Source organism: Microtus oregoni, unplaced genomic scaffold (assembly GCF_018167655.1).
Source record: "Microtus oregoni isolate MIOR12 unplaced genomic scaffold, Mior012 000048F_ref0000485, whole genome shotgun sequence".
NCBI classification, from domain to species: Eukaryota; Metazoa; Chordata; class Mammalia; order Rodentia; family Cricetidae; genus Microtus; species Microtus oregoni.
Window position 1 is genome coordinate 14,765,526 of NW_024543222.1, and position 72,089 is coordinate 14,837,614.

Sequence of the window (72,089 nt, forward strand, 5' to 3'; positions counted from 1 at the left end):
GATCGGATTGGAACTCTAAGTAGCAAGGATGATCTTGACTCCACCGGTCCTCCAGCCTTGACCTTGCTTAGAGACAGCACCTCTACATCCTAGGAGGTACCCGCCTGGTCTGTAACAGGACCTTACTACTATACAGAAACGCCTTCGGTGCCTTTTACTTTACATTTCTAGTTTGACTTTCAAATGCCTCTTAGAAATAGGGTCGAGATATTTTGTAATGCAATTATTGTTGTCTTCAGGAAGGGCCTCTTTTTGACCACTCATTTCCACCCTGCCACCCCCATCTTTCTTTGGTAGAACTCCTAAATCTCCAAACGTGTCACCTCAGGAACATACACATCATCCAATAATCCTCTCCTCCCACAGTATTTGCGAACTGACCACACCAGTATAGCTCTGACAGAAGCTCTCGAGCAGAACGTGAATTGCGGACGCTACACTAAACTGAACGAACGACTGCATGGCTGTCATAGGTCAGCCACAGCAACATGACACTAGCCAACATGATCTAAAGCGGTGGCCACTAGAAAATAAAACAAGAACGGCTCACCTCCGAAAACAAACAAACTGCAAAGACGTAGAAAACTCAACCCCAAGGATTCGCCAAGGTTTTGTTAGAAGGCTGCCCCTTTGTTTCCTAGCTCGTCCCCTCCTGGTCCCATTCTATGCCAATATCAAAGGATCCTGGTGGCTGCAGTTCTTTTGTCCTCTCCAGGAGACGCGCCCTGCACTGCCGGTTGAGAATACAAACGAGGAAAGAAACAAGCGCACCTTGCTTCTCCGGGCACACCCGCTGGGAACTGTTCTCCTGCACTTTCCTCTCCGCCTCCGCGGCCTGCTCCCCTGACCACTCCACATTGTCCCTGTGAAAACCAAACGGGCAGTTTAGGGTCCTCGTGTGCCGGCTGCGGGCAGGGAGAGTGGCTGTCCCTCCCCGGGAGGCGGGCACCTCGGCTGCCGCCGCGGGTGAGGGGCCGGCGGGCTGGGCTTTCTCGAAGCCCTCCGGGGTGGCGAGGGACGGGCAGGGCAGTTACCATGCATTGTAGTGGAAGATGCGCGCCGGATCGCTCAGGAACCGGTTCCCGAACTGCCGTCTTTTCCCGTCCTGGGTCTCCGTCATGCCTTCAGGGGTGGAGGCCGCCATGACACCGGAGACGGAAGCGTCTGTTTTCCAAAACTTCAGTACTTCCTGTGGGCCCACGCCTTTTCCGGAAGCAGCGGTGTCTGCGCGGGAAAAGTGGGAGGGCGGGTCGGTTGTGTTGTTTGACTTGAGGTTCGCAGTTGTGGCATTCTCCGGAGTCATCACTCCGTGGAGGCGGTGATGGGCGTGCTGGACCGGGAGCAAGTGAGAGTCCGCCCCCTTGAGCCCGGTTCAGGCAGGGCTGCAACCCCAGCAGGTCCCCTGTGTCCTTCCTGGAGAGCTTGGACTGAAGAGACGGTACCAGACCACCGGTGCTGACAGCCCGCAAGGCCACGTCTGCCGCTGGGCTGCGCGTGCGTGCACAGTGGGTTCCGAGAGCATGAAGCTTCCGAGTAAAATGACTTGGCCTCGTTTAAAAGGGATGTATCGACATGGCCACACCTTTTAGAAACGGCAGGTTTAGTTGGTACAATAAAGATTGTAATTCATGCATGCACATAGTTTGTAATATGTATATAATAGTCTGTTTTAATGTATAATGTACATTTACATACTATACGTATCAATAGTTTTAAAGTTTTAATATAATGGTAGATCATGGCATATAGTCAATAAATGTGCATTTTCAGCTTTATATTTTCTATTTAAATTTTTTCTCCCTTCACTTATGTGTGTGGGTGTTTTGCCTGCATGTATGTCTGCACACCACGTGCACACAATGACAGTGTGCTACGTGCGTGCAATGCCCGTGGAGGCCAGAAGAAGGCACTGGATCCCTTGGAACTGGGTCACAGATGCTTGTGAGCCACCATGTGGGTGCTGGGAATCAAAACCCAGGTCCTCTGGAAGAGCAGCAAGTGGCCGTCACCGCTGAACCATCTCTCCAGCCTATATAATTTTTATTCCTAAATTATTGATTATTTGATTTTTTTTGTGTTTTGTTTTGTTTTTCTTGAAACTTTGTGGACCAAGCTGACTTCGAGCTCAGGTCTTCCTGTCTCTGCCTCCCCAGTGCTGGGATTAAAGGCATGTGCTACTATACCAAGCTACAATTTTTTTTTCTACCCCAGGATAATCTAGAATTTACTTTGTAGCCCAGGCTGGTCTTTAAGTCATGATGATCTTACTGTAGTTTTCTCAAGTGCTACAATTACAGGAGTGAGCCACTATATGCAAGGAAACTGGTTCTTATAAGTAATTTATCTTAAAGTTTGGTATAAGTATGTGTTGTAGGTTGGACAAATTCCCCCATATCCTTCCCCCCTCCCTTTTCTTGGCCCTCGTCACTCCCATTAGTCTCCTTTGTTTTCCTAGGTAGCCTTACTTGCACTTCATGTCGTACATGCAGACAGGAGCAAATTGACTCTTAGAAGAATCTACTAGAAAGTATGCTGTCAACATCAAGTTGGTCAAGAAGACTTCAAGGGCTGACTACTTGGAGTAAAGAAAGGAGATTGTAGTGAGTGAAGTGTAGACATAGCCCACTGGTATTCCACAGCAGTTTCTAGACTGCATCTTCCCATCACAGACATGGGAACAAGCTCCAAGCCCTCTCTACTCATGAAGACAAAGACATGAGAATAAAAAAGACAGCCAAGAACATGTACTTCATATTATATTTATTGTGTGTGCGTGTGTGGGGGTGTGAGAGAGAGAGATAGAGGCGAGAGAGAGAGAGAGAGAGAGAGAGAGAGAGAGAGAGAGACCAGAGAACAGCTAGTTGGGGGTTGTTCTTTCTCCTACCATGTGAGTTCTGGGGATTAAACTCGTCAGGCTTGGTGGAAGTACCTTTACCCACTGAGCCATCTCACCAACTCTTCTGAGTGGAGAGCAAAGAATACTCTTACTCAGTGTATTCATCCAATGCTTGTAAAGACGGAGGGCTAAAGGAGACTGCCCTGAGTTACCCTGGACAGGGCAGTCAATCATTCCATGCTTCCTCTGCCCCCAGCTTCACGCAGTGAATTCTGGGCCACTGGGGCATGACCTGTGGAATAAGAGCTTCCAGGAAATGGTCCTGGTGTCTCACAGACCATCAACAGCCTTTGAGCTGCTGAAGATTTAACAACTTTTTGTTTTTCCTGTTTTTTCTAGTTTTGTTTTCTTGAGAGAGTGTTACTATGTGAAAACTTTCTGCACTCCAATAAACCTCTCTGCTGACACAATAATCTGAATCAGACCAAATCAAAGCAAATTAGAAAAGGCCCAGGTTTAATGGATATCAGCACTCCTGGGTTTCATTCTAGCCCCCAGAGAGGAGACAGTGAAGGAAGACCGGAAATCACGTTTATTCTCTGGAGGGCAACTGCTTTAAGTTCAGAAAAAGCTGATTCAGTAATCACTCATTTATTAGAAGTCATGGCTATCATGGGTATACCTACACAAATAAAGACAGATAATGGTCCTGGGTCCCTGGGTCCCTGGGTCCCTGCTGAATTTATACCTGATGATACAGAACTAACCTCATTGTTTCTCCAGGTTCAAGATTTGATCAGGAACAGGCTGGGTCCCTGGGTCCCTGGGTCCCTAGGTCTAGCTGTGCATGAAGCTCAGACCCGGGATGGACATAGGCTAGAATCTCCCGGTAAGCACACCTAGCGATGCTACACAGATGATTAGAAATGGGCTAAATTAATATGTGAGAATTAGCCTAGAAGAGGCTAGATAGAAATGGGCCAAGCAGTGTTTAAATGAATACAGTTTGTGTGTTGTTATTTCGGGCATAAGCTAGCAGGCAGCTGGGGTGCTGGGGACGCAGCCCCGCTGCTCCTTATTACTACAGAATGGCGCCCAGACGTGTGGACAGCTGAATCCACTGAAAGCCTGAGAAAGCTTGGAAAAGAATAGAGTAAAGCATGTTTCTTGTGGCAATTTCTTGGGTCTGCTCTGCTTGCTAGAGGCAAGCAAGCACTCTCATCTAAGAGAGGCTTTCCTGACTCAGCTTTAGGTGCAAAACCCTGCAGCTCATTAAGAGGTCCTGCCACAAAACACTTAAACGGTGTTGACAAAAAGCTGAACGCATGCTTTTCCGGTTTTTAGCCGTAGCAGGAAAAAAATTGTGCTGTTTTAAAATGCCGGCTTTCTGGGCCATCCTGCCAGGGCAAACTCTGACTGTTAGAGGCAGGAGGGCCGACTACAGAGAGAGGACTTGTGTGTTGTCTGTGGACATAATGCTGCAACTTACTTGCTGGCAGGAACCTTGAAATGCCATAGAGTTGTGGCAGTAAATATGGCTACAGCCTGTATATCCGCCATGAGGCTGGAAAGCTAAGGAATGGACTGGATCTAGCTGGCAAAGCCACGGCTTTAATCCTACCCATATTGCTCAGTAATTTAAAGGCTCGTGTGGTCAGAAAAAGAGAGATATACAGTAAAGAGAGATTCAAAGACAAAGAAAATTTTAAAATGGTTTACAGTGTGTTAAAAATATATGCAAGCTAAAAGTTGAAGTTCTTAAAGTAAAAAAAAAAAGGAAGAGAGTTGTTGTGTGTGGTAGTACACACCTTTAATCCCAACACTTGGAAGGCAGAGGGATATTGACCTCTGTGACTTCAAGGTGTGGTAGCACACGCCTTTAATCCCAGTGCCTAGAAGGCAGGGACAAATAGATCCCTGTGAGTTCAAGGTGTAGTAGCAGACACCTTTAATCCCAATGCCTGGGAGGCAGAGACTGGCAGATTTCTGAGAGTTCAAGGACAGCCTGGTCTACAGAGTTATTCCAGGACAAAGATACAGAGAATATAAAATAAAAGTAAAAATAAACGAAATAGAGGTTAAAATAAAGCGCACAAAGATGGAAAATACACAGAGAATTTTGATGCTGTATGCTATTATGCTCTCTTTGAATTGTTTGAATGTGAGGAAGGAGCAACAGCTGCTAAAAGATATTTGTTTATAAATGCTGCTGAACTAATCCAACATAGATATTTTGAAAATGCCTTGACTTTGAAATTTGGATCTAAGGACATGATGCTTTGGAAAGGAGTTTCTTATTTTGTTTTCACAGAGGATGAGACCCTGTTCATTTCTTCTATTCCGATATCGTATGATGGACCACACCCTCCTGAAGGGTTGCTGTGAACATCTTCAGAAAATTGCTTCGCTCAACTGCCAACTGAAATGAAACTAGCACACAGGTTATACCATGAAAGACCTAATTAACGACACCCCCATTCAGTAGGAAGCAGTTTGGAGAGAAAAAACTGCGCCCATGTTCCCAAATATTGTTTATAAATGTTCTTTTACATTTAAAGGGGGATATGATATAGATATGAATAATTTGCATTAGTATAGATTTTGCTTTATTGATAGAGATTTAAGGTCAATTTTGTTATATGTGTTTCTGATCTTGATTAAGGTATTGTGATTGTGTAGTTCATTTAAAAATGTAATGTATATAGGTTGTTAATAGATAATCATAATAGTCAAGTTTGTAGTCATGTTAGTTAAGATTTTCTAGATGTGCATAGGTATATTTTAGATAGGCATTCTTCATATTTTCAAAAATTATAGAATATGGCATTTTAAATGTTTTAATAGCTTAGGACTTTTCATGACAATGAGACACTCTGCTCCTGGCAGCACCAATCTACTTCAAGAAGAAGATGGGCATTGAAGAGGATCCTTATGGAGTTTGATAGCCATTTGGGCAAGAAACTGCTCTTGCCTGGACTATTGCATAAACTGGACACAGAGAACCCACAGAGAGAGGACTACTGAACTTGCCTAAAGGTGAATGATCTTTCGGGGTTCCTGATTCATGAAGGAGTCTGCAAGACATTCTGCAGGACACAACAGATAGTGACTGAACTGACTCTGAATTTTCCTGCTTCATGGAAATGTCTGCTGGATACTATGGGCCTGAAGGCTGAAGATTGATGCCCCAACGGGGTCCCTGGGTCCCTGTGGGAGTGGTCTTGAGCATCTCTGGGGAGGGGTCACCGTTTGGCTGGCTTTTTTGGAGGTGGAGTCTGGACTGAGGCAACTCTCAGGGGAGGTTTGCTCAGGATGGAGCTTCCACCCAAACCTTCCAAACTCTTTGGATATAAGGATGCCAGGGGCAGGGGTAATGCTTTCAACCAAACATCCCAGACTCTTTGGGTATATGGATGTCAGGGGCTGGGGTGAAGCCTTAATCGAAACACTGTGTAACTCTGACTGTCTTGAACTGATTGTGTAGACCAGGCTGGCCTTGAACTTCCAGAAATCCACCTGCCTCTGCTGCCAGCCTCCTGAGCGCTAAGATTAAAGGTGTGTGCCACCACAACTGGCTTTTCTTTTTTAAGGTTTCTTGTATGCTAGCAAGTGTTTTCCACTGAGTTACTGCCCCAGCCCTGTTTGTTTGTTTGTTTGTTTTGGCATTCTAATTTTTTTAAAAAAATTATTATTTTAAAGATTTATATTTATTATGTATACAGTATTCTGCCTGCATGTGTTACTGCAGGCCAGAAGATGGCACCAGATCTCATTACAGTTGCTTGTGAGCCACCACATGGTTGCTGGGAATTGAACTCAAGACCTCTGGAAGAGCAGGCAGTGCTCTTAACCGCTGAGCCGTCTCTCCAGCCACACATGTTTGTTTTGTTTGTGCATGTGTATGATGCACATTGGTGTGGTGCCAGTGCACCACAATGCTTGTGTGGAGTGCAGAAGACACCCTATAGGAGCTGCTTTTCTCCTTCCACTGTGTAGGTTCTGGGGATTGAATTCAGACTGCCAGGCTTGGCAGCAAGTGCCTTTACCTGCTGAGCCATCTTGCCAGGCCCTTTGTCTTAGTCAGTCAGTGTTCCATTGCTGTGAAGACAAACTATGATCATGGTAACTTTTTTATTTATTTATTTATTTATTATTTATTTATTTACTTTTGGATTTTTCGAGACAGGGTTTCTCCGTAGCTTTTGGTTCCTGTCCTGGAACTAGCTCTTGTAGACCAGGCTGGCCTCGAACTCACAGAGATCCGCCTGCCTCTGCCTCCCGAGTGCTGGGATTAAAGGCGTGCGCCACCACTGCCCAGCGACCATGGTAACTCTTATAAGAGAAAGCATTTAACTGGGGCTTGCTTACAGTTTCAGAGGTTTGGTTCATTCTCATCATGACGGGGAAGATGGTGTTATGCAGGCAGACATGGTGCTGGAGAAGCAGTTGTTGAATTCTACATTCCAATTGGCAGGTAGCAGGAAGAGTTTTCAAAAACTTGAGCATTTGAAACCCCAAGACCCACCCCTAGTGACATACTTCCTCCAACAAGACCACACCTACTCCAACAAAGTCATATATCCTAATTTCTCTCAAGTAGTGACACTTCCTGAAGACCAAGTGTTCAAATATGAGCCTAAGGGGACCATTCTTCTTCAAACCATCACACCCTTTGTTTAAATCGTGTCTTTTTAAGACAAGCCTTGCTATAGCCCTGTGTTGATGTGGGATTCCCCTCTGTATGCTCGAATACTATTGATAAATAAAGAAACTTCTTTGGGCCTATAGCAGAGCTATCGGGGAACAGAGCTAGGCAGGGAAAACTAAGCTGAATGCTGGGAGAAAGGAGACAGAGTCAGAGAGAAGCCATGGAGCCCTGCCAGAGTTGGATGGAACTTTAGCCAGTAAACCACAGTCACGTGGCAATATACAGATTAATAGAAATAGGTTAAATTAATATGTACGAGTCAGCCAAAAAGAAGCTAGAGCTAATGGGCCAAGCAGTGATTTAATTAATATGGTTTCTGTGTGATTATTTGAGTTCTGGAACAAACAAGCAGCCTTCTTACTACACTGTGTGGCCTGAGACTTGAGATATTTTTTAATTTTAAATTTTTTATTCATTTTACATACCAACCAAAGTTCCCCCTTCCTCCTTTCCTCCCACTCCTCCACCACAGACTTGAGATTTCTGTCATTTGCCTCCTAAGTATTGGGCATGTGTTACTATTCCTGGATTCATCTTCATTTTTCCTTATTAAAAAAACGTGTGGTGGCCTTTAATCCCTATTCTTGGGAGGCAGAGGCAGGTGGATCTGTGATGCACAAGTAATAAAAACCCAGAGAGAGAAACTGGGGTTCAACCTGAAGGTCAGAGACGCAAAATAGGCAGCCACTGGCTCTTACCTCTGTCTTAGTCTGAAATGGTGATCCTGCCTCCAGGAATCTCAGAATGAAACTGTATCTGAGAGCTGTCTCCTCCCGTTTTATAATCCTTTCTAGAACTGGAATTAAAGGTATGCACCACTGGGATCAAAGGCATGGTTTCTATGGCAACTAGTGTGGCTACTGGAATTAAAGGTGTGTGTTACCACTGCCTGGCCTGTAAGGCTGACCATTGGGGCTGTTTTACTCTCTGGTCTTCAGGCAAATTTTATTAGTACATCTGCTCAAGAAACCAAAGTAGGATGATTGCTTGAACCTGGAATGAAAGGCTAGCCTGGGCAACACAATGAGACCCTAATTCAGCATAATAAAATCTTTGTAATTTAATTTTGTGTATTCATGATTATTTCTTTAGTATTAATTTCTAGAAATGGCACTGATGTAATTATTTTCTCTGAAGTGGAAGTTTCCTTCCTGGAGGGAGGAAGGAAGCTGCTAAGACACAGGAAGCTTAGGAAACAGAAAACACCACTTCTCGTGAGTTATAACCCCAAACAGCCCCTAGGAGAGAGGAGTCATCTCTGGTAAGGCTGCCTGAAAGTTGGGCGGGGAGCTCTAGGATGTAGCTTTTGTGTGTCCTTACCCATGCTGGGTGGGCTTTTCAGGGATGCAATTGCTTAGTCAGCATGCGTCTGCAATTCCTCTCTCACACTCCTGTAAGTAGCTCCAGTAAATTCACTGATTCATTAGACTAGATTTGGATACCTTTGGTCATTTTCCCATCTGGGCTGAACAGAGGTTTGTTCTCATCTGTCCTGAAAAAGTCATTACCAGGCATTGCTGAGCCACTGGCTATAGTTAGATCTGTTACTAAGCCCGTGGAAGTCAGAAATTCTATCTGCTACAGATCTAGGTCATAGAACGCATGCAATTCAGCAAGTTGGTGAGTGAATGAGATGCCTGTTCCTGTAAGTATCACAGCAGAGTAGTGTGCAACACTGTAACCAGGAGATGGGATTCCTGGGCAGTTTACATTTCCCCATTGGAGGTATTTAAAAGTATCTTGTTATCTCACTGATCGAAAGAAATACTGCAGTAATTGTAATATTCTGGGTGCTGTCTCTGCAGACAGGACCTTATGTAGCCTAAGTTAGTCCTGGATTTGTCACATTGTAGCATGATCCTGAACTCTTTTTGTCTCCACTTCCAAAGTGTGGGGATTACGTGACTTACCACTATGTCTAGCTTCTAGCTTGGCATCCACATTCTATATTCCTAGACACAGTTATATAAAAATATTTTCGCAAAGCTACTAATCTTACCCTCTGGTTAGAAAATATGGTTCCTTATTGATGTCTTCCCCAAAATTATAACTATAAGGAATAGCTAAATTTATTTTTAATTTTGTGTTTATTTACGTAATTACTTTTAATTTACTTACTGGGCATGCAGGAGGCCAGAAGACCACTTGCAGGAGTTGGTTTTGTCCTACCATATGGATTCTGGGGTTGAACTCAGGTTGTAGTTAAAGCCACAGTCAACCAATATCCTTAGAGAACTGAGAAGGATAGATAATAACTGGAAATTGTTCGGTTGGAGCCTCTGACTCTCCCCTGCATGGGATGCCCTATTCCTGTCTGACTGTCTGTCTCTCTCTCTCTCTCCAAACCCTGCCCACTCAGAGAGTCTCTGAACAAAGGAAAGATGCCAAAAACCTAGTTCCACATTCATGGCAGCCACTGAAATTTTCCCCTTTGATCCCAGCAGCTGCTCAAGTCCCCATATAATCGCTCAGCTTTTGATCTTACTTGGGTACAAACCCAGCTTGCGGCAGACAGGTCATCAACACTCACCTACAATCTATAAAACTTCTCTAATTTAGCTCAGGCTTGTGACTTCTCTGGCTTCCATTTTAGAGACCAGTGAACCCACCTGGAAGTTACTTTGTCCTTAATATACCTGTTGTTATACTTTTTCAATTTGCTTTATCTGGCTTACTGAGTCAGCGGAGAAATTTATTATGGGGGGTAGTGCAGGAAACCTATTAGTGATATAAACTAAATGATCTATGACAGAGACCCATTGCTTAGACAGGTTTCCTGAGGCTTTGCTGATCTCCATAGTTTCACTGGGTACAGTAGTTGTAGATTTTTAGCTATCATACAGAGCAGCATAGGCCTTTGGCTGCTAGACCCAGGTCTGAGATTTTTCTGTTTAGCAGAGTAATATAGGAAGTTAAGGCCGACCAGGCCAAGAGGTGAGCCAACCTGGAGTCTGCCTGGTGCAGTTAGAGGTCCTGATCATGTCTAGCCAATAAGGGGTTACCACTCTGTAGAAGGAGCTGCGGGGTGCGTTCCTGCTGCCCGGCTCCTGGCCGCCTGGCTAGCTTATGCCCCAAAATAGCAACACACAATCTGTATTCTTTTAAACACTGCCTAGCCCATTATATCTAGCCTCTTCTTGGCTAACTCTCATATCTTGACTAACCCATTTCTAATAATCTGTGTAGCACCACGAGGTGGTGGCTTACCGAGAAGATTCTAGCGTACCGTACGTCCATCTTGGGCTGGAGCTTCATTGTCTCTGACTCCATGGCATCTGACCTCACTTCCTTCTACCCAGCATTCTGTTCTGTCTACTCCACCCACCTAAGAGCTGGCCTATCAAATGGGCCAAGGCAGTTTCTTTATTAACCAATGAAATTAACTCCTCCATCACCACTCCATGTCAACAGATTGGAACACCTGGGTGCTTGGAGGGTATATAAAGTTCCTCCCATTGCTAAATAAACAAGCCTGGTGTTTCCCTTTCACTTGACTTCTGATATCTATGTCACTGATGCCGTGACTTCTCACCCCCTTCCCCAAGGAAGCTGTAAGGATCCAGCAGCATAACTTGGAGGACTGACCTTACTTTGACCAGGTAAAGTAGGACAATCCACCCAAAAGTATCCACAAGCAGAGCCCTGGCAGCAGGCGAGGTATGGGGCAGTTTTGCCCAGTGGTTAGCATTACCACAATCCATGTGGCGTTCTTGTGCCCTAGCTATCTTTTTTGAATACCTTAAGGGTTTCCACTAGGAGGGGGCAGTTCTATTATGGGAAACTTAAACATTTTAAATGCTATATTATGCAGATCTCTGAAGTATTTGAGGAACTCTATTAGGTATATCTAATAGATCAACTTTGCTTGTTTCTACTTGTTTTAGACTTAATTTGAAAACATATACATGGGACTAAGTAAGGCTTATTTTGTAATTACCTTAATACTTATGATGACTACAAGTATAGTTCTGAAGACATTGAAGAATTTGATCATTTATAAGGTGACTAACCATTAGTTTGTATTTCATAATTAGTCTTAACAATTCACAGTAAGTTAGTAGCTTTCATAAGATTAGGATTTTATGTTACATCCCTGTTAGATTTAATTTAAAAATAATGATTTTGTCCAGGCAATGGTGCATACACCTTTAATTCCAGATCTTGGGAGGCAGAGGCAGGAAGATCTCTGAGTTTAAGACCAGCCTGTTTTATAGAGCAAGTTCCAGAACAGCCTGGGTTACACAGAGAAACCCAGTCTTAACCCCCCCTTTTTTTATTTGAATCACTTCTAGTGTCAAAATAAAACTTTTAATCATAGATACAGTCCATAGAGAGGCCAGTAACTTTACCAATCCTTTTACAGTACACTGAATGAAAATAGGCTCGGTAAAGAAACCAAAGGAGCTGTTTCATGGGTGAAAAGGGAAACGTTTATTCCAAACTGACAAGGGGAAAGAGTTTCAGAGTTAAATGGGAAGGAGAAAAAAGGGGGCTTGAGAGCAGGGACTGAGGGAGCCTAGAGGCCAGCACTGACCCTGACAAGTCAGTAGGTACCACAGTCATAGTTAATAAAGGGGCCACAAGTTCTTGGGGGTCAGATACATGAGGACTGCTGCAAATTCTTCTCTAGTGTGATCAAGAGAGTTAGTTCCAGGTCAGCCAGGGCTACAGAGGGACAGGGGGTAGGGGGAGGGAAAGAGGATCAATATGAATGAACAAGATTTCAGATGGTGCTTGCTCAGCATGCATGACACCCTGGTTTTGATACCTAACGCCACATAAACCAGGCATGGTGGAGTACGTTTGTAATCTCCACACTCCGGGCATTCAGGAATTGAAGACAAGAGGATCAGGAAATCCAAGGCTGTCATTGCCTATTTATCAAGCCTGAGGGTAGCTCTCACCCCAGGGGGGGAGAGAGAATCTGCAGAGCAAATAAAACATTTTTGCCATCCTGATAATAAATCAAAAGGTTAATGCAGATTTAGTGTTTGCAGAATCCCAAAGTTATGTGCCTCCCTTGGATAAACTTTCAAAACCCACAGAATGCTGGAAGAACTACAAAAATGGAACCAAGAAGAATAAGGATACACAAATATTTTTAATAATCTTTTAATTTTTATTTTATGTGCATTGGTGTGTTGCCTGCATGTATGTCTATATGAGGGTGTCATATCTTGGGAGTTAAAGACAGTTGTGAGCTGCCATGTAGGTGCTGGGAATTGAACCCAGGTCCTCTGAAGAACATCCAGTGCTGTTAACCATGAGGACCTGACTTCCAAGCCTTGGCATCACGCAGACATTTGAGGCAGAGATAGCGACAGGCAGATTCTGGAGTCTAGCAGAAATGTTGAGCTCCAGGCTCAGTGAGAGACCCTGACTCAGAAAGCAAAATGGAGAAGTGGATTTCAGAAGATGCCTTGACATCCCCCTCTAGGCTCTGCACACACCAGCGTGCTTAACACTACCTGGTCAACTCACACACGTGTACATACAGCTCACACACATGCACAATACAAAATATCATGATACCGCCACAAATTTGCAATATAGTTATGTGTTTGCTTTTTTTTTTTTTTCTTGAGACAGGGTTTCTCTCTGTAGCCTTGACTGTCCTGGAACTCACTCTGCAGATCAGGCTGGCCTTGAACTCAAGAGATCCAACTGCCCCTGCCTCCTGGGATTAAAGGCGTGCGCCACCACTGCCCAGCTATGTGCATCTTTAATGTAATGTATGAACTCAGTTATTTGCAGGGGCAATCCAAGTGAAAGGTGTGCCTTAGGAATATTCCTAAATGTCACGGGGTTCTTTCGTTGGGGGCAGAGGGTGTGCTGGTTCTATACCCCACAGTTGCTGTCCTCTGAATCTGGAGTCTTTCACAAGCATTCAAAAACCCCATCTCCTTTACCGTCACCCCAAACTCAGATGTTTGTTGCATGGAGGGCCCTTAGGAACCCAGGCCACCTTTCCCCCTTCCTGATGCTGTCTTGGCTGTTTTGAGCTGAGTGGGAGTAGCAGAGGGCACCTGGCTCTAATAATAGAGTAACTACTCTTAAGTAGCAAAGATTTGGGGCAGAGAAACCATGGGGAGAGAAGCCATCCTATGATTTAAAGGTTTTTACTGGCCAGAATCCAAAAGATGTCAAAATTTCCACCTGCTAAGAATGTAGTCGATAAAAGCAAGAAACCATAATTTTGATAAGTTTGGAAAGCAGTTTTCTAAGCGTTGTTTAGAAAATGTAGACATTTCATTGCCGAAACCCTCTGAAACCTTTCCGTTTCCTTTTCCGTCCTGTCTCCAGGTCATACTCGCTGAGGTCTGATGGGGAAGACAACCCAGACTTGCTGGAGGAGTTTTTGTTCACATAGCTGTCGTGCAGCCGCAAGTCCTTAGCGGTAAGCAGCTCCTGGCAGACGTTCCAGGACCATGTGTATGTGGAGAAGGTGTTGTAAAAGGACTCGTTGTTGGTCTCAATCCCAATCAAATCCCCTCGGATCTTTCTCCAAAGATTCAGCATTTCTTTCCGGTGCTCGAGGGCAATTCCTAAGTTATAGGCATCTGTGGCTCTCTTTACCTGCATCGAGAGGGTAGACATAAACTGAGTGGAGTTACTTTAACTATCTTTGATTTATAAACCATAGTTATTGGTGGCTTGAGAGTCATACATGTAAAAAATCAGAGATTAGAGATGGGGCAGCATGGGATTTAGGAGCTACGAGATGGTGGGAATGTGTCACTTGAAAGCCAGGGAGTGGTGGCACACACCTTTAATCCCAGCACTCAGGAGGCAGAGGCAGGCCTGTGAGTTTGATGCCAGCCTGGTCTACAAAGTGAGTTCCCAGGAGAGAAGCATGGGGTTAACTTAGGTGATATAAGTACCAGATTCAGTCTAAGACAGGGAGAGTCAGCTGGGAGAAGATGCTGAGCTGAGCAAATCCTTAAGGGTTTTAAGATTGAGGCGTCGAGAGGTGATGGGAAGAAGTCCCAGGATGAAGAGGCCACATCAACAAACGCACCCTGGACTTGGTAGGAGAGCTGGACAGTCGTGGTGTTGGCAGAGTGTCGGGGTGAAAGTCAGAGCAGAGACGGTTAGAGGAGGGAGCAGAGCCCTTCATGGGGTGGGGGCTGTTTCTGAGGGAAGTGAGATGAGCCCCTCAGTTGTGTAGAGCAGAAGACTCTACCACTACTGGAGGAGAGGTCTCAGTAGGCCAGGCTGGCCTGGGACTTCCTACGTAGCACAGGCTGCTCTTCCATTGTTAATTCTCTTGCTTTCATCCCTGGGATACTACCCAGAAGAATGTCCTGCACGCATCCTTCCTAGCTCCCAGAACTGGGAGTGAAACCTAGGGCTTTGTCCGTGCTAGGCAGGAGGGCTACCACTGAGGTCTACCTTCAGCTCAAGCATTTACCTCTAAGCAGGACAAGGGCATGTTTGCATCTTCATGTTCGATCGTTAGTGGCTGTGTGGAAAGTGGTTGAGGGCAGGGAAAGCTGCAGAACTGAAGATTCCAGATTAGAGCCTGTTGTCCAGGCAAGTCTTACAGAAGGACTCAACTCAGACCGAGAGAACAGAGGTAGAGAGAAGGGAACAGACTTGGAAAACACCCCAGAATGAGTTGGACTAGATTTGGTGATTGGTGGAGGTAAGGAATAAGAAAAAACCAAACCAAACAAACAATGTTAAGAGTGCCCCCTTGGCTTCCGACTTCAGTGACTGAGGAGATGGTGGCGTCTACAGCTGAGATACAGCATCCTCAGGGGAGAGCCAGGCTGATGTAGGAGGTATGAGTGAGCATGGGGTATGTTGAGCGTGATGTGTTATGAGACCTAGCATCCCGGGGGGTGGGGGATGTTTGTCAGATGGTGACTGAGGTAAGGTCAGTGTAAAAGAAGAAGTCTAGGCTCGGGCAAATTAGTTATTAGTGCAGAGGTGGCTACTGCTAAACAGAGAAGGTAGATGGAAGCAGCCGGCATGGTCACCCCAGCGTCCTTCCTCTGACACAGAGATCGTTGCTGTTCTCTTATGGCTGAGTTATAGGGGGGCTAAACTCAGGATCTTCTAGAGCTTCTTGGCCTAGGGAGCAGCTGGTGTTGGTGCTGGAGGTCTCTGGCCACAGGCAGCCTCCATTTGTTTGTGTGTTGATGTATCAGTGGAGAGACAGGAGTCAGCTGGTCACGGCTTTGTGTTCTGAAGTTCCACACATCCCAATGCACTGACACTGAACCCTTCCTTCTCTGCGACCTTACCCTCACCCCAAGCTTTCTCAGAGTAGGAGCTGTGCTTTTCTCTCTGTGGTGTCTCCGAATCTCAGAACTCATGGATACACAGGGTAGAATGTGGATGAATGAGGGTATGAGTGGGCGCTGTGGGAAGACAGACTGTGTGGGTAGAAACCTGGGGGGAGGGGCACTGGGAGCATGACGATTGTCAAAAAAAGAAAAAAAAGCCAAAGATACCCAAGGAATAGAAAGCTGAGGCTGATCTCCGGCACAGGCATGCTCACACGCTGGCACACACACGTTAAGGCATAGGCAGAGAGGCTCCAGAATACACCCTTCCACCTAGTTAGCAGCTAACATCTCCACAGAGAAGGACAGAATGTATTTACTCCACACCACTCCCTGCGTCTGCATTGGACACTAATAAGCATGTTCTCGGTGCTTCCATTCCCTTGTAGAAATCACACCTTCAGCCCTTGCATTCTTTGTCTTCTCCTGAACCCCTCAAAGAACGCTAGCTCCCAGGAGTTCCGGGAGTGGCGCAGCTCATCTTGTACCATAAAGGGGAGATTTTCATTTATTTCTGGGGGCCGAGTCTTCCCAGCAGGAAACACCTTTGACAGCGCAGTCTGGGGCGGCACCTGATACTCACGTGCTGTTTGAGGGTCGCTGCATCGGACACGGTCCAGTGCTGCTTCTTCTTGAAGAGGTGGTCGAGGGCTAGGATGTCATCTGAATAGCCTGAGGCGGACCTGATGGGCTTCACAGCCGCGGCCTTTATATGTGCAAAAAGATCAGTGAAACATTTTAGCTTGAATTAGATAACAAAGACGTGTGAAAAATGCCATAGGAAACCCATTACTTGGTATGCTAACTTTAGACATTAATTATAAAAAGACGTAATAATGAGGGGGAAAGTTTTAGTATGAAGTTGGGCATAATGGTTCACACTTGTAATGCCAGTCCTTGGGAAACTACTGAGAACTGAAAAGAGTTCCAGGCTAGCCTGGGCTACAGTGTGAGTGTTTCACAAAAACAAAACAAGATTTTTTTTTCTAGTTTCTCAAGACATAGTTTCTCTGATCTTTTTGCTCACTGTCCTGGCCTGGAACTCTCTCTGTAGACCAGACAGGGCTGGAACTCATGGTGATCCGTCTGCCTCTGCCTCCCTAGAGCTGGGATTAAAGGCGTGCGCCACCACCACTTGGTCAGAAATTTGTTACAAGAGGATTTGTATATGATTTGTAAGGTTGTCGCTAAACTGTTGGCTGCACTGGAGCACCCAGCAGAGTGCACGTGTCCACAGGTATTTAGCAAACCCACTGTAATAACAACAAAGAAATCTGCTCATAAAACAAACACTGATGGGAGGAGTGGGTGAGGGAGGTGGAGAGAAGCCAACTCCATCCTGACCTAGAATTCCAATGCTATTCGAGCAAGGTGCCCTCCAAAGAGTGTAGCCTTTCTTGTTTCCAGACTTCCTGAAGGAAGCAGCATTTGTTCCTCTGGTTGCTGGGCTGTTGAACAATGCTCATGGAAGTCTGGTAAGCATACTGCTTGCTTGGACATGCTTATTGCCTCATCTCCAGACTCACTGCTACTTGGCATTCCTGTCTCTTCAGCTCTTCCTTCACTGTTAACACTCCAAGTGGCACTTTTGTTATTTGCAAATGATATGATAGTATACATAAGTAACCCCTAAAACTCTACTAGGGAACTCCTACAGTGGAAAATACCTTCAGTGATGTGGCAGGATACAAGAGCAACTCAAAAAAAAAAAAATCAGTAGCCCTCCTATATACAAATGATAAAGAAGCTGAGAAAGAAATCAGAGAAACATCACCCTTTACATTAGCCACAAATAACATAAAATATCTTGGGGTAGCACTAACCAAAGAAGTGAAAGACCTATTCGACAAGAACTTTAAGCCTTTGAAGAAAGAAATTGAAGAAGATATCAGAAAATGGAAAGATCTCCTATGCTCTTGGATAGGTAGGATCAACATAATAAAAATGGCAATCCTGCCAAAAGAAATCTATAGATTCAATGCAATACCCATCAAAATCCCAATACAATTCTTCACAGACCTTTGAAAGAAGAACAATCAACTTTATACGGAAAAACAAAAAACCTAGGATAGCCAAAACAATCCAGTACAATAAAGGAACTTCCAGAGGCATCACCATCCCTGACATGAAATTCTATTATAGACATGCAGTATACCTTGCTCAACCTAGATGTAGTAGGGAGGGTCTTGGACTTTCCACAGGGCAGCGTGCCTTGCCCCCTCTTAGAATTGGAGGGGGTGGACGGAGTGGGAGGAGGGAAGGGAGTGGGAATTTGGATTGGTATTTTTTAAAGTAATAAAATAATAACAATAACAATAAAAAGAAAACAGTTTGGTATTGGCATAAAACAGAGAGATTGACCAATGGAATTGAATCAAAGACCCAGCTATTAATCCACACACCTAAAAACATCTGATTTTTGACAAAGAAGTTAAAATAATATAATGGAAAAAAAGAAAGCATCTTCAACTATCTATCCCCATGCACAAAATTCAAGTCTAAAAGGATTAAAGACTTCAATTTAAATCCAACCACACTGAACCTGATAGAAGAGAAAATAGGAAGTAGCCTTCAATGCACTGGCACAGGAGACCACTTCCTAAATATAACCCCTGTAGCACAGATGCTGAGAACAATAAATAAATAAATGGGACCTCCTGAAACTGAGAAGCTTCTGTAAAGCAAAGGACATAGTTAATAAGGCAGAAAGGCAGCCTACTGAATGGGAAAAGATCTTCACCAACCCCACAACAGAATAAATATATATCCAAATATATAAAGAACTCAAGAAATTATACATCAAAATTCTAAATAACCCAAATTTAAAAAAATGGAACTAAACAGAGAATTCTCAACAGAAGAATCTCAAATGGCCAAAAGACACTTAAGGTAATGTTCAACATCCTTAGCCATCAGAGAAATGCAAATCAAAACAACTCTGAGATTCCACCCACCTGTCAGAATGGCCAAGTTAAAAAACACTGATGACAACTTATGGTAGAGAGGATGTGGGCTAGAAGGAACACTTCTGCATTGTTGGTGGGAGTGCAAACTTGTAAAACTATTTTGGAAATCAGTATGGCGGTTTCTCAGAAAATTGGGAATCAACCTAGCTCAGGACCCAGCAATACCACTCTTGGGCATATACCCAAAAGACGCTCAATCATAATATAAGGACATTTGTTCAACTATGTTCATAGCAGCATGATGCATTGTTTGTAATAGCCAGGACCTGGAAACAACCTAGATGCTGGTCAACTGAAGAATGGATAAAGAAAATGTGGCACATTTACACAATGGAGTACTACTCAGTGGTAAAAAACAATGACATCTTGAAATTTGCATGCAAATGGATGGAACTAGAAAAAAACAATCCTGAGTGAGGTAACCCAGACCCAGAAAAATGAACATGGTATATACTCACTCATAACTGGATACTAGTTGTAAAGTAAGGGATATTGAACCTTTACTTTACTCCAGGTTCATGATTCTGGAGAAGCTAAGTAACAAGGTGAACCCTAAGAAAAACATACATAGATCCAGCTGGAAAGGGGAAATAGACAAGATCACCTGACAAAATCGGGAGCATGGGGGTGGGGGGAGTAGGGAGGGTGGAAGGGGAAAATGAGGGGAGAAGGAGAGAGGCGAGAAGAACTTGAAGGAACAGGATAGTTGAGATGGAGAAAAAACAGAGATGAGAACAAGGAAAGAGATATTTTGATTGAGGGAGCCATTATGGGGCTAGCAAGAAACCTGGCACTAGAGAAACTCCCAGGAATCCACAAGGATGACCCCAGTTAAGACCCTAAGCAATAGAGGCCAGGGTGCCTGAACTGGCCTTGCCCTGTAGTCAGACTGATGAATATCTTAAATGTCACCACAGAACCTTCGTCCAGCAACTGATGGAAACAGAGGCAGAGACCTGCATCGGAGCACTGGACTGAGCTCCCAAAATCCAGCTGAAGAGTGGGAGGAATGAGAACATGAGCAAAGAGGTCAAGACCATGATGGGTTCACCTACTGAAACAGTTTACCTGAGCTAATGGGAGCTCACCAACTCCAGCCGGACAGGGAAGGAAACTGCCTAAGTCCAAGCTAGTTCCTCTGAATGTGGGTGATAGTTGTGTGGCTGGGACTGATTGTGAGGCCACTGGCAGTGACACCAGGATTTATCTCTACTGCTTGTACTGGCTTTTTGGGAACCTATTCTCTTTGGATGAATATCTTTCTCAGTCTGAATATAGTAGGAAGGGCATTGGACCTTCCCCACAGCAATGTGTCTTACCCTCTCTGTAGAGTGGATGTGGGGGGGCATGCGGGGTAGGTGGAGGAAATAGGAGGATGGGAGGGAGTGGGAGCTGGGATTGGTCTGTAAAATGAAAAAAGATAGTTTATTTTCTTTTTAAAAATAATAAAATTAATAAAAAATAAAAACACAACAAACAAATCAACCAACCAACCCATTCCAGTGGCTGCTAAAAAGTCAGACTCCAAACTCCGTCAGTACTGATCTGGTCTCTCTAAAGCTATCTAGTATGAATTTTCTTAACTCTTCCCCCCATTTTGAGATTTCGCCATCTCTTTTCCCCCTCCATCCTTCAACCCATTCTTTTTTTCCTGTGTGAGTCTTTTCTGAATACAGGCCAAAAGTCTCCCTGTATTCTTTATATAGTCTGTTCTGGGATCTCTCTACATTAATTAATATTAATTGACTGGCAGGGCGGTGGTGGCGCACGCCTTTTATCCCAGCACATGGGAGGCAGAGGCAGGCGGATCTCTGTGAGTTCGAGGCCAGCCTGGTCTACAAGAGCTAGTTCCAGGACAGGAACCAAAAGCTACGGAGAAACCCTGTCTCAAAAATAAAAAAAAATATTAATTGACTGATTGTGTGATGTCTGTATGTTGTGGAATAATCCTTCTGTACACTGTGTGAATATATGTCGCTATGATTGGTTTAATAAACAAGCTGAATAGGATAAAGTTAGGAGAAAAAGCTAAATAAGAATGATGGGATGAGGAAGAGTAGAGTCTGAGGAAGAACAAGTCAGACACACAAAAAATGGGATAGAGGTAAAAGCCACGAGCCTCAGGGCAGTACATAGATGAATAGAAATGGGTTAAATTGTAAGAGCTAGTCAGTAATAAGCCTGAGCTATAGGCTGAGCATTTGTAATTAATATTAAGTCTCTGTATCAGTTACTAAGGAGCTGGTGGAGGGGACATAAACTTCCACCAACATCTGTGTGTCTGTGTGTCTGTGCATGGCATAGTTCTCTCCATCTTTACATGGGTTCTGGGAACCAAGCTCAGGGTGGCAAGTTTGTGCAAGTTTGAGAGGCAGTCTTGCCAGCTCTCAAAGGGGTTTTGTTTTGTTTTTATGGTGTGAAATGAGTGGCTCAGGATTTGAATATGTTTATATTTGTGTCTTGTAGATTTTTCTAAGCTTGAACTGATTTTTAGGGTAAGTGCACAGTTTGGAGACTGTATCCAGTATGGGAACTGTGAGTCCCAGGTTTTCTCAAATCTCAGGTTTCACATTCCCAAAGGAGACCTTCTTCTCCACTGAGGGCTCCCAGCAGGTGAACTTGAGCCTTGTACCAAGCAGTACCTTTCCTCTCACAGATTCTGATTTTTTCCAGAGGTTTTAAATTTAAAATTAAATCTAAATCTTATTATTTTAGATTTAGTTCTAGGCATCCACATTTCATCCTGAATTGTCAGGCTAAACCCTGTCCCTAGCCATCAGGTCTAAGCACCTCCATGTGACCTTCCTGTCTCTCTGTCATTTTATAAGCTTGGTGTTAGGGCTTTAAGTTCTCTCTTGAGAAAGAGAGGGTCTCACTAGGTAGACCAGATTGAACTTGTAAAGATCTGTCTGGTTGTCTTGCTTTTTGAAGCATGGGCATTTTGCTTGCTTTTGAGGACATTTTTGGATATCACTGTGTGTTTTAAGACAGGCTCTCTCACTAGAGTTTTCGGCTAGACAGGCTGGTCCCAGGGTCTGCTTGTCTCAGCATGTGGTTGTAGAAATGTGCCCCAGGACATCTTTCACATGGGTGTCGGGGACCTGGACTCAGGTCCTCATGCTTGTGCGGCCCTTGGCTCGCTGAGCCATCTCCACAGCTATACACACTATGTATTAATATAGATCAACATTAAATATGGTACATTATCCTATTTATAAATGTACATATGATATCGTATGCATAAATGATAATGTAATATATCTTTATATACAATAAATGTAAATATGATATCTGAGGTATAAAAATAGATACCAATATATGTTATGGAAAAATTAGGGAGGGGGACAGGGTACTGGTTGGTATGTTATTAAGATATATTTTTTAAAATTATGTTTAATTGTGTGTGTGTGGTTATGTACACTTGAGTGTAGATGTCTGTGGAGTTCAGAGGCATCAGATCCTCTGGAGCTGGAATTACAGCTATGAGTCACTTGATGTATGTAGGTACTGGGAACCAAAGTCAGGTCCTTTGTAAGAGTAGTATTAAGAAATGAGTATGACCTTTAATTCCAGCACTCAGCAGGCAGAGGCAGGCAGATCTCTGTGAGTTTGAGGCCAGCCTGATCTACAGAGTGAGTTCCAGGAAATCAGGTCTGTTATACAGAAAAACCTGGTGTCAAAAAACCAAACCAACCAACCAAACAAACAAACAAAGAGTATGGCAGAACAGTAAGTGCTCTTAACCACAGAATCACCTCTCCAGCCTCTAAAGTATATATTTAATAGATAATTTACTGTTGGCTCCTTAGAAATTTGAGTCAGTCAGGGTACAATGGACCTTGTCTCTAAAAATCCCAACCCCAAACCAAACCAACATCTCAAAACAATAGCTACAACCTCCCAAGACACTGCACATTATCTGTAAAGAAAACATGCTTTTAGCCTTGAGTTAGGTTCTTAGAGATGGAGTATTTAAATTAGCTAGTATGACAGATTAAACCCACCTGTGCTTTCCAATCTCTTTTATGGAAAAAATAGTCCTCGAAGAAACTCAGAGGTTCCTTTTTCCTCAGCATCTCTAGCTTCTGTATGTCTTTGAATGGCTTTCCCATCACCACCCCGTCCACATCAGGGAACAACGGAAAGACAGGTATTTTTGAGTACGGGCTACCTGTAGGGAGATCACACCCTAAAAAGACAAAACCAAAAACGGCATTATACATGACGTAAAAAGTTCCCTGAATGACAAGCATGCAGAGCCCAGTGCACTTCCATCTGCTCCCCTTGTGGCCCCGGCTCCTCTGCCTGAGTCTCATGTTCCCACCGCACACCCATCCTTCAGACTTCACTCAGGTGTCTGAGGGCTGAGGACTTCTGCTTCCAAGCCTGTGTGACAGAGAGCAGCTACTCCAAGAGCCCCGGCCCTGTTCTTGGCCTCTGGTGTCTATTTCTGACCAGCTGCCTGGAAGTCGCTCTATCACAGTGGAGAGGGAAAATGGCACTTACGCTTGAGTACTTCAAGAAACTTATACAAATCCTTTTCTTTCATTATCGAGATCTTGGCAGAATTGGCAAAGGCAGCAGTGCTTGAGCGCGGAGGAGTGCATATATCTGGCCTAAAGCCCCTTCTCCCATACGGACTCCATGGCATTTCAGAGTGGCTTTCCTGGAATTTTTTTCGGAAATAGCTTAAAGAGAAAACACAGGTAATTCAGAAATGGAATAAAGAATTGTTAGGACAAAAAAAAACCACTACAAGTTACAGAAGTTGATTAATATTTATTTTAAATCTATTTAAGGCTTATTAGCATATGTTTATCATACATAATAGTAATGGTTTCATTATGGCATTTTTGTACATTATATATTTCTCTTACATTCACTTCATTGTCCTCTCCTGTATCCCAGCTACTCTCTCTTTCCACTTCAGTCTCTCTTGTCATGCTTTGTATTCTCATTCTTGCTCTCTCTCCCCACTCCTTCCCTTCCTCTCTATCTTCCTTCTTCCTTTGTATTCTCATTTTCTCCCCCCCCCCCCCATTCTTACCTTCTTCTTTCTTTCTGGCTTGAAAACTCAATGTGTATTTTGGGGGCTGCTTACAGGGTCTTGGGTGAAGGATTATTTACAAGCGCATGGGCTCCTTACTAGTAGCCACACTGCTGAAGAAGGTGCCATATACTGTAGTACTTTGTATTGGGTTTTATTGTTTTGAAGATTTATTTACTTATTCTGTATACAGTGTTCTGCCTGCATGTATGCCTGCAGGCCAGAAGAGGACACCAGATCTCATCATAGATGGTTGTGAGCCACCATGTGGTTGCTGGGAATTGAACTCAGGACCTCTGGAAGAGCAGCCAGTGCTCTTAACCTCTGAGCCATCTCTCCAGCTCTGTATTGGGTTTTGAAATGCAGTTTTCTTCTTTTTTGAGGCAGGATCTCACTTTGTAGCCCAGGCTGGCATTGAACTCATGGTGTCCCTTCTGCTTCAGATTCCAGTGTGATGGGATCACAGCACGAGCACTATACCTGCCTATGGTCTGGGATCAAACCCAGGTGGCTGTGCACGTTAGGTTAGCATTCTACTATTCAGCTACACAGCTATCTCTATTCTTATAAGTTTTTTTAGAACGTTAATGACCAGCTTTTCCAGTGCGGAGACTGAGCTTGTGACTTTCCACATGCCAGCCAAGTACTCTATACGCTGAGCTTCAGCCTCAGCTGTTATTTCCTTTGGCTAAACTGATTCCTTCATCATTTCTATAAGGACCATCTTGGTCTCTTTTCATAATTTTTGACATTGCTACATTTGTGTGTGTGTGTGTGTGTGTTTTTTTTTTGAGACAGGTTTCTCTGTGTAACAGCACTGGCTGTTCTGGAACACTCTGTAGATTAGGCTGGCCTCTGCCTTCCAAGTGCTGTGATTAAAGGTGTGTACCACCACCACCCGGCACATTTATTAATTTAATGTGTGTGTGTGCATGCATTTGTATACATGTGCACTCGTGTACTCTGGTGTGCTTATGTGTGTAGGTCAGAGGTCAACTTGCAGGAGCTATTTCCTTCTACCCATGTGGGTCCCAAAGCATTCTTGCAGTGTTTGTCTTGGGAAGCCTTTCTTTCTGTTTAATTTCTGAAGGGCAGCTTTGCTAGGTGTAGAATTCCTGATTGTTGAGTATTCTCTTTTAACGTTTTGAACAAATCATTCCATTCTCTCTTGGCTTGTAAGATTTCTGGAGAGAAGTCTGCCACTACTGTAATAGGACTTTCTTCATAGCTTGATTCTTTTGTTTGTTTTTGTTTTTCTTTAGAATTTTCCTTTGTCTTATACTTATTTTTTTGATATGTTTATTTATTTTAGAGATGGGGTCTCACTGTGTCGGCCTGGCTGTCCTGGAACTTGCTATGTAGACCAGGCTAGTTTTGAACTCAGAGATCTACCTGCCTCTGCCTCCTGTGTGCTGGGCTAAAGACGTGTGCCACTTTGCCTAGTCATCTTGTATTTTCATGCCCTGGAGATTATTATTTCCCCCACTGTATCTAGGAAGGGTCTTAACAGCTTCCTGGATCTTGGGTCTCTATTTTCCAGAATTTGGAAATTTTTCAGTAGGTAAAGAGCAACCTCAAAAGATAACCAAATAAACAAAAACTACAATTCACTTTCAGTAACAACAGCAGCGATAGTGAAGGTGTCCTGCCCACTTAGTAGGAGTGCAAGAGGCCATGAGCACACGACACTGTGCTAACATCAGCACACCACTCTCGGGCAAGCATTTGATCTGCTTTCCGGATTTTTTGTTTGCAAAATGCAGGTGATTGTGTGCACTCTTTTAGGGAGGACCCTATTAAGTAACATGCATGCCCTCTTTATTGTACTTGTTCCACAGAATAAGGAGTAGCACTGTGCTGGATGACGCGCTGAGTGCTGCGCCTGTGCCACTCTGCGTCCCACAGGTGCCCTTCACGCGGGTGTTGTTAGCGCCTGCACTTTGTAGGCGAGGAAAGGAAGGAGAAGGGAAGACAAAGGCTAGCTTGTGCACCAGCAGCTCTGTCTCGGGGCGGCTGAAGCTTATTTTCGTATGTTTTATGCCCATGTGGAGCTTCAGCATAGTGTAAGTGCAGTCTTATGATTTCAGAACCAGGAGAGAGTGTTGTGATATTATCAGCCCTTTGCCCCGATCCTTTCTTGGGTTTCAGATTGAGCTCTGTGGAGTAGAACGCTGGTGAGGCATCCTCGGTAAGCTGCCTTCACCTGTCCTGTGGCCACTTACCTTACTAGCTCTATTACATCCTTTCTGTGCAGGGATGAAGTCTCTACAAGTTTTGATAGGATTTCAAATAATAAGATCCCGGGGTTGTTAGCTAAATCCAAACACAGTTTCTTTTCGGGAACTATAGAGGAAACAGAAAAGAGAAATTTCAAAATGTCTTCTGAGAAAAACAGCTATTAAAAATTTACCGAGAATTTGTGGCAATATTAAATCAGAGACTAGAAATATGGCAAAACATTAAAAATGTTCTATTTAGAGAAAGGTCATTTTGATTACTGAGTAGACAGAACAATCATAGTTCAATGACGACTAAGAAAATACGGCAGTACTTTTAACATCTGCACGTGTAATATGTTAAGTAGAATTGTCTTGTTCTTCTATGAAAGGGAATTAATAACTACCTCTAGGTTGCAGAGGAACTCTCATTTGTCACAATTTTTGAGAGCACCAATTTTTCTCTATCTTAGGGACAGGCTGTGGCTTAAGTTTGGGTATGTTTTCAAACTACTTGTGGGGTTTGGAATCTGGAATCCTAGAGCATGCGGTATGAAGAGTGGTTGGATTTTCCAAGGCAGCCTGTTAGGTCGGGAAACAGAGCATGAGAGACTGAAGGCAGCTTCCAGTCTGAGCAGATCGATGGCCACAGGTGAGCACATGCTCTCTAACCCCGGCCTCTAACTGAGAGCGGAGGCTTCATCAGGGTGTAGAGACAGTAAGCTACCCAAGCTCTAAAAAATATTATTTTTTTTTTTTTAAAAAAGGAGTGCTTTCGGAAGTAGTGCATGTGCTTGGGTAAGAACTAAAAACTATAAAGGGAAAATAGGGGGCTGGAGAGATGGCTCAGTGGTTAAGAACACTGACTACTCTTCCAAAGGACCTGGGTTAGATTCCTAGCACCCACCTAGCTGTTAACAACCATCTGCAATTCTAGTTCCAGATGATCTGATACAGACATACAAGGCAAGATACCCACACACATAAAAATAAAAATAAATTAAAATAAAAGGAAGGCTAAACTTTCTGCACCTGCTACTTCCTTAGTGTTCTCATTAGAGACAAAAGCAACATCTCTCCTGCAGGAGGCCAGTAGCTGCTCGATGTATGTAAGTTGCAATTCTGATGGTATCAGTCTGTTTGACATTATTTTGTAGGGAAAACAAGAATCATATCCTAGACTAGAATTGCATCCTAGATGTCTCCTAACTGTAGACCTCAGGGGTCGTGTTTTCTGTGTAGTGGGCAGGGTTCCCCAGAGACATCTACTCACCCACAGCCTTGAGGAAGAGTTTCTTATCTGTCAGCACCCCTACAAAGTCTGAGAAGCTGATCTTACCGTCTCCTGCAACAGGAATCTCAGCTAAGAACATATTGCTAAAAGCTTATATAAATGCACAATTTGTATATAAAGGAGAGAAAGAGCGCGCGAGAGAGTACACACACTGGTTTTACCTAGAACTGGCTTCACATTTGCAATCCCTCGGCCTCAGCCTGCAGTTTGCTGAGATTACAGGTGTCTGCTACCACACCCAGCTGGGATGTATTTTAATTATTTATTGAATGTGAAGTATAAAAGCTAAAGTAGTCTGAGCCACTTTACACTTAAAATCAGCATATTCAGGGCTGAAAAGAGGCTAAGGTAAACCTTGGTTTCCTTTCCCTCCTCAAAGAGATTATTTTTGGTAGTGCCTCCCTATGTAGCCCATGCTGGTCTTGAACTTAAAACCCTTGTATTTACTTCAGTCTTTATGACCTGATCTATATTTACACCAGTCTGCTGTAGCCAACAGAAACTATGGCAAGGTGTAAGCATCCAGTAAAAGCTGTTAGCTACTGCTGTCCTTTGCCAGAGAGTGTCACTTCATGAGGAATCTCTACATGTCCCTCTCGTACCCCACTGCCTCTAAAGTTAAGACAGTTGCCAAGCAGAGACAGAGCTCGCCTTTAGTCCCAGCATCCAGGAGGCAGAGGCAGGCGGATCTCTGTTAGTTTAAGGCCAGCCTGGTCTACAGAGTGAGTTCCAGGACAGTCAGGGCTACACAGAGAAACCCTATCTCAAGAAACAAAAAGCAAAAATGAAAACCAAACACAAACAAAAAGACGGGAAGTACGATTAGAGGATGTGCAGGCACTTGAGGGACTAGAACAACTGGGCAGAGCTAGTGGAAAGAAGTGATAGCTCTAATTATCTGGTGACCTTGATTCCTTGGCCCCTGGCTGATGAGGAGCCAGAGAAAATAGTACGCTGCAAATATTTTCCACACAATATGTTAGGCTGGACTCCAGGCACAGGCCGTAGCACTTGAGAGGGGGAGGCAGAAGCATCAGTGGTTCAAAGCCACCCTCAGCTACATAGCAAGTTAGAGGTCAGCTTGGAATATATAAAGACCCTGCTTCAAAAAACCAAACCAAATACCAACAATAAAAAATCCCAAAGAGCCGGGCAGTGGTGGCGCATGCCTTTAATCCCAGCACTCGGGAGGCAGAGGCAGGCGGATCTCTGTGAGTTCGAGGCCAGCCTGGTCTACAAGAGCTAGTTCCAGGACAGGAACCAAAAGCTACGGAGAAACCCTGTCTCAAAAAATCCAAAAAAAAAAAAAAAGTCCCAAAGAGGAAAACAAATCCCATGACTTGTATACTTTAAAATACTATCAAAATTTCTCTGGCATTTAAACGTCAGTGGGCTCTCAGGACACAAGAGAGATTCATATTATGGTTCAGATGGAAATGGTGGGCTTGGATTTTATGACTTCGCATCTCTCAGTTACTTCAAGACATTCTCTAAAGTGAGCATCATGACAAAGACTTCAGTTTGGGAAAGAGCAGGCTAAGGGACAGTCACTCTTAGGTTCCACACAGGCACTTTCCATTTTTTTTTAAGCTCATACATGTGCCCCACTGATATCCTTAAAGAGAAACACATACAAATATAGTGGTAGTTTCTTGTCCATGGGGGACAGAGACGTTACATTTCAAAGCCTCCAAGTCTTAAGGCCTTGGTTAGACCTGAGTATGGCGGCTCATGCCTACAATCCTAACCTTTGGCAGGACAATAGGCAGTAAGTTTGTGTTTCTCTCTAAATATATCAATGGGGTGTATGTACGAGCTAGGAAAAACCCTAATTTTTAAAGAAAATTCCTGTGTGGAAACTGAGTGACCGTCCCATCTCAATACCAAGTTCAAGTCTTTGTTACGATACTCACTTTAGAGGATGTCTTGATGTAACAGAGAGAGCTTTTTGGTTTTGTTTTGGTTGGTTTGTGGACCATTCCTATCCCTGCATATCCTATGCTTTATCACATATACATATTTGCAATAAAATTTATCTGATAGATTAGGAATTGGCAATAATAAAATAATTAAAACCATATACTCTGTGTGTGTGTGTGTGTGTGTGTGTGTGTGCGCGTGCATGTTTGAGACAGGGTCTCTTTATGTAGTCCTGGCTGTCCTGGGACTCACTATGTAGAACAGGCTGGCCTGGAACTCATAGAGATCCTCCTGTCTCTGCCTTCTGAGTGCTAGGATTAAAGGTGTGCGCCAACACGTCCAAGCTCCACAGTATACTATTGTAAAAAGTTACATTACTGTGGTCTTTTTCTCTTGAAAGCATTCAGAAAAATACTAATATTTTTGGACTACAATTGACCCAGTTATTTGAAACCACAGGAAGTGAGATGTAGGTCATGGAAGATAACCTTACCTTTGTTTAGAAGTATACTTTTGGTAGATAAGGAAGAGGTATTCCTTGCACTTATAGGATAAATGATAACACAGATATACACAAAAAGTATATTATGGGAAAATAATAGGTCAAAATACTCACTGTCAAGATCAGCACATTTTAATTCATTGTAGATATCATATGTGTTTAGATTCATCCCGAGTTTGGCTAAGGTGCTCATCAATCCATGTGAATCGATACTGCCAGTCTTATCCTTGGTGAAGAAGTTGTAAGCATTTCGGAAGGCTGAGGAAGTGGGTATATATTAGGACAATTTTTTAAAAATATTTATTTATTATGTATACAATATTCTGTCTGTGTGTATGCCTGAAGGCCAGAAGAGGGCACCAGACCTCATTAAAGATGGTTGTGAGCCACCATGTGGTTGCTGGGAATTGAACTCAGGACCTTTGGAAGAGCAGGCAATGCTCTTAACCTCGGAGCCATCTCTCCAGCCCCTCTAGGACAATTATTTAAGAATAGACACGGTCAGATATGGTAACTTCTGTCTCTAACCCCAGCACTTGGAAGCTGTGGTGGGAATATTGATGATTCAAGGCCCGCTTAGGCTAAACAGTGATGTCTAGGTCAGCCTTGGCTATAGGAGTGGGGAAGGGGAGGGAGAGATGTGTGTGCTAACAGGACAGGAGATGTTGTTTAGCCAGGTGAAGATTGTGATCTGTAACACGTGGAGAGAGAAAGGAAGACGAATAATAGATTTTTAAAGAGACAGAATGCTGTCTTTTCTTGGGATTTGAACGAGCATCAAACAGAAATGGTAGAACCAAGTGGAATGAGTAGTAATTGGTAGAAAAAAAATGCAGAGCCAGGCATAGTGGTGCCTGCCTGTAACCCAAGCACTCAAGGGCAGAGCCAGGCATAGTGGTGCCTGCCTATAACCCAAGCACTCAAGGGCAGGGGCAGGAAGATTAGGTGTTCAAGGCTAGTCTTGACTGCACAGTGAGTTTGAGACTAGACTGTGCTACATCAGACCCTGTACATCAAGAAAACAAAGTAAAGCAAATATATATGTATATATAAATATATAATCTATTTTCCCTTTTATTGCCATTTCTTGGTTATTGGTCTCTACCTGTGTTAAATAATTATTTTTTAATTTCCACTCTTTTTATAATTCTGGGGGTTGAACCTAGGCCCTCTCACATGCCAGGCAACTGCTCTACCACTGACCTAGAGTCCTACTTTCATTATTTATTTCTATCAGTATAGACTCATAGATGTTTATTTTAGATTTTGGGTAAACATATCATAATATGTTTTCTTTTGTTCTCAAATTGCTCAAAGAAGTAGTGGAAGAGAGGGACTGTGTATGCATGCATGTGTGTGTATGTATGTATGCGACATTTCATGCACACGGAGGCCCCGGGACAACTTGCAGGAGTCAGTTCTCCCCTTCTACTATGTGGGACCTGGAGAAGGAACTCAGGTCTTCAGTAGGCGAAGGTGCTTCTCTTCTCTCCGTTTCCTCTTCCTCTTCTTCTTGTGTGTGTGTGTGTGGTGTATGCACATGTGTATGTGTGGGTATGCTCACTCTGAGCGTGGAGCCCAGGCGTCCTGCTCTATCACATTCCACCTTATCCTTTGAGACAGGCTATAGCAGGCTTTCCTGGACCGCTAGCCTCCAAATCATGACCTGGGACTTATTAATAATTATGAATGCTCAGCCTTAGCTTGGCTTGTTTCTAGCTATTTTTTTTCCTTTAACTTAAACTAACCCATTTCTACTAATGTACGTGTTGCCGTGTTTGTCGTCCATCCTACTTTCCTACTTCCTCCGTGTCTGGCCAGCAGGCCCCTGGGGGCTGGCCGGCTCCTCTTCTCTCTGCCCATCGGCCCTGCCATCTGAATTCAGCTCCTCAGGCTTCCATAGCAGACACCCTCACCTTCTGATCCTTCCCTAGCTTATTCGTTATTCCACTCTCACTAGGCTCCCTTCTTTACCTCAGAAGACCAAATCCCCTAGCACTCCGTACTTCTCTCACGCCTTGAGTCATCCAGGGCAGGGACATGTCTGATGTTCTTATGCCTGGAACACTGTTGGCTTAAATATCTGTCTTCTGTTTGGACCAATGATCTATAGACAGTGTATCAAATTTCATCATTATTTTTTGCCTCAAAGAAATCTTGGTATTTTATTTCCATTTTAATTTAATTTGGTCCTTCGAGAACAAAACTGGCTTGTACACTATGTAGACCTGGCTGTCCTTAAACTTGTGGTCCTCTTGCCTCTAGAGGCCTCCCTAATGCTGGGATTACAGACACTTGTCACCACACTGGCCAGTCCTGGCACATTGTATTTATACTCTTCAAGTAGCTGACTAATATGTGACCTTGAATTTGCTGTTTGCCACACTTCCAAGTTATCTGGATAAGAATATTTGATCTAGTTGAGTGGTCGTGGCACATACCTTTGATCCCAGCATCCAGGAGGCAGAGGCAGGTGGATCTCTGTGAGTTCCAGGATGGCCAGAACAATACACAGAGAAACCCTGTCTTGAAAAACCAAAAAATAAATAAATTAAATAATATTTGACCAAACCTGTTTCAATTCTTGAGAGATGTCAATTTGAAAGTTATCCTTCAATCCAGCAAATGGTTTATTTTTTATTTTTAGATAGGGCCTTGGGAGGTACAGTAGGCTGACTCTGAACTAAGTACCAGCTTCCTAAGTTATCCATGTGCACCATCACGCCTGGTTAAAATTTTATTTCTCACCTCTACTTCCCCTTTCTTGAACGATAGGAATACAGATTCTCCTTGAAATCTCACATGTGCATCAGAGAACAATCCTATGGGAGCTAGCTGGATGCAGTGGCGCTTCCCTTCTATCCTAGCACTTGGGAGGCTGAAGCAGGACTGCTATGAGTTCTAGACCAGCCAGGGCTACACACTGAGCAGGCTAGTCTTAGCTATTAGAGTAAGATCCTCTGTCCTGGAACTCACTCTGTAGACCAGGCTAGCCTTAAGCTCACAGAGATCCGCCTGCCTCTGCCTCCTGAGTGCTGGGATTAAAGGTGTGTGTCACCATGGCCCTGGCTGTTGTTGGGTTCTAACATTTAGGATGATTTTCATAGGCACCACCACGGCCCTGGCTGTTGTTGGGTTCTAACATTTAGGATGCTTTTCATAGGCGCCACCATGGCCCTGGCTGTTGTTGGGCTCTAACATTTAGGATGATTTTCATCACCTTCCAGTTGTGAAGAGCTCAGCTTCGTATCTTTATGCTGTAAATGACTTGGAAGAGCTCCTCGTAAATCTTTATCTCTGAGAAGAAACAAGAGAAACAGCAGGTTTAACACAGGAGTGAAGCCTCTGAGTTTTGCTGACGCTAACGGTGACGAACATTACTGTTTGCCCAGACTCACAGTGCTGAAGCAGACTGGCTAATCTGTCAGAAAGGCCGGGAAGCTGGGGACAACTGCAGCCCACCCGAGATTTCCAGCTGCCCTTACCTCTCTTAAAAACAGAACAAAGCTACTTGATTTCCCTCATTGTACAAAACAGGCATCTGGCTTGTCCAAAGTCACACAGGTAAGAGAGATGAGATTCTGATAGCAAAGTCCAAGGCTGTAACCTTAAGCGATCGCCATTGCTAGAAACTTGATTCAAAGGTTAATTTGGAAAATAATGTGCTGACTACCTTTGTAGAGAAACTTCTGCATCTACCATTATAACTTTAATTGCCAACATGTATGTTTAGTATACTGAGAGACATTAAGGAATGATAAAGCAGAGACAAGATGCTTCTGGAAAGTTTGGAACTCTGGGTAACATTTTACATTCTCAGTAAAGTAGAATCTGAAAAGGAGGGAAAATACTAATATTCCAAAATGCTTTGTGTAAATCTGCAATAATTTATGAATACACACACACACACACACACACACACACACACACACACACACCTAGCTTTGCTTATGCTATGACAAATGAAATGTAATTATTTTTAATTAAGTATAATTTAATAGCAAATTAAATAATCATAAACTTTTTGAGACAGGAGCCCATGTAGCCTAGGAGGAGCTCAAACTCACTGTGTTGCCAAGGATGCCTTGAACTCCTGATTCTCCTGCCTCCATCTTTTGCCAACTGGGATTATAGGCTTGTCCTGTTACACCTAGCTCCTATAAATTTACTTTAAAATAATTTTAGAATTATTTTAGAATTCACCTGCCTCTGCCTCCTGAGTGCTAGGAATAAAGGCATGCGCCACCACCGCCTGGCTAACAAGGTTTTAAGAATAAGGAATCTCTTACTTTTGTGGTTTTATTTTTTTTAAAAATATTGACAAAGATTTATTCTACAAATCTTTTATATATTAGTGTCTTGCTTGCCTGCAGGTATGTATGTGCACCATATGCATGCTTGGTACCCAAAGAGACCAGAAGGGGCATCAAGCCTCCATATTGCTGCTGGGAACTGAACCCAGGTCCTCAGGAAGAGCAGCCAGTGTTCTTAACTTAGCCATCTCTCCAGTCCCAGTTTTTGTGGTTTACTTTTCTACCCTCCAGGGCACTAGATCTCACTGATGTCAGAGTAGCCTGGGATAGAAGGATGTGATGGGGTCTTAAGATGTCCTGTTCTCAACTTTTAGGCATGAAATTGTACCTAACTTGTATTTTCCCAGCTTTTACTAACATGATTTCTTTCTTTTGTGTTCCCTGTTTATCTACTAAGGTCTGCTCCCACCCTGGTTACTATGTATGTGCTGCATTTCCACAGAAAAACAGCTTATTTTTGTATGAAGTAAAAGATGTAAGCAGACACAGAAACATGATGTCCTCAAAACCCCAAGTAAAGCAGAAGGCAAGGTAGACAAAGGCTTTTGTTAATTACAAGTAAAAATTACCCATGGACCCAGGTGGTAGTGTCACACGGCTTTAATCCCAGCACTCAGGAGGCAGATGCAGGCACATCTCTGTGTGTTCAAGACCAGCCTGGTCTACAGAGAAACCTGTCTTGAAAACGAGGAAGAAAAATGGGGGAAAAAAAAAAAAGAAAAAAGAAAAAGCAAAAAACCCCAAAGGAACCATTTCAAATAGTCTATTTTATAATGTTTCAAAGGAGCATGGTAACTTCATATTTGAAACAAACCCACCCCTGCCTCTTACCTAGTGTGGGGATTACCATGGCCTGTGGTCTTAGTGAAGATAGGGGTTTGACTGCTATGAGGTTGCTTTTCCTACTTCTTTCTTTAAAAATGTCAGAAGTAGCCGGGCGGTGGCGGCGCACGCCTTTAATCCCAGCACTCGGGAGGCAGAGGCAGGCGGATCTCTGTGAGTTCGAGGCCAGCCTGGTCTACAAGAGCTAGTTCCAGGACAGGAACCAAAAGCTACGGAGAAACCCTGTCTCGAAAAATAAAAAAAAAAAAATGTCAGAAGTATATTGCTTTAGCAGTGATAAAGCCGAGAACACCCTCCAAGCGGCCAAGAGTCAGAGAGGGGTGTTTCACCTTCTGCTGTGTAACAGAATGTATCTTGGGTTCTCACTTTCAGCCATCAGTGCCTGTCTGCTAGACTCTGTTGGCAGCTGACTGAGAAAAAGCATTGCTACTGGCAGGAGAATCTCCCTCGTATCCTAGTGGGGCTGTGCATGGCTAATTCACTGGACTTCCTTTGGGAGAACGGGAAGGAGAATTCTGCTTTTCTAGACAAAAAGAATGTTCATTTTTTTCTATTAAAAAATATTCCCATAAGCCGGGCGGTGGTGGCGCATGCCTTTAATCCCAGCACTAGGGAGGCAGAGGCAGGCGGATCTCTGTGAGTTCGAGGCCAGCCTGGTCTACAAGAGCTAGTTCTAGGACAGGAACCAAAAAAACTACAGAGAAACCCTGTCTCGAAAAATCAAAAAAAAAAATCTTCCCATAAGCCAACAGAATGGTTCAGTGGGAAGGTGCTTGCTGCCAAGTCCGAGGATCTGAGTTCGATTCCTGGGACCCATGGAGTGGATAGGGAGAGCTGACTCCTGCAAGCTGCCCTCTGATCTCTGTATACATGCTGTGGTGTGTGCATGTGAGCACACATACAAAATAAATACAATAGAAACATGTCCTTAATTTAGATGTTCTAAGGAACTTCACCACAAAATAGAATATTCTAATTTTTCTTAGCGTAGTCTGTATGTGATCTGTATAGTCATTACCTGAACACTTTGCGTAATCTCCTCATATTTTATTACCTACCTTTTGTGAAAGGCGGGTGCTTTGAGGGGCTTCAGCTTCAGTGTTGATTTAATTCCTGAAACTGCCATGGGGCCAGAGACTCTTTCTGGAATTCAGAAGATATAGGAAAGGATGAATCCACAGAATCTCCATCCGTCCGTCCATCCATCCATCCATCCATCCATTCATCCATCCATCCATTCATCCATTTATTCCTTTTCCCCCTTCCTGCCTGAACCTTCCCAGCATTAGATCTGTAGGCAGGTGCCACCATCTCTACTAATACAATTGTTTCTTTGTATTCTTTCCCAGCTTTCCCGAGCAAAGCCTGGGGTTAAAAAGTCTAGGATTTCAAAGCATGGCATCGTATCCAAATCCAAGCTAGCATTGCATGTGAAATTGGAGGGCTGTGGTAAGATCTATAAGCAAAATTTGTCACAGTTCTTCCTTTCAAATAATGTCTCTTTAATCTTATATAAAAATAAACATTGGGGCTGGAGAGATGGCTCTGTGGTTAAGAGCTTTTACTGCTCTTGGCAGAGGACTCAGATTCCCTGCACCCACAGGGCTGCTCACAACCATCTGTATAGTCCAGTCCCAAAGGATTCAGAACCCTCTTCTGGCCTGCACGGGCATCTGTATGTATGTATACACAAAAGTAAAAATCGTAAGTCTTAAAAAACCTAAATAAATGCTAAGCAAAATAAGTCAGGCACACAAAGAGAAATATTTTCTCACTTGCACATAGAATCCAAAATAGTCAAACCCACAGAAGCACAGAATGGTGGGAAGGGGGCGTGTAGGAAGAGGCTTGGTAAGGAGCACAGATCCTCAGTGTACCAGATGAATAGCTTGTGAAGATCTAAAGCTAACTGCTGGGCAATATTATTCTCAGGTGTCTGACTTTTTTTTTTTGAGACAAGGTTTCTCTATAGCTTTGGTATCTGTCCCAGAACTAGCTCTTGTAGACCAGGCTGGCCTTGAACTCCCAGAGATCCACCTGTCTCTGCCTCTGCCTCCAAGAGCTGGGACTAAAGGCGTGCGCCACCACCGCCTGGTGTGACTTTTGTTAACCCTGCATTTGCTTAACTCTGTGAAGCTGTGATTTGTTTTTTTTTTTTTGCCTAAAACACTTGATGGTCTAATAAAGAGATGAACGACCAACAGCGAGGCAGAAGCAAGGACAGGCAGGACTGGCAGGCAGAGAGTAAATAGAAGGAGAATTGAGAATGAGAATGAGGAGCAACGAGAGAATAAGGAGAGGAGGACATTAGGGGTCAGCCTCCCAGCCCCCCAGCCTCCCAGCCAGCCGGCCACCCAGCCAGTCACGGAATAAGAAGTAAAGAACACAGAAATAGAGAAAGATAAAAGCCCAGAGGCAAAGGTAGTCAGGACAATTAGATAAGAAAAGCTGGCTAGAAATGAGCCACGCTAAGGCAGAGCATTCATAAGTAAGAACATGCCCCCATGTGTGATTTATTTGGGAGCTGTGTGGCTGGCTCTCCAAAAAGCCTAAAGAGCAAAAACCACCCCAACAGATAACACCGTGACTAGGTAGAACCAGTTTACAGAGTTTCAAAATTCGCCTGGGTGCTTCTGCTCCATAATAACTATGGTGACTCATATGTTTGTTTGATTGCAGAAATTATTTTACATTGTATACACATAACAAATCATCAAATTATATACCTTAACTACTTAAAAAAATAGTATATGATACAAAGCACGTAAAAATATATAGGAAAAATTAAGGACAAAATTTAATCTGAAATATTTCCTGCCACAACTGACAAAGAAGAAAGCGTTAAAGCCTTCCTGCTTATTTCAGTCTTAGAACACCTACCACGTAGTGAATATATTTTCTGAGGCTTTCCTTCCACGACCCACATCCCTGTCCACTGCTTTCTTATAAGAGCAGAGACGATAGGCTCTTGCACAGACTCTTTGGATACTATGGCTCTCCTAGTCCTCCCTTTCTTCTGCATCGCTGGAGAAACGGCCTGGAGACCAGGGGCTGGGAGGCAGTCGTCCCCTTTGGGTTTTTATCACTCCTGTTAGCTTTCCCAACTCTAGTGTATAGCAGGAAGCTCGCTGACAAGCAGACAGGGCTGCTTGCTAGCTTGGGAATGATGAATCAGCAAGTACTGTTAAATCAGGAAAAAAAGTTCCAGAATGTTTGGTTAGAATTCCTTCCTCCCAGGTCACTGCCTCAGAACCCAGAGGGCAGCTGTTTCTAAACAACTCCATTCCACCGTGTTCAGGATCTAGAACCTACCAGGAAGCTGGCAGCCTCAGAGACGCTCAACAATTTAGGCTCTTGAAAGGTGCTGGGAAATTGTCCCCACGGCGCAAAATAATCATTACTTAAAAATACTTCCAATCTCTTATATAGTTGACAGATATATTTTTTTTAAAGAACTCAGCTTAGAATCAGACAAAATTCTGACGTTTACCTACTTTTGAGCTGTGCTACTAACCAACCATTAGCAACCAACAACCATCTAAGCTTTATTGGATCAAGAATCCAATAAAGGGTTTGTTCCCTCATACAGCTGTGACCTCATTCACTGCTCAGGCCTGGACTCAGGGAGAAGATGGCCTGGGGACTCCTCCCAGGGTTAGGGCAACTGTGTGTTCAGTGGGGTTCACTCAGTACCCCAGTGGCACATGAGGAAATGAATTACAGAATTATAGCAATTTAAGCCTGTTGAGACCATAGAGAAAAGGATTTTTTGGCCTCAAATTATATGGTATATTTTCTTTAGTGCTGAAACTTACTTAAGAAAAGTATTTTACCCAGGTCCCTTGATTGAAGAGTAATTAAAAATAATTTCATTTTTTTTTAAGTTTAGAAAGGGAGAAAAAATTCTCGTGCTTATAATTTTAAAATTAATTATTTAGACCTATGTGTATATGTATGTGTCTATGCATATGAGGCCTGGTATCCACAGAGGCCAGAGGCATGGGGTTATCTGGAGCTGGAGTTACAGGCAGTTGAGAACCACCTGATGTGGATGTTGGGACTTGAACTCGGGTTCTCTGGAAGAGCACTGAGTGCTCTTAACTGCTGAGCCATCTCTCCAGCCCGCTTGCATTCTTTAACAGTGGGAAAAGCGAGCTAAATAGAGCAATTAACATGGCCAGGTATGGTGATGTGTGCCTATAATCTTAGTACTTGGAAGGCTGAAGCAGTAGGACTGTAAGTTTCAGATTCTGTTTGAAAAACTAAAAGGAAAACCAATAGACAATTCAGCAGAAATCATAACATTCATGTTCTGACTTTTCTCATAGCCTTTAAACCCTCGAAGTCAGTGGTGGCACATGCCTTTAATTCCAGCACTTGGGAGGCGGAGTCAGGAAGATCTCTGTTAGTTCAAAGCCTGTCTGGTTTACCTAGAAAGTTCGAGGCCAGCCAGGGCTACAAAGTAAGGCCTCCTCTCCAAAAACCAAAACCAAACCAAACAAACCAAACCAAAAACTCCCCCAAACAAGCCAACAACAACAACCACTCCAGCACAGGGCCAGGAGGACCTGTAATCAATCCACCATGGATAGACACAAGCTCAGACTGCTCCAAAGGTTTCAGGTTTACTCAGTGGCAGTGATTCTAGTTCCCTGTTCTAGGTCTGAATGCTTCAGTATGAGGATAACAGCTTCACCAAGTTTCTCAAACTTGTCTCCTATTCTGGTCAGGAACACAGAGAAAGAGGAGGAAGGTTTAATTTCTAAATTAATTCAACATATATATGGCTTCCTATTTTAAAATGGGGGGATAATGTCAGTTCCTATTAGGTGGAGCTGGCAAGACATAAAACTTTGGTTTCTATTTATTTATTTACTTATTTATTTATTTATTTATTTATTTCGAGACAGGGTTTTTCTGTAGCTTTGGAGCCTGTCCTGGAACTTGCTCTATAGACCAGGTTGGCTTTGAACTCACAGAGATCTGCCTGCCTCTGCCTTTCAAGTGCTGGGATTAAAGGCATACACCATCATTGCCTGGCCTGATTTCTTTTTAAAGATTTATTTTACTATTTTTTTAGATTTATTTTTACTACTTTATGTGAATGAGTCTTTTGTCTGCATGTATATCTGTGTACTACATATGATGTGGGTTTTCCTCTCTGCATGCTATGGATATGTTTTATTACCATTGGCTAATAAAGAAGGTGCTTCAGCCTATGCCATGGCAGAATATAGCCAGGCTGGAAGAGACATATAGAGAGAGTAGGTGGAGTCAAGGAGACACCATGTAGCTGCCGAAGGAGGAGGACACGCTGGATCCTTACCAGCAAGCCACAGCCTCATGGGAATACACAGATTAATAGAAATGGGTTAAGATGTAAGAGTTAGTTAATAACAAGCCTGAGCTAATAGGCTGAGCAGTGTTGTAATTAATAAAGTTTCTGTGTGATTATTCAGGTTTAGGTGGCTGGGAAATACATGAGCAGTCTCCAGTTACACACATACTTGGTATCTAAGGAGGTGGTGAGCCTCCATGTGGGTGCTGGAAATTGAACCTGGGTCCTTTGCAACAAATGAATGCTCCTAATGGAGTCAACTCTCCATACCCTATTTTATTATTTTAAAAATAACTTAAGAAATTATTTTATGTGTCTAGGTGTTTTGCCTGCCTGTGTGTCTGTATACATGTGTGTGTGCTTAGTGCTCAGCGAGGCCAGAAGGGAGCACCGGACTCCCTGGAACTGTATTTATAGATGGCTGCGGGCCACCACGTGGGTTCTGGCAATCAAACAGTACCTTCCAGAAGAACAGCATGAGCTTTTATCCACTGAGCCACTACTCCAGCCCTAAACTGTGTTTTTTTGTTTTGTTTTTTTTGTTTTGTTTTGTTTTTTTAGAGAGAGAACCTCATTATGTTTTCCTAGGCTGGCTTCAAATTCCTGAGCTCAAATTTCTCCTACCCCAGCCTCATAAGCGTGTAGGACTGCAGGTGTGGGCCAGGTGCCTAACAGAAGTAAAACTTCCCGACTGTTATTAATCAATTATGGTAAGATCTGTGTTATACAGAAGTAACTCCCTCACTTCTATTTTTGTGTGTGCTAGGGACCAACACCAGGGTCTCCTGCAGGCTGGCAAGTGCTCTGTCTACCACAGAGCCATGCCCCTGCTCCAGATCAACAGTTCTTAAGTATATGATTCAGTGCTGTTAACTATACCAGCTACTGAATGTTTTCATGTTACACAGCTAACACTGTGTTTATTACATAACATCTTTCTCTGCCCTCCTTCCAACTCCTCATGACCACCCTACATTCTGCATCTGTGAACCTGACCACTCTAGACATCTCCTATATGTAGAATAATATAGTTGTGTGTGTGTGTGTGTGTGTGTGTGTGTGTGTGTGTGTGTGAGTGACTGGCTTATTTCATCTGTGTCATGGCGTGGCTCGCAGTTTCCTTCTTCTAAAAAGCTGAATGGTAACCCCTGTGAGCACCACGGTTCGTTTCCCCTTTCATGCACTGCCTTCCCTTCTGACTGCTATGGACGCATGGACCACCACCCACTCCTTTTACTCATCGATTTTTAATAGGGTCCTATCTAAATTTAACGCTGGCTGCCCTGGAACTCATTCTGTAGACCAGGCTGACCTCAAAGAGAGCTTTGGCTGTTTCTGCCTCCCAAGTGCTTAATTTATTCTTGAAAAACGATCAAAACAAACAAACAAACAAAAAAAAAACAAAACAAAAACAAAAAACGCCAGGGGGCCGGAGAGATGGCTCAGTGGTTAAGAGTGCTGGCTGCTCTCCCAGATGATCTGGGTTTGGTTCCCAGCACCCACATGCTGGTTTACAATCATCTGTAACTCCAGTCCTACGGGAGATCCGACACCCTCTTCTGGCCTCTGGGAGCACTGCACACTCATGGTGCACATGCAGGAAAACATCTTTACACATGAAATAATTCTTTAAAACAAAGAAAATGTTTCTAGCATCAATTTTATAGCAAATTATAATATTAAATAATGTAGCCTATGTTCTACCACCTACTAAATATTATGATTTTTTATTTTTTTTATTTTTGAGAGTATAATATAATCACATCATTTCCCCCTCCTTGTTCTCTTTGAAATTCATGTCCTCCTTTTCCATCCACCACTGTTATATGCATACATTCATATGTGATTATAATATTTTTCTTTTGGTAATATTTGAGCATGTATACTTCAATTAGTTCAACAAAGGTAACAATCCAGCTGCCCAATTTCTCAATTATCTCGCCAGTTTAGTGAGGGCCTCATTCTCTTTATTTTCTCTGCATCTTCACCATGTTATCATTTAAAAAGCTTTAAAATTTTGTTACATTTGTTGTGTGTGTATATGTGCCTGCATGTGCCACAGCGGGTGTGTGGAAGGTAGAGGACAAACTTCATTTGTTTGTTTAATTTAATTTTAAGTAGATGGGTGTTTTGACTGCATGCATGTCTGCGCACCACATGCATGCCCTCGGAGGCCAGAAGAGGCTTCAGAGTCCCTACACTGGAGTTACAGACAGTTGTGCCATAAGGGTGCTGGGAGTGAACCCGGCCCTGCGGAAGAGCAGCCAGTGCTCTTAACTGCTGAGCCATTCCACCTTGCTCTAGCATGTGGGTCCTGGGGATAAACACAGGCTTGGTGGCAAGTGCCTTTACCCACTGAACCATCTTGCTGCTCATGCCTCTCTCTCTCTCTCTCTCTCTCTCTCTCTCTCTCTCTCTCTCTCTCTCATTTTTCTCTCATGAGAGGGTTTTCTCTGTGTAGCCCTAGCCATCCTGGAACTCATTTTGTAGACCAGGTTAGCCTCTAACTTAGAGCTCCTTCTGCTGCTGTCTCCTGAGTGCTGGGGTTAAAGGTGTGTGCTACCCTGACTGGCTTTCTTCTTTTTATTAATGCATCTACATTAGAGGGTGTAAAGTTATAATTTATTGTTGTTTTCTGTTTCCTCAGTGAATAAGAATGTTTAACATCTTTCCACCTGTTTCTTTGTCATTTTAATATAATCCTTGAAGATCTATTCATATATTTTGGCCATTCAAAAACACTGGGTACAGCAGTCTCATCTTCAGCGGATACCTAAAACCATGAAGGATACTGAATCTTATACAGTATCCTTTTTTCTACACAGACATGGCAATGGCAAAATACTACTTTGTAAAGTAAGCACAGTAAGAGGTTAAAATGAGGAGCTAATGTTTTCTTGCCCTGAGATGAATGAAGTCTTTCATCTTCTCATTTGCCGGAAGTACTTTCTGGTTTCTCTTGGCAAAGCCAGATGGTCCCCATCACTATTCTTGTGTTTTGGAGTCATTATTAAGAAAATTGAAGACTACACAAGAACAATGCAGTAGTTACAACTGCGATGGTTTATTAGCAACTAATGGGGTGACGTGTATGAAGTCCATATTCTGAACAAAGGATTGGTTCTTGTCCTTAGCACAGTGGGGGCAGGGGCAGCGCTAAATGTTATCACATTACTAAGAATAGCATACAGTTTAAACTGCATGAACTGTTTGTTTCTGGAACTTTCCATTGAATGTATTTGGCTAGCAGGTGACTGTAAGCAGAACGAGAGAAACTGTCTACCAGAGAGAATGCCTGTATCTGCTTGTCCTGCCTGCAAACTGGGAAGTGAACCTAGGGTTTCACACCTGCCAGACAAGAGCTCTACCACTAAGCTATAGTTCAAGCCCTATATTTATACATTTCATTATTGAATTATAAGGTTTCTTTATATATTTTAGATATTCAACCCTTATTAGTATGTCATTTACAAATATTTTCTCTTATTCTGGACCCTTCTTTTCCACCTTAATAGTGTCCTCTCACCCTTACCAGTTAAAGCTAGAATTTGGAAGCCAAAAGAGAACAAAAAGACCATTATCTAAATGCACCTCTTTTGCTGTACTGGTACAGACACAAAAGCCCAACAAACAACTGAATTGCTTCCCTTAAGACTAGAGTCAGAACCAGCTACATTATAAACTATACAGTGATACTGAAGATGTCATAATGTAATTAAAAAATCACTGAATACACGAGAAAACAATTTGAGATGTCTGATTCGCAGTGTGATACAGTGTAATATGGACTACCGCGGCCAAAGGAACTTAGAGAAATAGTTGGAAGGATAATGCAGAGGCATCTTACTGACTAGCGGATGGAAACAAGCTGACAAGACAGGAATGGAAAATCCGGCAGAGCTAAAGCTGTAACCTACCGTTCACGCTGCTGGCAGTTCTTAACAGCTTGTGCAGATTCATCATTCCTTTGGCTGGAAGACAAGGTTAAGAGTCAATGCTGTGTACAGCCCTGAAGGTGACTAGCAGAGGGGAACTTTTACAACCAAGAAAACACATATGAAAATTAATATATGCCTTCAAATTATCAATTTCAAATTGCACTTAAGTAAGTTTTCACTCACGTTTAAACTTCCTCAGGCCCTCCATTATGGATCGGATGGTAACCTTCCCGTTTCCTGTAAAACATTTGATTCAGACACAGAGGCAGCCACATAAAAACTTAGTAAGGTTAATCAAAATTTGTGAAATTATTTAAAACAACCCATTACATGATTTCCTGTCACCTCAAGCGCCCCTGGCCTCCCACAGAAAGTACTAGGCTGAACTTGTATGCATTTGCTTTGGAATCTGGGTGAGCCTTTCTCTCGGCTGAGGCTGGTGAGACTGATAATGATTTCTATAGGAGACACGCAGTTCTCCTTCCTCAGTGCCGCTCCTCTCTCAAAGTTGGAGGAATGGGGTTCAAAATTACAGGTCGTAAGTGGGGAAGCAGCACTGTCCACAGAGTCTGGCCTCAAATCTACACGTATCTTTTCCCAACAGATGATAATAGATATATATTTAATTTTTATAACATTTGTGTGTGTGTGCATGCGCACGCACGTGTGCACATGCACGCATTCATGCAAGAAGCCTGTATGCATGCATGAGTACCATAGCATGCACATGGATATCAGAGGACAACTTGTAGGAGTTGGTTCTCTCCTTCCACCATGTGTGTTCTGGGGATCAAACTCAGGTTGTCAGGCTTGGCAGCAAGCGCCCTTGTGGCTGAGCCATCTCACTGGGAAGCACAGATATAGATATAATATGTATATAATATATATAATATATATATATATGTTACCTATGAGACAGGTAAAAGTGTAGATATAAAGAAAAATATGTTGGCATATGCTCAAATGTTACAATAAGGAGGGAAGGACCTGCTCTTTGTTCTGACAAGTCTTTTTAAAAAGACCAGGTTGGCCTCGAACTCAGAGAGATCTGCCTGCTTCTGCTTCCCGAGGGCTGGGATTAAAGGTGTGTGCCACCACCCAGCCTTTATTAGCATATATTAGTTACAAATGTTAGAACCCGACAGTGGGTTCCATCATACCATCGTCTTCCATGTATGGCTCTAGTCACCCCTGATAATCTTTTCTCCCCATCTAACTTCTGCTAATCCTTTCCTTTTCCCAGTTAGCTCTTCTACCTCCACACTTTATTCATTTTTGGTGACCTGGAAGTCTTTTTTGAGAACCATCACAAATGTGCTTGCAATAGTGAGGACACAGTCTGTCTCTGACTGGAAAGGTGCCCTGCAACTTGGTAAGCCAGTCTTTCCCCAGAAAACTTCAATCTTGGCCATATGTTCCTCTGCATATATTTATCACATTATATATCACATTATTTTATGTGCTTCCTCCTCTACTGGACCCAAAGCTCTTTGAGGACAAGTCTGTGATTCATTCCTTTGAGCATTTGACATTGGACTCTTTCTTTTAAGAACTTTTAAATCTGTTGGGAGATGCCAGAAGTGTATAAAAAGTATAAAAAGGGATATATTCTGTCTCTAACAAAATCCTATCAGAATTTAGAGAAGAAACGGTGCTGTTTGGTTGAGGGGTGAATGGTGAACTAGGAATCAGAGAACACAAAAGGAGCATGGGTCAGTCAAGCAGGATTTCGTGAGTACATCGTGGACGGGGATGGAGTAGAGGGGGAACATTCCAGACAAAGTGTTGGTGAAGCTAAAGGAACAAAGCGGCTTTAGAGGATCATGGCTCAGTGGTTTGCAGCATAACAGGATGGAAGCCGTGGAGGAGAAGGCTGAGGAGCACACGTTGGCTTTGCTGTAGCTTTATATAAATATAAATAAATTTATATAGTCATTTTGTTTTTCCGAGACAGGGTTTTCTCTGTGTAGCCCTGGGTGTCCTGGAGCTCATTCTGTAGTCAGGCTAGCCTTGAACTCACAGAAATCCACCTGCCTCTGCTTCCTGAGTACTAGGATTAAAGATGCGCACCACCACACATGGCTTTTATTTGTTTATTTTGATGGTGCTAGAATTCGAACCCAGGGCCTTAGGCACGATGCTAGGCGAGTGCCCCATCACTGACCTGCATCTCAGAAAGTAAATCATCAATCAGCCCAAACCCTGCTTCTCCAGAGCCTCACTCATATTTTTGTACTTCCCTTTTGGGTTAGAATTGTGCTCCCCCCCCCCCCCCCCCACGGACTTGTTGGTTTTACTTGGGGATTTCAAAAGGAAATCACAGGCATAGTCTCTTCTCTTTCCTTTTTACATCTTCAGCAGTCAAGATGTGGCCGATGGACCAGGAACACTGGTGCCACACTGGAGCTTGTTAGACATGCAAGGCTTCACCCTAGACCTGAAACCAAGCCTGCATTTCAACAAGATGTGCTGGCTGGTCTCATGTCAACTTGACACACAAGCTAGAGTTATCTGAAAAGAAGGAATCTTAATTGAGAAAATGCCTCCATAAGATCTGAATGTAGGGCATTTTCTTAATTGGTGGATGATGAGGGCGGGCCCAGACCACTGGGTGATGCCATCCCTGGGCTCCTGGTCCTGCTATAAGAAAGCAGACTGAGCAATCACAGGAACAAGCCAGTAAGCAGCACGCCTCCATGGCTGCTGTATCAGTTCCTGCCTCTAGGTTCCCACCCTGTTTGAGCTCCTGTTCTGACTTCCTTCAACGATGAACAGTGATGTGGAAGTGTGAGCTGAACAAACCATTTCCTCCCAACTTGCCTTTCGGTCACGGTGTTTTGTCACAGCAGGAGCAATCCTAACTAAGACAGAAGGTCATTCACACACACACACTCAAGTGCTTTAGGTGATACAGAAAAGATCATTTCTGAGGATCATCTATACTGGCTGCGAATGTGCACTTTCAAGGAGACACTACCTCCCAGGCAGAAACCTCACCGTCAAATTCCAGGTAAGGCATCAGGTCCTTCATCTCGTCCTCGGTGAGCTCGATGCCCTCGTTTGCCAGGAACTTTTCCAAGTTCTGGCTGTCAATGGTTTCTCCTTAGGAAGGAGGAGAGATGGGGTGCAGTTATAGAAACAATTCTTACAGAGGATGGAAGTGCTGTCTGTGCGTATGTGGACCGTTGCCCTGCACACCTGGAGTGACAAGGAGCACTGGGAAATCTTGCATCTATAGTTCTGCTTTGCAGGAGGAGACAAAGGACAGACTCCAGGATTGGAAACCCCGAGGACTGTGCAGAACCTGCACCAGACCAGCTATAAGCAAGGCTGTAGTAACATTTCCTTCCTCCTCTTCCTCACTTGAATATATTTTTCTCTATACACCAGCTTCCCTTCTTCTTGACAAGGCCTCCCTGTGTTGCTCATACTGTCTATGTTGCCCAGGCTGGCGTCAAACATGCAGTCTTCCTGCCTCAGTTTCCTAAGTAGATTGGGACTAGCAGTATATGTCATTGTACCTGGGAATACACACCAGTGGAAACTTTAATTTTTATTTAGTAATTATATTTGCCTGTAATTTACTTCTTTGGTTGCTATGCATTCCAACAACTCATCTCATTTCAGCAGAAGGAATAAAGCTTTTCTTATTAACTGTAAGAGATTTCACCACACTAAAGGCTATTCTAAAGGGGTGGGAGGGGCAAAAATCCCATTACCCTATGAGAAAACATTTCTCAGTTTTTCTTTCTAGTCTTTGATAATGACTATTTATTTGATGTGAAAATCTAATGTAAATATAATTTTGTACTTTATCTTACTATGAAGACCAGGCTGATCTCAAATTTGTGATTCTCCTGCCTCAGTTTCCTGAGTGCTGAAATTATAGATATGTGTCACCATGCTTGGCTTGTGTTTGCTTTTTCAACCTAAAATAATTTCCTTCTAAATATTTTTTAAGGTGCTGTTGTAATCTGCTGGCCTGGTCTTTCATCTTGGTATCCTGTCCCTTTAAGAGACAAGCCACATTCCCAACTCCCTCTTCCACAGCCCTACCTCTTCTCAGGTCCTCTCTCTCTCTGTCTCTCTCTCTCTCCCTCCTGTGTACCTTGTCCCACTCCCAACTCCCCCTTCGACCTCCTCTCCGGTCCCCCCCATTTCTATCTCTCTCCCCTTCTTCTGGAGAGGCAGCTTCTGCCCCTCTCTCTTCTCCCTTCCTCCTCTTCCCACCTTCTCCCCCTCCTTTCCTTCTCCATAACCCACTAAATAAACTCTATACCCAAACTCTCTGCATAGCTATGCTAGTTAAGGATGCTGAGGACCTTTTAAAGCATGTATTGGCTGTTTGCATTTCCTTTTTGAGAACTGTTTATTCAATGTATTATTTATTAACTGGGTAAATTGTATTTTAGGTGTTTATTTACTGTTTTGGCTATTTGAGCGGGGGTTTCTCTGTGTGGCTCTGGTTGTACTGGAACTCGCTCTGAAGACCAGGCTGGCCTTGAACTCAGAGAATCACCTGCCTTGGCCTCCCCTGTGCTGGGGCCAAAGGCATGCATCACCGTACCTAACTTATGTGTTTTTTTTTTTGGAGTTCTTTATATATCTTGAAAAGTATGGACTACTTCATGAATTTGTGTATCATCATTGTGTAGAGGCCACACTAACCTGTGTACTCTTCCAGTGTTAGTATAAATACAGTAAAGAGAATACTCTATATAATCTTTATAGTTAGTGTTTTCATTCATGCTATCCCACTTAACTAATGTTGTATTTTTTTTTTTTTGAAAAAGTCTTGATGAAGCTCAGGCTGATCTCAAGTTTGTGGTTCTCTTACTACATAATGGTTTGTATAGTGCTTCTCTTATATACACTTAGACATTTCTAACTTATTATAGTTCCCTTACTACTTAGTATGAGAACAAAAATCTTGAAATAGGATTTTAAATTGTATCCAGTAAAGTCCTCCTGTAGGATACTTTTCTAGGAGGGGGTCTCTGGGGTAAAGGGTGTGACTGGTTCTTTGTGTTTTGATATCTGAGCTTGCTAGTCTTATGTCAACATGACACACAACTAGATTTATCTGAAGGAAGGAAATATAAATTGAGAAAATACCTACATAAGATCCAGCTGCAAGGCATTTTTTAAATTAGTTATTGACAGGGGTGGGGCCGGCCCATTGTGGGTGGTGTCATCCCTGGGCTCGTGAGCAAGTTATGAGGAGCAAGCCAGTAAGCAGCACCCCTCCATAGCCTCTGCATCAGTTCCTGCCTCCAGGTTCCTGCTCTGATTTCCTTTGATGATGAACATCTGATTCTACATTGGGAATTTTCAGTGAAAATTTCACACAATACTGTAAGTATCATATAAATACATGTTATCGTTTACCTGAATTCAGTGAATCCATAGAAGTGAAAAGATGCCATATAAAAGACTGTAAACTTGCCAGGCAGTGGTGCAGCAACCTTTGTGAATGGGAAAGATACTTGCCCAGCATTAATTGCTAAGTACTTAACATGTTATTTATAAGTGTTTCCTATCATGGCTTGACACTTACCCTTAATGTAACTGACGACATCGATCAGTTCATTTACATCCACTGTTCTGTTATCTGTAAATTAGAGAAGATGAGTCCATGTTTCTAATATTCATAAAAGTTATACTCTATTACCTTCTGAAATTATGAAGAACCTAAGAATTCAGTGACTTTTTTTTCTAGTTTTCTTTAGAATTTTATGGATTTATCCAAGATAGTGCTATCTTGGAACATAGACAGTTTATACTGTGAAATGAATAATTATAGTATCTTCTTTTTTCCTTTACTTTAGAGATCACCAGAAACATCTCAGCTAAGAAATAACTTAGCATAGTTATGTGTAAGGAGAATATGACCTTAACAGATTTTCATTTTGTCGGTCCCTCAGCAAATACAGAATACCTTCCTTGTGCTGGGTACTTTGTGAGGATTTGTGGGTGTTAAAGGAAGCATCCTCAAGGAAGAGGATGAGTTCCTAGTGTACAATCTAGTGAGGAAGACAAACAATGAACATACAAACAAAAGGGATAATTTTCACTATCAAAAATGAAACAGGACCCTGGAATAAAAATTTATGGAAGCTAGGAATGCTTCAGATAAGGAGGGCAGGAAAGGCTCTCTGTGGAGAGTCCGTTGGGTTTGGACTGCATGATGCTTTTTCCTAATTAACAGTGTCACACTCCAGCTCAGAGCTCTGTTTCCATCTACATCATTTCAGGGAAGCAGGCAGATTTTTATCTCATTGCATATGGGTCTGCATGTATATGCAGGTTTTGATTGTGTGTGATGTGTCTCTCTGTGGATATGCCCACATGAGCAGGTGTCCACAGACATCAGAGGTGTTTGGTGCCCTCGGAGTTGGGATTCTGGACAGTCGTGAGCTGCCCTTCATGGGTGCTGGGAATCAAACGCGGATCCTCCACAAGAGCAGCAGGCATTAACTGCTGACCCACCTCTCCAGCCACTGAGCTATTTCCCTGTTTCCCTTGCTCCACACAGCCTCTGTTGTTGCTCTGTCAGAGCTCTGCTTACAGAGAAGTCAGGGAGCAGGAGGGCTGGATGGCTAGCAGGGGTTCTTGGCTTGGTGTTCATGTACTGATAGAATTCAGGGATTTCTTGAACTTGAATGAGAAAAATATATATGTATTTCCACTACCTACTAACTGAAACTTAGCATTTGATTGTTACTCTGCGCAGAAAACCACAAAGAACAGAAATCTGTAACTTTGTCACCAATGTAAGTCACCCAGGGCTCATGCCAGTGTTACTGTTGCAAATATGTTGAAATGTTGTTTATGCCCATCTCTATCCTAAAGTGACAACAATTTGACCTGCTTTAAAAAGTATTAACCAATTTGTAATTTGAATGTTTTGATAAACTGTATTTTAGTATGACTTGTTTCTTTGTAATCCCCTGCTTCTTTTTGTTTACTTAGAAGGGTACTGTTATAGCAGATGTAGAAACAGGTCATGGCACAGTAAGGTTAAACCCCTGATCTATATGAAGACACTGAAATGGCCAAGAGGAGGAAGAGGGCAGAGAACCAGTGTTCACTGAAGGGCTGTATTTCTCTGACACACAGGGTGATGTCTGCAGTACTCACCCTCAGATGGTAGCTGGTCCATTAGTTCTTCAAGTTCCTCATCTTTCATCTTAATTCCCAGGTTTTCCAAGAAAGATTCCACTTTTTTTATTTTGATCCTTGTCCCTTAAGAAAGAAGGGTATGGGATGAGATTGTGGGAATTGATTCTTATGGGTGAAAAAAACTGATCGTGCTCACGCATCAAAAAACTCCTACGGGGAAGTTAAACACTAGAGCCCAAGGAAACTGTTACTGCATACATGTCCAAGAGTCAGATACACCTGCTAACAGTAGAAAAAGCAGGGAAACAAGCATTCATGTGTACACAGATTTGTCTTTAATAGAAGGTTCCATTTGTGGAAGACAAGGAGACTTTTGCCTTTTTTTTTTTTTTTTAGTGTGAGTTCTGGGAATCAAACAGGCACTGCCTGACATTTTACAAACTTTAAGAATATTAAAAAATGGCCGGGCGGTGGTGGCGCATGCCTTTAATCCCAGCACTTGGGAGGCAGAGGCAGGCGGATCTCTGGGAGTTCGAGGCCAGCCTGGTCTACAAGAGCTAGTTCCGGGACAGGCACCAAAGCTACAGAGAAACCCTGTCTCGAAACCCCCCCCCCAAAAAAAAGAATATTAAAAAATGAAAATATAGTTATATAAATTCCTCTATCCTCTTTCTCCTTACAACCCTTTCCATATTTCCCTCTCAAATTCATTGTCATTTATTCTTTAACTATTTTTACATATATATGAATAAATATATAAACTACTGAGTTCATTTAGTATTGTACACACACACAGTTTTGAGGGACTGACCACTTGGTATTGGGTAACTAGTTAGGGGACTCATTCCTAGGAAAGACAAAGTCTCTTCCAGTAGTCATTAATTATATAGCTTTTCACCTCAGGTTAGGACCCCATCGGATTTCCCTCAACCACACTGGCATGTCAATTAGATTGATTTGTTTTAGGTATGTGAGAATATTTCCTGCTTGTATTTATGTACACTATGTGCATGCGCAGTGCCCACAGAGGTCAGAAGAGAACATCAGATCCCCTGGAACTGGAGGTAAGGATAGTTGTGACCAACATGTGGTCCTCTGCAAGGGCAGTAAGTGCTCTTTAGTCACTGATCCATGTCTCCAGCCCCTGTCCTTACTTCCCAAGTAGTTATTTTTGAGAAGTGGTCACTTCTAAAGTTGGAGAATTTTCTGGTAGTTTTTCTTTTTCCTGCAGAATTGAATCTGGGACTTGTATATGCTAGGCAAGCATTCTACCACTAAATTACATCCCCATCATGTCCTCAAAAACTTTTTTTTTTTCAGATAGTGTAAGGCTAAGTTTTACAGGATGGCTTCAAACTTGAAATCCTCCTATTTCAGCCTCTGGTAGTATTTTAAAATACAGTCTCCTAATTAAAAGAAAAAGAGCACCCGGGTGTGGTGGGATGTACTTTTTACCCCGTTACTTAATTGTCTGACATAAGAGGATTGCCGCAAATGGAGGCTAGCCTGGACTACAAAATGAATTTCAGGCCAGCCCCGGCTACAAAATAAGGTCCTATCCTCCCAAAACAAAACACAACAAACAACAAAACACACAAAATGAAAAGGACGGTGGTTTGCATAGTGTATATAAAATAGAAACAGGATATTCCCTTTCAACCGATCCAGGGGTCTCCAGTCTCCCTGAGTAATCAACAGAGGAGAAGGCCAGTCTAACGTCTTAGGGTTCAAACCGCCAGCCTACACAAACCTAACCAGAAAACTGGTAGGATTTTCTACAGCAGTAGGATACTTAACCCACATCTCTCAAAGTTCAAGCATTCGAACATGAAAAACAAGTTACAAGTCATGTTGATGGATCAATAAATTGGCAGGAAGCAAAGCTAGGCCATTTGAAGAGCTAATACTTACTATACATGAACTTTACTCCCCTTGATACAGGGACTTACTACGTAGTACACGCAGGATTTGAATTATGATCCTCCTGCCTCAGTTTCCCAAGGAGGATTATAGGCATGCGCCACTACACCCGGCCAACGACTTATTACTTGCTTGTCCACCCTGCATCTCACTAACCTTTGAGATTCTTTACACACTTGAGCAGTCGTTTCTTATATATCTTCCCACCATCTGGAAGGTAAGAGAGCATTCAGAATATAACAGGATATAGTTATAGGATAACTACATAATAGAGTAAATTGCTGGGAAGACTGACAAAGACAGCACAAACACAAGACAACATCCTTGATTCTAGGAAAATTCCTCAACTAACCCTCTGATCTGTTTGGAGGTTTACTTTTACCATAATGTAAGAATGAACCCAGATATGAAGAGGTGAGTTATAAGTATATATGCTGGTTGAATTAAAAAGTCTTAACTTCCTCTTTCTCCCTTTTCCTTTCTCTTATTTTCCTCTTCGCTTTGGAAACTGTGTGGATGTTTTGTGCACTACATGTGTGTAGAGCCTGCAGAGTCCAGAAGAGGGCATCAGATCCACTGGAATTGGAATTACAGATGGGTTTGAACTGTTTTGTGGGTGCTGAAACCGAACCCTGGTCCTCTGCAAGAGCAACAAGTGCTCAGAATTACTGAGCCATCTCTCCACTCCTCTTCTTGGTCATGATTTAGAGTTGGCAGTGTGCCCAGGGCAGCAGGAACATTTAAGTTTGGTGGTAGAGGCTTGTGGGAGATATTGTCAGCCTTCTAGAACAGGCAACAAGACTTTCCCTACCATCAGCATTGTTATTTTGTTAAAGGGTTTTCCTGGAGAGCAATGTATAATTCCAGATGAGCTCACCCTCTACGCCCCTAATCCAAGTCTGAAGGAGTAACCTCGGTACGCACCATAAACTTCCAGGAATCTCTGCAGATCCTTGTATGCTTTGTCGGAGAGCACCAGCCCCACCTTCCTCAGCACATGCTTTAGATTATCGACTCCAACCTTCTTCCCTTTAGAAAGATGCAGATTGTTAACAGGTAAGAATTTTAGCAATGAATGAACGATTTTATTTACTTACTGTGCGTATGGCTATGCAAGCACTTCTGCGCACATGTGCATGTGGAGGCCAGAGGTCAGCCTTTGATCCTCAGGAGGTATCCACCTTTATTTATTTATTTATTTATTTATTTATTTATTTATTTATTTTTGAGACAGGTTTCTCACTGGGAGGTGGGGCTTGCTGAGTAGGCGATGCTGATTGTCAGTGACTCCAAGGATTTGCCTGGCTCTGCATTCTTAGCACTTGGATTACAAGTTGATGCCACCATGTCCAGTTTTTTTTCTGTGGGTTCTGGGATTAACTCTCAGGTCCTCTTGTAAGTTCTTTCTGGACTAAGCTATGCCCCAAGCCTGGATGGTTTTAGATCATGGAAAAATTATTTAAATTATTTATGCGGCACAATCCTGTTATAGGATTGAAATCTCAAGGGAAGTCGCTAAGCTACATAAGTTCAAGGGGCATGTGAATGTGTCATTTATTAAGAAAGAGAACTTATCCTTTAATTCAAGAGAAGGGAAAGCTCACATTCCAGATACAAATCAAACCCCACCTTGAGACTGAATAGTACTCCTTTATGTTTTGGCTGTTTAGACAGCAGGTCTAATTTCCCAGTAATGTTTCCTGAATCTCCCCCACGAGAGAGAGAGAGAGAGAGAGAGAGAGAGAGAGAGAGAGAGAGATCCTAACAAACAAAGCCCAAATCAAATATAAGATTGTGAAACAAATATTCAAACTCTTAATTTTGTAGGAGAGCTAATTTAGCATGTCAGTAGTAGCCTCAAAAGAAAACTAATGCTTGAAGACAGTATTTTTTCTATAAAATATTAAGGCCTTAGTTAACAGTGAATGCCTTTTAACTAGAACTACTTACCAGTAAAAGCTTTTGCTTCATTTATTAACACATTTAAATCAACCATTTCATTTTCTGTAAGAAAAGACAATCCGGTTGGAAAAAATTACAATGCATACTTGTTGTAAAGAGTTGGATTCAGCCATCTTTCATGATTTCCATTATTAACTATTTTAGCTCAAGAAGAAGCAAAAAAGGAGGAGCTGGGCCTTTAAGACATCATCCATCACTGTACACCATTCTGAGCTAGGCTGCCATTCTGTCCCTCTAGACACTGGTCCTGGGTCTGAATTACAGAACAGTCCCATGAAGACCCTGGGCTCATCTCTCATTTCCTTCCTGATGGATTACACTGGTTTTGCCTCTTTGACATTCCTGTCTAGCAGAATTGATCTTATAAAAGCATTAATGAACTATTTCATTAGAAGTAGGTCTATACATTTAGGCCAGTAATCCCAGCATTCAGGAGGACGGCCATGCATTTAAAGCATGTGGGCTACAGCATCGGACAAAAAAAAGAGAAATAGGTAAACATGCGAAGGAAGAGATGAAGTAGGGGTGAAGCATGCTTGTTAACTGGCTGCATAGACGACGTGAACACAGCCAAATGTTTCGTAAACTTTCTGAAGAGACTGCCTTTGTTTTCTTTTTCTTTCTTTCTTTTTTTTTTTTTTTGAAATGCCTATAAGGTCTTACACAGAAGCCCTGGTGACAGTGGTGGTGTGGGAGGTCTTTCTGTCTGTGTGTTGCTTTTATTGGTTAATGAATAAGGAACTGCTTTGAGCCTATGGCAGAGAAGAACGGAAAGGAGGGGAAAGCTAGGCTATAAGCTGGGAGAAAGAAGGGCAGAGGCAAAGAGAAGCAATGGAGCTGCCGCCAGAGTCAGACATGCCAAAACTTTGCCAGTAAGCCACTGCCATATGGGGATACACAGATGAATGGAAATATAAGAGTTAGCCAATAAGAAGCTAGAGCTCATGGGCCAAGCGGTGATTTAATTAATACAGTTTCTGTGTGATTATTTCAGGTCTAAGCTAGCTGGGCAGCCAGAACCACCAAGCAGCATTTCCTCCAACACAGTGGTGTGTGAAATACTCACCATCCAAAGGCAGATGATTCATCAGGTCCTCACAGTCTTCCTTCTCAAGTTCAAATTCTGCAGCCTTCAAAATGAGTGGCAGCTTAGAGAAGTGGACTTTTTTCCCTTAAGAAATAAGGAGAGGGAAGTAAAGCAAGGGATTCCCTGAGTGGAAGATGACAGCTTTAAGGATATTGAGAGTGGGGCTCCGTGGTTCATAGCACATTCTGCTCTCCCAGAAGACTGCAGTTTGGTTCCTAGCACACACATCATGCAGCTCACAGTCACTTGTAACTCCAGTTCCAGGGGAGGTGACTCTTTTCTGGACTCTATGGGCTCCTGCACACATGTGCATACACGCACATACACAGCACATAATTTAAAAAAATAAATCCTTAAAAAAGGCTATGGATCTTAAAGACCATGGATTCAATCCCGGGGGACAGTGAGATGCTGGCTATTTTACAACCCCAATTGGTCACCATTGGAGCTGGGGAGAGAAAAGGATCCTCACTAAGGTCCAAGTCTCAGTTGACGTGGTCACAGCTGAAGATAAACTGTAATAGAGAGAACCTTGTAACTGAAAGATCCTCAGGTCTGCTACAGTGACACAGGACTAAACGCCTTCCTAAGCTACGGCAAACCACAAGAGGGGTGCCGTGCTGTAAGCCGTAGCTGAGTTCTGAGGCTGGAGCCAGAGTCAGCAAACTCGTGGGATCATGGAACAGCAAGACTCCAGTCAGTGAGACCTTTAAACAAAGTAAATGTGAAGGCAGGAACTGCAGGTCCCGTTCTCGGGACTCATACCTTTGATGGGCACCACACTGCTCAGTAATCTTTTCTTATAGATGGTTCCATTCTCTGTAAGACACGGTGAAACACAAGGAAAGGGATGAGAAACTCCAATATTCTCTCTCTCTCTGCCTTGTACAAGTGAGGAGAGCAGTTTACCACTAAGCTACATCTCTGGCCATGAACATATGACTTACCTAGAAATCTGTTTCACCCTCAAATAACAGCAGAAGGACTGCTCTCAACTTGCTAAGTCTGAAACTTTAGTTGGCACACATGGCAACTGGTAAGGCGTGTTATACACACATTTTTCTCTTTGGTTTTCTACTTGTTTTCTTTTATTATTGCACTATAGCCTTCCCCTTTTTCTGCCCATGAGGCAGACCTATATGTTTAACCAAATGGCATATAAAAGGATAATATTAAAAGTAGTTACCTGCCAGGCATGTTACCACATGCCTCCTCTCAGCATTAGAGAAGCTGAGACAGGAGAATTACAATTTGAGGCAAGTTTGGGCTACATAATGAGTTCAAGGCCAGTCTGAGCTATGTAATAAGTCTCTCTCTCTCTCTCTCTCTCAAAAAAAAAAAAGTTGTCAATTTAAGCAGTAATAAAACAAATATTTTAAATTACTTGCTAGATTAACTCCATAAGCGAAGGTGAAGGAAAAATGGGACAGATAGTATTTATTGACACAACATATCCTCATGGGCTCTATCTGTCCCCAGAGAGCTCCAGACTGTGGACCCTCCACTGCTGGCACGTGTGTGATGCGCTCTCCAGTAGAGGACATCTGCCTCTCCTTGCTACTTTCCCTGAGACAAAGTGCAGGAAAGCTGCAGGGTGGTAGAGGGCTGACTTAGCACTCTGAAGATCACCAGTGATACCAAAGGGAAGGAGGGAGGCAGGGAAGGCAAGAAGGCAGGGCTTAAGGGAGGGAAGGAGAAGGCAATTTTCAGATTGTTCCTTGAAAGAACAATGAGGAAGCGAGTGGGGGAGGTGGCAGACACAGGGAAGGGGCAGCCTTAGGTGCATGAGGCGAGAATTCAGAGCGGGGAAATGACAGACAGAAAATAGGCAGTTTTAGGTGCATGCGCAATTCAGATGAGGGAAGTGGCAAACCCAGGGAAGCGGCAGTCTAATGTGCCTGTGGCGAGAATTCAGATGGATACTGAGCCTTGGCTGCTCAGGACGCTGCTGCTCCCTCCAGGGGGCACTAGTACCCAGCCAATGTGCAAGCTTGCCCTCCTTGGGGCGGGGGGGGGGGGGGGGGGGGGGGGGGAGGACACAGTTGGGATAGAAACAATGGGGGCAGGGAAGAAGGGCTCTGTTGGGGTTCTTGGAAATGGGCGGGATGCAGAGGTAAAAGGTCAGCCTCTAGGTCTCCTCGCTCCCCACCCCATGAGCCTTGCAGGTGATCCGGAGGCAGAACTTTTGAGAGGCTTGTGGGTTATCCACTGACAGAGGGGTACTGTCTGCACAGGCGAGTGATGCTGAAGGGACCCTGCTCACAGGAATTTATCTTTTAGCTGCACTGTGGGGAGAGGGGAGGTTTCCCAGGGGACAGACAGACGTGAGGTACATTGTGGGAGTTGGGGGCGGGGCTACAGAAATTACCCAGGGCTCACTGGCTGAATATAAGGGAGAAGTTTCTCACTGTCAAATTAAAACACAAACAAGACAAGGGCTTCTTATTCATGGCCGTTCTCACCCAGGACGCCCACAGTACCCCATTCATCTCTCTAAACCCCAGCGGCATACTAAGTACTCACTAGCGATGGGCAGAGATTTTAACAGCTTCAACTCTTCTCTTTCAGTGAGTGCAATTCCTATGCTTCCCAGAAAGTTTCTTATGTCTTTGGCGTCAACTTTTTCTCCTTTAAGTAAATGGGAATTATTTCAGGTTAAGAGATAATAATTTTAAGTTAAGAACAATATAATGAGATCCAGCATTCCCTTTAACAGCAGGGCAAGCCAGTACAGGATGTGAGCCGACGTGACTAATCTGGAGTTATCTGAAAGCGTTTTTTAAGTCGGGTTAAGAGGACAGCACTTGTCTCCTGTGCTGGGGTCAGGACAGCACCGAGCAGCCCCGTGTAACAGCCGGTGATGGCAGCAGCAAGACCATTTGAATTCTCTCCAAAATTCCCATTGGAACTTCATCTTCAGTATGGTGGCAACAAGAGGCAGGAGGCCATGGTGCCCTTCCTGCATGGGATTATGGCGCTATGAAGGGGCCTCAGGAGCAGGAGGCCCTTTGTTTTCCCTTTCCATCCTCCACAGTGTGAGGACACAGTGTCCAAGACACCGCCTAAAGCAGGAAGTGGCCCCAAACTCAGCAGACGCTGGGTAGACATGCGTGTTGGTGTTGGATTTTCCAGTCCCCACAGTGATGAAAAACAAACATAAATTTATAAATTATAATTACTCAGACCATGGTATTTTGTTATATAAGCATGAGAACATTAAGATTAAGAACAGATGGCATAGGACTTACATAATTGTACTTGTATGCAAAATCTCTCATTTCTACTTAATGGCCCGAATTATGGTACTGACTGTTCATACTGATCATATTCCTGATGCAAAAATTTTGCATTCAAATTCACTATGGTAATCTATATTTCATTTCTTCTAACATCAGTGAAATGAATACTGTACTGGCACACATGTTAAGTTAATATCTCTCTCTGAGGGGGTCTATGCTTCTAAATTTCTAATGTTCAAAATTGTTGTCAGAGAGACAAAATTATCTCTGCCTAGGTAAGAAGCTGAGTGATGTCAGTGAGCACTGGAGGGTAGACCCTCTAAAGAAAGGCAGTTCCCACCCAGACCAAGTCTCAGGCTTCCAGGGACTACATCTTACATGAACTCTCACCTGTGAAAGATTTTGCTGCATCCATCAACACATCCAAATCTACCTTTTCATGTTCTGCAAGAAAATTCAAAATTTAGATTCGAAGATGAAGACAGATTTTTTTAAAAAAATCATATAAAGTTCTTGCTTTTGTTCAGAATTTTTATTTTATTGGCTTTTTGAGACAGGGTTTTTCTGTGTAACAGCCCTGACTGTCCTAGAACTCTCTTTGCCAACCAGGCTGGCCTTGAACTCACAGAGATCCGCCTGCCTCTGCTGAATGCTGGAATTAAAGGTGTGCGCCACCACACTGGCTCAGAATTTTTATCTTTTAAACCAACGAAAACATCTAATAGAGAAAAGACTAAAGCTGTCCATGTGTGTCCATTCAGTGACTACTCTTTCTCTTTTCTGCCTCACTGCATTCTGGGAGAGGGGCTTTGCTGGGGTCAGCAGAACCAGTCCTCTCATGCTGTGTGGATGACAGGGAGAAGAGCACTTCTCCAAGAGTGGTCCACCCGCCTCCCGAGTCTCCTACACCCTGGACCTTTCCCACAGCATCTCCGTTTGCACTGGCGACTGGGAAAACTACGTCCATCTTTGAAATGAGGACATCTGAAGGCACTAGCCGTCATTCTGTCCTGCACTATGTGTGCTTGCAGTAAGATGTCAGTTTCACTTAAGAATGGCCTTAACAAGGTTTTTGTATTTTTTGTGTGTGCGTGCATGCGTGTGTGTGTGTGTGTGTGTGTGTGTGTGTGTGTAGGCCAGAGTTCAACCTTGGGTGTCATTCCTCAGGAGTCCTCTGCCATATTTTTTGAGACAAGGTCTCTCACTGAGACCTGGGACCAAATATGTCAGGACTGCTGGCCAGCAAGTCCCTTCTCCACTTCCTCCATGCTTACAAGTGTGTGCGTGATGTCCAGCTTTTTATGTGGGTTTTGAGATTGAATTCCGATCTGCACACTTGTGCGGAAAGTGCTCTACAGACTGAGCCATCCCCTCAGCTATAAATCTGATTTGAAAAAATACTGAATGTTATGAAGCCATGTATGGGTAAAAATGAAATGCTCAGGCAGACTACTACACTTTGCTGTAACCAAGTATATAGAAGGTAGCTACATTTTAAGAAGCTACTTGCTCAGTTTTGAGAGAATAGCCAGGAAGAGAGTATGGAAAGGCTATCAGACGCTTCTCCTGCCAGTGATTTGCATGTGTATGAAGTCAGGTTATCTTTATATATTTTTACCAAAACTAAATTAGTCCAACAAGGGCCGGGGCTGCAACTCAGTGGCTGAGTACATACCTACCATGTGTGAGGCCCTATGTTCAATCCCCAGTATTACTTCAAACCAGAATAAAATAAAACAACCAAAATATCCCAGCAGATTGCAAGAGAAAGCATATATGGGATCTAGTTATGCGTTAAAATCATTAATAAAAATGTTAAGACAATTATTCTCTGGGAAAATATTTCCATAAGATGTATTTTATCAAGTAATAAATTTCTTGATTTTTCAAAAAATATGAGTCAGGCTTTGTGGCACACACTTGCAACCCCCCAGCACTGAGGACTGAGGCAGGAGAATCAGGAGTTTGAAGCCAACCTGGGGCTTCATAGGAATTTCCTCATCAGGCTATGCAATGAGACCTGGTCTCAAAAGATAGCAACAATAAGTTTAAAGAATTAATAAACATTATTAAAATGTGTTTTACCTTTAACACAATAAATATTGATAACTATTAATTTACAAAACAGCATAAAGGAGTTCTGAGTCAAAAAAGAACCCCTAGTGAGGCACCGACGTCTTTGCCGATTGGTTTAAAAGTTTTTAGATACATTTCTTAAAGGTTTAATATCATTAATAATCAGGAAATGCATTTTCAATTTTTTTTTAAATAGGGCCTCATCACGTAGTCCTTGCTAACCCAGATCTGTTTATGGAGACCGTTATAAACACACAGAGATCCTCCTGAGTGCTGTGTCACTATGGCCCACACATTTTCAACTGCGGAACTGTATTTTCCCCTTTGTTTGGTATCACTGCCCCCCTTCCCTCTGAAGTCTCCACATTCTTCATTGTTCCAATTAACCCGTCTCCTGCAGTTGCCACCTGCATGGTTCTGCAGGAAAAGCCTGAAATCCAATCTGTCCTCAGTTTTTCTTTTCATCTTGTTTCTTTCCTTGCTGCTCTCAGGCTTGAAAGGATGGGGTCTCTGGGATAAAGAAGTTGAGAGCGCTCACCAGTCACTGGCAGGTGAGCCTGCAGGTCCTTCAGTTCTTTCGCTTCCAGCTTGAAACCAGTGTTCTGAAGAACACTTTTCACATCATGGACATTAACTCTCCCTCCTTAAAGAAAACAAGAAACAGTAAAGTTGTTACAAAATGAAACATTTGAACTGTTAACTCCCACCCAGAAGTGAAAGCACAAAGGCGCTGATCAAGTCACATGGCAGGCAGGAACAGGCGTCCATAATTACACTTCTGAGAGGAGCGCTGCAAGCAAGAGCAGTGCACTTTGGCAGTTCTGGTGAGCTAGGCCAAGAGAATAATAGAATTCTGGGTAAAAAATAGGTTTGAGACTTACTACAGTAACAAAAAAATAGCCTCCCAAAGATACTTTTTCATAAAAGGAAAACTACAGTTAATGAGAAAGAATTATTTAAAACTACTGGCATGGTTTTTATTGATGCAATCTGAAATCTGACTTATTTACAAAGTGTCAGTATGTATATTATATAATATGTGATATATATTATATGTGTAATATATGTATAATAATATAATATATTGTATTTTAGATGAGTTAAAAATTAAATGTTAAAAAACTGAAACCACAGGAAAATAAGGGGAAGCCAGAAAAGAAGTGGTTGAGCACACAAAATGAAAAATACCCATACATCAAAGTTGATCATAGTTCCCTAGGGCTGAAGGACTATGGGTATGTGAGTCACTGCTAATGGGCGGGCAGAGCTGCGTTTTGGGGTGATAAAGTGTTGTCTAACTGATTGTGGTGATATTGTACAACTCTATTAGTCTACTAAAGTTGTAAACTTTAAGTGGATGAACTAGAGAGCATGTGAGCTGTTTCCTCCTTTCATTTCAATACAGGATATGAAAATAAAATGCAAATAACCAACCAGGAAAATATTCACTATGTATATGACAATGTGCTTATAGTTGATACATAAAGGGGTCATTTTAATTATTAGCAATACATGTTTATACTACAGTAGGATAATGGACAAATGGCCCCGATAAGAAACTCAAAATTTGGAAGCAATAATGATATATGTCTATTTTAGGGTTTCTATTGCTATGATGAAACACCATGACCAAAAGCAAGTTGGGGAGGAAAGGGTTTATTTGGTTTATACTTCCCCATCACTGTTCATGACTGAAGGAAGTCAGGGAGGGACTCAAGCAGGGCAGGAGCTGATGGAGAAGCCATGGATCAGTGCTGCTTACTGGCTTGCTCCTCATGGCTTGCTCAACCTGTTTTCTTATAGAACTCAGCACCACCAGCCCAGGGATGGCACCACCCACAGTGGGCTGGGCCCTCCTCATCAGTCATTAATTGAGAACATGCCCTACAGGCTTGCCTCCAGGGATCTTATGGAGGCATTTCCTTAACTGAGGTCCCTTCTTTCAGATGATCAATTTGTGTCAAGTTGACATAAAACCAGTCAGCACAGTATAATAACCTTTCATTTTTCAGGATTTTTATTTTTAATAATGAATGAAAATATTCATTTTCATTGAATCAAATTAGCAAGAATCTAAAATTCTGAAAATGATATCTGAGTACTAAATGTAAAATGAACAAAATACCAAGTAAGAGTTGAATTAAAATAGACCTATACAAGAAAACAGTAGTGTAACAATGTATGTAAGTGTAGTAACAATGCATGAGTCCATTTTTCTTATATATAATTTTATATTCCAGATAATTCTTGAATACCTAGCAGAGAGCAAACAATTACTGAACGAAATTCATCGTTTTGTTATTTTATACTTTAAGGAAAGTCTCAAATTTTATTGTTCTTGTCTTTTTCTCACTCACCTTTGAATGACTTCACACCAGACAGCAATTCTTTCTCAAACAGAGTTTTGTCGGCTGTAGGATAAAACACAATGGTGTTTTTGAAGGATGATAAAGTCTACGTTCATACATACAGAAAGGAAAGACTTAGACACATCACATTTCATTCTCAATGAGAGGTTAGACCCCAGTTCTGGGAGATGCCTCAGCACAGAGGACTGAATCCATGGAGACTAAGTACAAAAGCTGTACCCAGGTGCACTGAAGCACAAAACTTTTTTTCTTTTTTAATTTGGCTTCATCTTTTTCTTTTATCTATCATTCAGTTCTTTCATTTTCTTTCTGATTCATAAGTGTTTTATGTCTCCCAAAGGAACAACAACAAGAACAGGTCTTAAGATAGGACTTCTGCCTTAGGGGACCTTTTCCTAAACCTAATCAAAATGAGCACAGGAGCTCTAGAAGTGTTAGCTGGAAGCTTGGCTAGGGTCCTGCCTGTAATCTCAACAGCCAGAGGAATTCAGAGTTCCAGATCAATTCTGGCTACATAGTGAAACACTTAGAAAAAAAAAGGCTCTTTTCCCTTACATGTAGAATCTATTTTAAAATATATGTGTGCACACACATATTTACCTATCATACACACATGAGGTATGAAAGCAGAAGGGAATTACTTGGGAGAAAGAAGGGGGTCAGTGAGAAAGGGGAAAATGGGATGAAGAGAGTACTGAGAAGGCAAATATGAGCAAGGTAGCAAGATATATATATGCATGAAAAATGCAGCATCATATATTCCAACCAAAATAAGTAATAAGTTATTAAAAAATAGGAGAAACGCTTAGGTAGGGCTGGGTCTTTTTTTTGCCAGGAACTCACGTGCAGACTAGGATGGCTTTGAACTTGTAGTGATCATCCTACCTCTACCTCTGAAGAGTTGGCTCAGCAGGTCAATGAACTTGCCCCCACCCAGGACAAACACCGTGGAAGAGAACCCATCCCACACTAGCTGCCCTTTGACGTCCACGTGAGCACGTGAGCACACAGACACAAAGCAGTTCAGGAATTACATGTCTAGTACAGAATTGGGTCTTTTTACAAAAAATAAATATTTAAACTAATGTGGAATATTTCAAATATTAGAATTAATATGAAACCTTCAAAAATACCAAATTTTAAAACAACCTGACTTCTTTTTGACAGCAGGAACCTGGGGCAATGGAAACGGTCCCCGTTTTTTCTGTGTTTTGGGATAGAGTGTGCAGATATTGGTCAATGCTTGTTGAAGGAGCACATTTTTACATGTCATTATCAGGTATGGGGAAAGCTTACTAGAGATGGGCAGAGTTTTGAGCAGCTTTCTGTTTTCTTTACTTGTCATTTCTATCCCCATGTTCTCCAGAATACTTTTGATGTCTTTTGCATGAATCTTTTCTCCTTTAGGAAAAAGAAAACAACTGTAGGTGAGACTATAGAATTATGTATTTATAACATTATATAAATAAAATATGTACATGTAACACACAGGAGAGACGCATCCTTGTTGACTTTACAGGAAAGAGCAACTGACCCAGCGAGGGTGTGTCAGCCCTTCAGGGTCAAGAAGGGGAGGAAGGATGGGGTGGTGGCGGTGGCGACAGCTGGCGGCATGTGCGTATCCCAGCACTTGGGAGGCTTCAGCAGGAGGATGGGAAGTCTGGTCAGTCTGAGATATATGTGTGTGTGTGTGTGTATATATATATGTATATATACATAATATATATATATATATTAAGATCTTGTCTCCAAACAAACATATATACATACAATAATAAAAAAACACAAGAAATTTTAACAAGTAAAGGGGGACTCTCTTGAAGACTACACTGTTAAATAACATGTACAACAGGGATCATACAACTTCTCAGTAATTTAGTAATGTTTGTCATGATTAATGTAAGGTAGGAGGCCTCGCCCTCTCTGAGGAATGGATTTGGTGGGGGGAACGGAAAGAGGGGAGGGAAAGGGAACTGGAATTGGCATGTAAAATAAAAAAAGATTGTTTTAAAAAATAAAATAAAAGTAAGAAGAAAAAAAAGAAATTCAGCCGTTAAAATAACAACTCTATTCTTTTTTTTTTAAAAAGATTGTATTTTTAATAAGATTTAAGAAGATGTAATTTTTAAATTATGTGTGTGGTTTGTGCACCCGAGTCCAAAGACAAAGGAGCCTGCAGAGGCCACCTGATCCCCTGGAGCTGGAGTTGCTGTGGCTGTGAGCAGCCTGGCTGGGTGTTGGGAGCCAAACTTGTGTCCTCTGCAACAGCACAGGCACTGTCAGCTGCCGTACCCTCTCTCAGCTGTCATAGTTCTCTTCCTAGCTTCCTCTTGCTTCTTTGTTTTATATGCTTTTCCTCTAGCCTCTCTACTGCCTTCACAGTCTTCTTCTTTTGTCTCTGTTAATGTCATGGTTGTAAAATGACAACATAAAAGAGTTTATAGTATACAATTACGTTAAGTTTGAATGGACAAGATTCGTATCTCCACCAAATACAAACTTCAAATTTTTATGTTAGCATACAAAGTAATGGGTATCATTACAGCATTTCCTCCTTTCCCCCTTTTTCCTCCTCCATTTCCCCTTCCCTTATCTTCCTTTCTTTCTAAGAAGCTCAAGCTGGCTTTAAACTTGCTGTACAGTGGAGGATAACCTTGAACTCCACATCTTCCCAAGTGCAGGGATTTCAGGCCTGTGTCTCCTTCAGTCCCCTAAAAGTCTTCAATTCAAACCTCCTTGGTTAGGTTTGTCCCTTTGCATTAATCTATATGTATAAAGGCTGTCATAAATGAGCTCCCTCCACACCCCAGTTTCTTTCTTGGCAAGTTTGTTATTAGTATATGGAAAGGCTACTTATTTTGTCTGCTGATTTTGTATTATACTACCTTACTGAAAATGTCTTATCAGCTCCAAGGGCTTCTGGAAGAAACTTTAATGTCCTTTAAGTATAGGATCATATGATCTGGAAGCAAGGATGTTTTGAATTCTTGCTTTCTTATCACATTCATTTTCTCTCATCTTAATTACCAGAGTCAAGCTCCATATTGATTAAGACACGTGAGCGTGGATGCCCTGTCTTGCTCCAGATTTTAGAGGAGTCGCTCTCGGTACTTGTTCTATTTGGTGTGACGTCGAGTCCAGGTTTGCCATGCACAGCCTTCATTGTCTGAAGCATGCTCTGGCCATTCCTACTTTATTTGGGGCTTTTATCCAGAAGAATAAAAAGCTCCCTGTTAAAGGCTTTTATCTGCAGCTACTGAGCTGATCACATGATTTCTGCTCTTCAGTGTAAAGTGGTGTAGCAACCTACTGATTTGCATATGCAGGACAAGTCTTGTATCTCTGAGCTTAGACCAAGTGTGTTTTTGAATTTGATTTGTAGGTATTTTGTTGAGAGTTTTGCATCTATGCTCAACAGGGAAATTGGTCTATAGTTTCTTTGTTGTTGTGTCCTTATCCTGCTTTGGAATCGGAGAAACACTGGCATTGTAGAGTGAGTCTGTATAGTGAGCGTCTTTTCTGTACCCTTTGTAGAACAGCTTGAGGGGTGGTGGTTTTCGTGTTAGCAAAAAGTCAGCAGAGAAGCTATCTTTACTTTGTGGGGAATGGGTTTTGTTTTGTTTTGTTTTTTCTGAGGCAGGGTTTCTCTGTATAACAGCACTGACTGTCTTTTAACTCACTCTATATGTCAGGCTAACCTCCAGCTCACAGAGATCCACCAGTCTCTGCCTCCCAAGTGCTGGGATTAAAGGTGTGTGCCACTACTACCCAGATGTGGGGAGAATTTTTACTGCTTCTCCAATCTCATTTTTATTTTTAAATTTTTGAGTATGTGTGTGTGGTATATGGACATGCTTGTTTAGGTGTGTGCGTGTGTGTGTGTGTGTGTGTGTGTAGGCCAGAGATTGGCTTCCGGTGTCTTCCTCTACTGTTTTTGACCTTTGTTTTTGAGGCAGTCTCTAACTGAACCTGGGACTCACCGACTGGCTAGACTTACTGGTCAATGTGCTCCAAGGATCTGCCTGTCCTCACTTCTGGGTCACAGACATACATACATACATGTTCTGGGGCTCTGAACTCAGGCATTCATGCAGGCACCTTATTGATGAGGTACTTCTCCAGCCCTCTCCATCTTGTTTCTTGTTATGCATCTGTTTAAATTGTTTACATTCTTTTGACTTGATTTTGGCGTGTCATCTCTAAATATGTATCATTTAGAAAAACAGGTTTTCAATTTTTTTTTTTGAATGTGAGTTTTCAAAGCTTTCCCTAACGATGCTCTGGATTTTACAGGAATCTGTTGTAACAGACATTTTTCCCTCTAATTTTACTAGTTTGGGTCTCTCTTTTAGTCAGTTTGGCAAAGAGCTTGCCTTTTCAAAGACCTATCTGTGCACTAGATTCTGTGGTATACTTTTAGTTTTCACTTCATTCATTTCTACCCCAGTCCTTATTGACATCCATCGCTCTTGGTTTGTGCTTGTCCTAGCTTTTGTATGACCGTGAGGTGTATCACTGACTTTTTTCAATAGAAACGTTGGTGGCTATACACTTCCCTCTGGGAACTGCCTTGGTTGTATTCCAAAGGTTCTGGTGAGCTGTGCTTTCATTTTCATCTGATTCTAGGAATTTAAAATTTCACTTCTTGGTTTCTTCATGGACTCACTGGTCATTAAAAAAGGCACTGTCAGTCACAAGCATTTGTGTGTTTTTATCTTTCTGCTGGTTTCTGGTATTATTCTGCTATGATCTGATGAGTCCCAAAACATCATTTTCAGTTCTTCTGTATAAGATTTGTTCTGTGAACTTCTCTGTTTTGGAGAGGACACTGGGCTGCTGAGAAGAGAATGGGCTTTCTGTACCTGCTACATGGAATGTCCTGGAGATATATGTCAAGTCTGTTTACTCTATGGTACAGTTTAATTCTGAAATTTCTTTGATTTTTATGTTATGTTAAAGCCTACTTGAATATAAAATGTAAAGACCATACAATATAATACGCATGTTAATAGCCCACTCACCTGTAATCCTTTTAATTCCATTCATCAACACAGAAAAATCAGCCTTCCCGTTATCTTTAGGACAAAAAAAGCATTTAGAAAATGATATGAAATCATCAAATTGTGAATTATAAAACAGAAGCCTATATTCACTCACTTGAAAACATTTCATGAAATTTATATCTTTCACGTCTGATCCTCATCAATTTCATTAATATAACTACTCCTATTTCCACTACAGGCATCCACATAGCACAACACAGGACAAAACACTCCCCTTCAATGTAGCCTCAGATCTGTCGATAGTCTTTTCTGCTAAGTGAGAGCATTGGTCTACGCTGGCTGCTCTTGGAACTCCACCATGATAACTGCAGGATTGACGTGTTCAGTATTGCTCACTTACAAGGACAGATCTCTGTTTCACAATGATCATTCTCAGTCACCATAGAGTTACTTGACTTAGTATTTTTCATATTAAAGTGGAAAGCCACTGGATGGGAGGTGTGGCTTCTGAGACAGCCAAGACAAGGCTGCCACGGATAGTCTCTTCCACTGGGACTGGGTCAAGGGGACATTCTTTGTTTGTACTGTTGTGTTACTTGTGATACTCCAACGCTGTATGTGATTTTGAGGGCTGGAGTCTATAGTCTTACTATTCACGGATAATCATTAGTGTAGTGGTTTGCATGACCAATGCTGCACAAATGTTTACTAAACAACAGTTCTATCACAATGCAGACACACTGCAGCTAATGAATTGACTTTAAAACCGATACATATTTACCTTAGATGCAAAACTGATTCTTGCTTTTAAAAATGCTTTTTCAGTTATGACCATCTTTTGTTAGCGTCTTATTAATGTGATCAGTATAAGAACCTTTCTTAACTGTATGTCCCCTCCTGAGGCCCACTGGGCCCAGAATTATCACCCTTTCTTAGATGATTAAACAGATGTATAAGTTATTACATGAATATCATCATATTTTAAATCACTGTGATGACCGTGTTCCTCAATACCAAGAAAACAGAGCAATGGTCAGGGTCTGTAGGACATTTATTGCAGTGGTAGATTAAAATAGCTATCAAATAGTAGTTTAAAAAACAAAATAGTTTTTGGAAAAACTGCTTACCTCTTATTATAAGGCCAGGTGCCTAATCCATTAGAAACACTATAGCCAACTGAATGAAGGGCTGATATTTTTCACTGATTTAGAAAAACACATTATCAGTGGACTTGAGTGAATCTTACTGTTTTTACTACATCTTTAGGGTCTGGCATCCTCCCAGATTTCCTGAATTTTCCTCAGGTCTATTAACGTGAGACTACCGAATGTACGCCACAGCTAACTAATTCTATTTTCTTCTTTTCAAAAGTTATTTCTAATTGTCATGTGTCTGACGTGTGCATGTGTGTGGAGGTGACGTGACAACTCTGTGGAGTCCGTTACCTCTTCCCGCCTTACGTGGGCTCTAGAGGTTGATTTAGGTCATCAGGCTTGAGTGACAAATGCTTTCACCAGCTAAGATACCTTGTTGCCCCCCCCCCCCCTCCTTTTCTTTTTTGAGATAAACTCTCATTATGTAGCTCAGATTGGCTTGGAACTTTCTGTCCTCTTGCCTCAAGCCTCCCACGTTCTGGGGTTGCAGGATTCATCACACCCAGCTCTGATTGATTTTGTTCTCACTGCTGCTATTTATGTCAGCACTTTTTCTTTGGAAATTCTAAGACCTCAGGGCAGCATAGCATAATGGTTAATTTCTAGAGGCCACATGTGGTGGCTTACACCGACAATCTTTGCATGTGCGAAGCCAAGGCAGGAGGATTACAAGTTTGAGGCGAGCCTGGGCTACATAAAGAGATCTTGTCTCAAAAATCCAAAAAGAAAGAAAAAATTCTGGTATCACGACTACCTGAGTTTTCTTGGCTCCACCACTTTTCTAGCTCCCCAATTTTTGACAAGCAACTAGTATTCTCTGCATCTTCGTCTCACTGGATGTAAAACAGAGGTACAGCTAGAACCTAACTTGTAGAATTACTTGGAAGACGCAATAAGCTAATTATCTACACAGCACTTAGCACAATTCCTCCCACCTGTCAGAATTACTTAGTGCTACTCAATGCTATTTCCTATTGGATTAGCACTCTAAACCAAAAAATATTCTCAGTACTTTCGTTTGAGCTTGGCATTGCCTATCATGTTAAGTAGAGACAAGATGCTTGTTATCTGTGTTGGTGCTCTTGGTGTCTCTTCCTGAGTAGTGGCCACTGGGCTCACTTTGGTAGCTATGTGTGAAGACTACATTTTATCTCCATTCTTTTCATGTACATCCTCTCCTCATCTCAGATCCACCTCTAGGCTCATGTTGCAAGTTATATTAAGAGGAAAACTCACGATCAACTGGCAGATGATCCATCAGTATCTGGATGTCTTTATCATCGAGATTAATTTCTGCATTTTTAATGAAATCTTTCACCTTATTTGAAGGTATCTTTATCCCTTAGAAAAGAAGGATTTGAGAAATATGAGGCCTCAGTAGGTCATTCGAGGTCATGCCTATGTACAGACTTTGTTCAGACAACAGGGACAAAGGGCATTTAAACTACTCCAGTAACAATGTGTTTGATATCGTAATTGTGAACTCTTTACACTTGTTCTTGAGATTCTATTAGAGCTGTGTGTGAGTGTGTCGCATGTGCTGATGACTGACTTCAGGGCGTGTGCATGCTACTCAAACACTACCCTTGAGTAATACCTCAATCTTAGCTTTTAGAAGAAATTTTAAGAGAAGGAAGTGAGGAGTTTGGAATTTCTATTAAAGACCCAAATCAGTGTTTGTCAATGTACCTGTATAATAGGATTCAAAACTTGAAATTAATGGAGAAAAATAAAGTCTATGGATTTATTACATTACAATTCTCTAGGAAATTTGTTTAAAAGTCAAATTTATTTATTTTAAATTAATTAGTGTGTGTGTGTGTGTGTGTGTGTGTGTGTGTGTGTGTAGAACGCTCCTGTGCTACAGTGTGTATGTGGAGGCCAGAGGATGACTCCCAGGAGTCAATTCTCTCCTTCCTACTAGATTCCAGGAATCAAACTCATA

The 72,089-nt window shown here is 42.5% G+C and overlaps 2 protein-coding genes across 3 annotated transcripts in view; both read right to left on the reverse strand.

Moving 5' to 3' along the window:
- Mettl2a (methyltransferase like 2A) overlaps window positions 1-1,167 on the reverse strand; it is a 17,897-nt gene extending 16,730 nt beyond the window's left edge. Inside the window, exons 1-2 of one of the 2 annotated variants that reach the window (XM_041636148.1) lie at window positions 1,035-1,167; window positions 772-863 (exon numbers count right to left, since the gene is read on the reverse strand). In XM_041636148.1, the coding sequence (XP_041492082.1) occupies window positions 772-863; window positions 1,035-1,041 (99 nt within the window). In that variant the 5' untranslated portion in view covers window positions 1,042-1,167. The remainder of the gene's footprint in view (window positions 1-771; window positions 864-1,034) is intronic. The other variant, XM_041636146.1, reaches the window with a different exon arrangement.
- Window positions 1,168-13,793: 12,626 nt separating this feature from the next.
- Efcab3 (EF-hand calcium binding domain 3) lies at window positions 13,794-44,401 on the reverse strand. The gene is made up of 11 exons (XM_041636162.1): window positions 44,396-44,401; window positions 44,192-44,245; window positions 35,995-36,079; window positions 33,001-33,077; window positions 29,895-30,038; window positions 27,338-27,409; window positions 26,071-26,191; window positions 23,308-23,489; window positions 22,806-22,990; window positions 16,419-16,541; window positions 13,794-14,120 (listed from the first exon to the last, which is right to left on the reverse strand). The coding sequence occupies exons 2-11, from the start codon at window positions 44,235-44,237 to the stop codon at window positions 13,794-13,796; spliced, it is 1,362 nt and encodes a 453-aa protein (XP_041492096.1). The 5' UTR covers window positions 44,238-44,245; window positions 44,396-44,401.
- Between the last annotated feature and the right edge of the window lie 27,688 nt (window positions 44,402-72,089).

Bases quoted from the DNA above. Each gene is read 5' to 3' on its own strand.
- Efcab3 (XM_041636162.1), bottom strand. From the start codon at position 44,237: ATGATGAATCTGCACAAGCTGTTAAGAACTGCCAGCAGCGTGAACG. The intron at 27,410-29,894 runs GTGAGTATTTTG...TTCCTGTTGCAG, and splicing joins AAAATGTGCTGATCTTGACA to GAGACGGTAAGATCAGCTTC. The intron at 22,991-23,307 runs GTAAGTGCCATT...TTGTCTTTTTAG, and splicing joins GTTTCTTGAAGTACTCAAGC to GGTGTGATCTCCCTACAGGT.